Source organism: Myodes glareolus, chromosome 7 (genome assembly GCF_982192425.1).
Source record: "Myodes glareolus chromosome 7, mMyoGla1.1, whole genome shotgun sequence".
NCBI classification, from domain to species: Eukaryota; Metazoa; Chordata; class Mammalia; order Rodentia; family Cricetidae; genus Myodes; species Myodes glareolus.
This window is the reverse complement of record NC_142032.1, coordinates 50,011,124-50,082,690: the sequence shown is the minus strand read 5'-3', so window position 1 is coordinate 50,082,690 and position 71,567 is coordinate 50,011,124. Positions and strand designations below refer to the sequence as shown.

General features: G+C 45.1%; 3 protein-coding genes across 4 annotated transcripts; 2 read left to right on the top strand and 1 right to left on the bottom strand.

The window, feature by feature from the left end:
* The first annotated feature begins 2,333 nt into the window (after window positions 1–2,333).
* On the top strand, window positions 2,334–4,493 carry LOC125397979 (macrophage-expressed gene 1 protein-like). Its single transcript, XM_048430518.3, has one exon. It carries the CDS (start codon window positions 2,349–2,351, stop codon window positions 4,470–4,472), a length of 2,124 nt encoding a protein of 707 aa, XP_048286475.3. The 5' UTR covers window positions 2,334–2,348; the 3' UTR covers window positions 4,473–4,493.
* A 21,641-nt stretch (window positions 4,494–26,134) lies between these two features.
* On the top strand, window positions 26,135–30,602 carry LOC125397978 (macrophage-expressed gene 1 protein). The gene is made up of 2 exons (XM_048430517.3): window positions 26,135–26,290; window positions 26,557–30,602. Exon 2 carries the CDS (start codon window positions 26,586–26,588, stop codon window positions 28,746–28,748), a length of 2,163 nt encoding a protein of 720 aa, XP_048286474.3. The 5' UTR covers window positions 26,135–26,290; window positions 26,557–26,585; the 3' UTR covers window positions 28,749–30,602.
* A 1,189-nt stretch (window positions 30,603–31,791) lies between these two features.
* Window positions 31,792–67,238, bottom strand: Dtx4 (deltex E3 ubiquitin ligase 4). Of its 2 annotated transcripts, none has more exons than XM_048430521.3 (9): window positions 67,175–67,238; window positions 57,788–58,511; window positions 52,462–52,523; window positions 51,222–51,383; window positions 49,057–49,118; window positions 48,011–48,163; window positions 43,440–43,601; window positions 38,369–38,458; window positions 31,792–35,169 (listed from the first exon to the last, which is right to left on the bottom strand). In XM_048430521.3, the coding sequence occupies exons 2-9, from the start codon at window positions 58,402–58,404 to the stop codon at window positions 34,936–34,938; spliced, it is 1,542 nt and encodes a 513-aa protein (XP_048286478.1). In that variant the 5' UTR covers window positions 58,405–58,511; window positions 67,175–67,238; the 3' UTR covers window positions 31,792–34,935. The 2 variants fall into 2 exon arrangements, with proteins under 2 accessions (XP_048286478.1, XP_048286477.1); XM_048430520.3 differs by lacking the exon at window positions 67,175–67,238 and adding an exon at window positions 66,143–66,756.
* Window positions 67,239–71,567: the final 4,329 nt, after the last annotated feature.

The following is a 71,567-nucleotide window of genomic DNA, read 5'->3' as shown; positions in this document are numbered from 1 at the left end:
CCATCAATGGGTTGGTGTAGATGCCTCTTGTAGTCGATATTTGTAAATATCTGATAACATCAAATGATTTCAGCATTATTTAATGTGTTATTAAAATTGTTTGAAAAAATTATGCTGTAGGGTTAGAGATAGGGCTCAGCAGTTAGGAGGGCTTGCTGTGTTCCAAGAATTCTGAGTTTGGTTCCTAGAACTCAGGTCAGGCAGCTCACAACCATTTGTAACTTCAGTTTCAAGGGATCTGACATTCTCTTGTAGCCTTCATGGGTTCTCTCTCTCTCTCTCTCTCTCTCTCTCTCTCTCGCACACACACACACACACACAGAGAGAGAGAGAGAGAGAGAGAGAGAGAGAGAGAGAGGGAGAGAGAGAGAGAGAAATAAAAATAAGTCATTTTAGAAGAATTGTGTTTTCTATAAAGTGTTTTTAATTTTAGGGTGGGTTGGAGGGAAAATGGGGAGGAGCAGGAAGAAGGGAGGGAGGAGTAACTGCAGTTGGTATGTAAAATGAATTAAAAAAATTTAAAAACCTGTGTTTATTTTTCTAAAATTTAACTATTTAACTAGCACATATCAATTATACATAATGGGATTCATCATGGCAGCTTCATGCATAATATATTTTGATTATATTCACTGCCCATGGACCTCTCTTGTCCTCATCTTACTAAAACATTTTGCTATATAACCCTTGATAACTTCCATAACTATATTAATTTTTATTTCCTATGCCAAAATTGAAAAGGAAGACTGTAGCAAAGAAAAAAAGGTAGACATTAAGTGTTTAGAAACATCTAGATTTAGAACTGCCTACATTTACCTTGCTGCTATTCTTCTTTCAGAAGAGTGAGCTCAAGAAAACAGCAACAAAGAATGAGAAATTGCTTGTCTGTCTCCAAATGAATGTAGGAGGAAGAGTATTCCACTTCCAGCCAGCCATCCCTGATATAGTTTGAAGAGAAGGACTCAAATACAGGATCATGACTGCTACTTCTATGCTCAGTTTTCTAATTCTGGCCTCCCTCTCCTGAGGTTGATCTATAAATTGATCTATAAATTGAAACATGACTGCATGTTGGTTATGTTATGTTATGTTATGTTTGGGGAGCCAAGACAGTGCAATTCAAACTTATTTTGGCTTCTCTATAGTCCCTGGATACTAGTTAATGTACAAAGGCACGTTTTAATTTTCCTAAATAACTCATAGAGCTGAACTTCCATTAATCTTGATCCTTGATCACTGGGTCTGATGTATCTCACTAAATTATTCGTTTAGCAGGACTGGCATCAGCACAGAAAGAGAGATGGGGAAGGACATGAAACTATGTTCTTCAAATGATATAAAGATAAATTTTAATTTCTTTAATTTTGTAAAGAAGAGTCACACTTATTTTTGTACACCTACGGTGGGTTGGAAAACTTAAAAGTACAAAAGGTACATTTGCAAATTAAATATACAGAAAACGGTATGTGTTTGTACACAGGCACACACACTTCTTGGTCAGTCTATGTTTTTGAAAAATTAAAACTGAGATAATAGAGTGGCTGTTGTCTTCTTCGTGATATTTTTATCTGAAAGGAAGCAAGGTCACTCACTCACTCACATGAAATGCTTAGGACAAGTCAGACAGAAGTCCCAGGATACTACAAGCAGAGTTGTCTTCATTCTTTATCTCGGCCCCAGATAACATCATATACACACCAGAACGGGAGGGCTTGTAGCGGTGAGACATCACAAAACGTGCGTGCCTGCTACTCTTCCCCCTTTCTTCTGAGAGGACAGCCTCCAATCCCAGTAAGCCAATGAGAAATCTAAGGCTTGTCCACGAGGTAGAAATATCCTGTACCTGGTGGAGATAAAAGCATGTCAAGAAGGGCAAATGTCACTACTGACCTTTTCATATTCAGCAAAAGAATCTGGCACTGGAGACTGACAAGAGAAGAGAACAGTGAGCCAAGTTTGGAACAAGGCCAAGAGAGAGAACAAAAAGCCAAAACGGGCTCCCCAGGTAAAGAACAGGTGAGATGTGGGATCTGCTTCTTCTGAGGATGCATTACCGCAGAGTGAAGAGCTGGGTTGGAGAAAACGAGTGGGAAGTATGGACAGTATATGTTCACTCGCATGTTATACTATATTTTGTTGCATGCTCAAGTGATAGTAAGTTCTCCAACCAACTATCCTTTGCCAATTTTTCAGCTGACACAGGCTGAAGAGCAACTTACAGTTTTAGGAGAATTGTTAAAATTTCAAGCAACTACTGTTTAAGCAATTGCTTTCTTTTTGTCTTTCAATTTGCCCCAGGCTCTCTGGTGGATGTCCAGGACTAGTGTGTGACTGGGGCTATCTGCACCATGAACAGCTTCATTGTCACAGTCCTCATCTGGACCACAGTAGCATGTGCTGAAGAAGACAAGCTCCTAGGAGAGATTAGTGAAACTAGTTTTCGAAAGTGCCAGGAGACTTTCAATATACCAGTTCTGGAAGTGCTACCTGGAGGGGGCTGGGATAATCTGAGAAACATAGACATGGGACGGGTGATGGACTTGACATACACCAAGTGTAAGACCACAGAAGATGGACAGTACATCATCCCCGATCAAGTCTTCACTATTCCTCAGAAAGAGAGCAACCTGGACATGAACTCAGAAATCCTGGACTCCTGGATGAATTTTCGCAGCACCACCTCAGCTTCCATCAACATGGGACTCGATTTTCCTTTCAAAGTCAACGGCAAGTTCTCTTCTGAGTTCCAAAGGATGAAGACCCTTCAAGTGAAGGATCATGCTGTAACTACAAGAGTTCAGATGAGAAATTTGGCTTACACAGTGAAAAACAACCCAAGTTCAGAACTCACCTTGGGATTTAAGAAAGAGCTCATGGAAATATGTGACCGTCTAGAGAAAAACCAGACAAAGATGGCCACCTACCTGGCAGAACTGTTGGTTCTCAACTATGGCACACACGTAATCACCAGTGTGGATGCTGGAGCCGCACTGGTTCAGGAGGACCACATAAGGTCCTCCTTCCTTAAGAACAATAAGGGAAACCATGTGGCTGTGACCGCCTCTGCTGGAATCACTTTTGCAAAAGCTGTGAACTTCAACACTGAAGCAGGCTTTGATTACCAGAATAGCTTGACTAGAGGCTACCTTGCTAACAGAACCAACTCCAGGATGCAGAGCATCGGAGGGGCTCCATACTACCCAGGCATCACATTAGAAACCTGGCAGAGGGGTATGACTAACCACTTGGTGGCAGTAGACCGATCTGGCTTGCCTCTACATTTCTTCATCAAGCCTAACAAGCTGCCTGGTTTTCCACACCACTTGGTGGAGAAGCTATCGAAGACAGTGGAAACTGCCGTGAGAAACTACTACAACTTTAACACATACCCAGGCTGCACAAATGTCAATTCCCCCAACTTCAATTTTCAAGCCAATACAGACGATGGCTCCTGTGACGGTAAGGGAGCCAACTCTCCCTTCGGAGGCGTTTATCAGGTGTGTCAACAACTCTCCTGGCACAGTCCACTCAGGCTCTGTCCCAAGTTGGAGCAGAGGAATCCACTCACTGGTGGTTTCTCCTGTCCCTCTGGATACAGTCCTGTCCATTTACTGTCTCAGATCCATGAGGAGGGTGGCAGGGTCACAGAATGCAGAAAGAAGTGCTTCCTCAAGATCTTCTGTAAGACCGTGTGTGAAAATGTCTTCAAAGTGGCTAAGGCTGAATTCAGGGCTTATTGGTGTGTGGCCAGAAGTGAAATATCCCAATACTCAGGACTTCTCTTTGGGGGAGTCTTCACTGACAAGAGCATCAACCCCGTGACAAATGAACAGTCATGCCCATCTGGGTACATTTCACTGAGCCTGTTTCAGAACCTCAAGGTATGTGTTTCTATGGATCATGAGTTGGGACATAAGCTTTCAGTCCCCTTTGGTGGGTTCTTCAGTTGCACAACGGGGAACCCTTTAGTTAATTTTTTAACATCCGGAGACTTAGGGGAATCATTTCCGCAAAAGTGTCCTGGGGGCTTCAGCCAACAGCTAGCTGTTATCAATGATGGATGCCAAGTGTCCTACTGTGTCAAGGCTGGGATCTTTACAAAAGATTCCCTAGCCCCTATTAGGCTACCACCTTACACTCAGCTTCCTCTCGAGAGTGAGTCTGACACCAGCTCCGATGAAGAGACGAGTAGCAATAGTGCCCAACCCTGGATTAATGACTCCTACACGCAGCAGTGGAAGCTAGAGGAGCCATCGGGACTGCACAGCGGTAGCACGTCAGGAGGAACCCTTGCCGGAATCACAGTTGGGGCTATCCTGGCCGTAGGCGTTTTAATTGCCATGGCCATCTATGGCCACCGGAGGTCTAAGAAGAATGAATACAAAGGAATTTCAAAACGGCTGATGTCTCTTCCTTCTTTTCCAAGAGCTAGAGCCATTCCTGATGGAGTGCAGAATCCAACTCCAGCTTAATTCTTCCCGGAAGGAACAGTTTCTCTCACCTCCAAGCACAGGTTCAAGCATTTCTTTTACTCCTTTCTCCTTCACCTCTGCCTTCCTAAGGAGTAAAATGAGAGCTGCAATAAAAAGAAGGTTTTATAAGGTTGTGATTGAGTTCATGTCTTTGTATTGGGAATTAAAGGATCAATGTGAACAAGGTAGGGAAAGAAAGATTTCAACTAATTCAGGAAAACCAAGCCCCAGTCCCCAGCCATAATGGGAGTGTACATTCCCAACAAATGACAGATTGCCTTTACCTGAATCTCTGTATGTGAAAAGAGATAGGCCAGGGAGCCACAAGAACTTTGGGATGAACCTGCATTTAGTGTGAAATTGACAGAAGTTTCCAGTTTGTTAGAAGATTTTACCATCCCTGTATCTTGTTTGGGGTTTTATGCTCCCAGAGGCCGTCAGGACTCTGAAAAGACACAGACACGTAGTGCTATTTCACTTGTATTTTAATAAATAAGGCTTGCCTGAAGTTCAGAAAGTAAAACAGTCACACTGATCAGCCTGACAGACCAGGGCAGTGGTGATACACACTGTTAATCCCAGGAGCCACACTAGTTTGCCATAGAAACCGGCAGTAGTGGTGCACACCTTTAATCCCATTACTAGAGAGGATTATAAAATGGGAGGAGTCAGCTCTCACACACAGTCTCATTCTGAGATTCCTGGAGACAGGATCACCATTTCGGACTGAGGTAGAGGTAAGAGCCAGTGACTGGCTGGTTTGCTTTTCTGACCTTCAGGCAAACTTTCTTTATTAAAATACAAATAAAATGCCACTACACAGACAGTCTTGTTCAGCCAGTGCTGCAGAGTCTCCTGAACTCTGAACTGATGACTGTGTCAACTCCCCATGCACCCCAAAGGACTGTGGACTCAGAGCAAGCCCATTTTCTATGTCTGCCTTACAGTTAGGATTTACTTTGCCCAGATCAATTTTAGACTTCGGAGTAGTATCAACAAATCTTCAGCAAATATTTTAACTTACAAATTTCTCATGCAAGGTCAAAAGCAAAAGGGTGGTGGGAAACTGGAAATAAATCAAGAAACGTAAAAACTCAAGAGGACTCCAATGTTCCTCTCGCCAGCCTCAGACAGACTTTGAAAGGGACTGTTGTTTAGATAGGTCAGTTATTATGGTTTAATCTTCGATGTCACCAAAAATATAACTCTTTCTTCTTCTGTGACTAACACTCCCCCTTCATGTCTTCCCATAAGTGTAGGAACAAATGCAGAGATACAAACATACACACACCCCATATTACAACAAGAAGTTTTTATTTTCCAAGGGGTGGAAAATGCAAAAGTCAAGATAAGCCCCCACTTAAGTTTACTTCCTCCTTTAAACTAAAACCAAAACCAAAAATCATTATGTCCACTTCTTTCAGTTTTGGCTTGCTTTCACTGCTAGACACAGGGCTGATGTGATTTAAAAAAAAAAAAAGTTATATCATTAAGTTAACTGGAAAAGGCCTCAAGAACCACTTGTGACTTTTTTTTTTTCAATTGCAGGATGACTTTCACGGGGTATCTGGCAGGGTACATGACTGACACCTGGCAGTAGTTGGGGTTTTGTTCAATTTTAATATCTGATTTAATTATCTACAACATAGAAATTACTCCACAGCTGCCTCAGAAACTGTGTACTTACTCACCACAGCACATGACCAGTGAGCTACCTCCTATGAAAGACCATGTGTTCTCTCCTCACTGTCTGCAGTCAAGGGCTGTGCACACAGTAGGCCTTCTGAAGAGCTCCAAATGTCTCAGCCTCTGGCAATGAGGGAAGAATGACTCATTCATTTCCCGCTGAGATGCAGAGAGGAGTGAACAGCTGAATTTGAATTCTGCCCTCCCTCCTGCCTAGTCAAAGGGGGTTGACTCCATAACCTCTTCACCAAACCTTCCTTTTCAGTATTAAAATGTTCAGTATTAAAACATTTTTCTTCATGCCTTGTGGGTTCTAAGTGAGTTTTACATTTCAGTCAAGCTAAGAATTTGTCTTAAGAGTGCGGCTTCCCTCTGTGAATTCTTTAAGGATTACTGAGCCTGCACAGCACAGCAGGAGACTCCTAGACCTAAGGCACCAACCTCCCATTGAGATAAAAGCATCTCACTAACTTATATTTCTATGAACAAAGATGCATATAAATAGTCATTAAAATGTGGACCTAGTGGCATCCTGTCTCAGTGCCCATCTGTATGAATAGTGTCAGAATTGGGGGATTCTGCTTCACAGTCATTTCACGGAGTCACATCCTGATCCCCAAGGGACACTCCTAGCTCTTTGGCAAGCAAGGCCTGGCTCTGAGCAAGCCACATCCCACAGGATATCAGATGTGTATGTGGGGTGGGGGAGTTTGAGAAACTGGAAGCCTTCATTACATTCTTATTGTGTTCTAATCAGTGTTAGAATCATTAAAACTAAATGTTTATATGAAGGGGAAGACCCACCTGCAAATAATTGAAGAATATACTCCATCGTAGTCACGTGGAGTCACTTTCAAGAAGTTGGCATTCAGGCCCTAAGACTTGACTCAGCAGCTGAGAGCATTTGCTGCTCTCTGGGATTGTATTCCTAATACCCACACAGCAGCTCACAACCCTCCACAACTCCAGTCCCAGGGGACCCATTGCAGGCAAAACACTCATACACCTAAAATGAAAACAAATAAATATTAAGAAAACGTTAACATTTCTGGCTTTCAAGATAACCATTTTCCCACAAATTCACACTCATTTCCCTTGCCATGTGGTCTGTCTAATTGGGAGGAACCTAGACTCGAGCCAGGTCAAATGTGTGGGTAGAAGAGATGCTGAGGTTTTTAGAAAATAAAGGGGGTTTTCCCTTTATCTAGCTAGTCGGACTGAGGTTGCTCACACGTAGAGGAAGTAACCCACATGCTTCTGAGACAGGAGCCAAAGCACTTCTACAAAAGCAGGCCCTTCGGAGAAACCACAGTTTGTGCTTGTTCATTTGCAGTTTATTGTTCTGCAATACACCTCATGAACACCAGGGGGCGATGTCCTCTCATAGAGTAACACCAAGAACTTCAAAGCACAGCAGTTACAAACAGAACACCTGACCTCTGGACATTCACCAGCTCTCTCCCGGAAACCCCCATTCAGATGCTGTTGGTAACCGACAAGCAAAGGGGGCAGCAATTGTTTCTTATGCTGGGTGGATGTTCTCAATGTTCTCACGCTGTTGCATACCAAACTTCTCTGAGATAAAAACTTTCCATCTCGGAGGGAAGCTTCTCAAGACACAGAATGTTCTCAAGGGATAGCAAACATTCCATCTTGTATGTCACACTCAAGCTTGGGGGGCATCAGGGCAGGCACTCAGGGCAGCGGCTGAAGCAGAGGCCATAGAGGAACGCTGTCCATTGGTGTGCTCCCTATGGCTTGCTCAGCCACATCAATGGGCGTCCTGCCACATCAATCATTAATCAAGAAGACGCTCCTCAGGCTCGTCCATAGGCCAGTCTGTTGGGGACATTTTCCTAAGCTGACTTCCCTCTTCCCATGACTCTTGCTTATGTCAAGTTGGAAAAAAACAAACAAACAAAACAACAACAGCAGCAACAACAACAACAAAAACACCTCACCAGGACACTCCCTAAATTTGGAAACATCTCAAAAGCCCAGTGTCTCTTTCTCTTCCTGCTGCCTACATATCTGGATCTAGAACTCTCTGCTGCCCCTCCAACACTGTCTGCCCGTGTGCGACCATGCTTCCTGGCATGATACCAAACCTCTGAACTGTAAGTTGGCCCCAACTTACATTGCTTTCATTTACAAGAGTTGCAGTGGTCACGGTGTCTCTTCATAACAGCAAAACCCTACGACAACTAGCTATATGGAAATAGTAAGGACTGCTGAGAGACATTCTCAGATAAGTTGAACTGCCTAGAAAAGGCTCAGACCAGCAAAGCTGCCTGGAAGAGGCTCGGACCAGCCAAACTGTCCAGAAGACGCAAGACGATCCCTGAAGAGTCACCTGGAAGGAGTTTACATTACCTGAGCTGGCTGGAAGAGATGGTCTCCAAACTGTTGAGCCACCTTCTGGCTGTACAGTGTGCTCTAGGTTTCCAACTTCTGTGAGCGAGGGTAGGCTGTTGGTGATGCAGCTGTCTTTGTGTCATTTCTAATTCTAAAAGTAACCCCTTACCCATATTTCCATACGAAAACAAGAACAAAATACAAACAAAAAAAAACCTCATTGGCTCACCAGGAGGTACTTCGGAGGTATCCGAACGTGGTTGGTCATCAGTTCCACATTTGGCATGAGAAACAGGGTTGCACAACATAAGCACGAAGCGGGGCAAGATGAGGGAAAAGTAGTTTTGACCACGTTTGAAACCACAGAGAAGCCTGAGTCTTACAAAAGAAGAGGGGAATGGAACACAAAGGCACAGACAACCACAGATAAACCACAAAACTGCAAGGGATCAGCGTCTCATGAGGTGTGACCAATCCCACTTGTCATCCCTGGAGTCCCAGGCAGGGAGAACATGGCTGCTGATGCTGAGACTGTGAAATGAAAAGCATGGGGTCCCCTGCTTGGCCCAGCAGAGCATACTGGAGCTTCTCTTGGAAAGCAAAGTGGCTAGTGCCCAGGGTTTGCCTTTCTTCAAATCGTGACTCTAATCTTACGTGTTGGCAAAAGAGAAGCGGCAAAAGATTTCCCCTGGCCTTAAGGGGCTTTCTGAGCCAAGCCTGGGTACTGGAGCCTTAAACAATGTGGGAGGGACACAGGCCACTGATCTTATGCTCAGTGTTCTAGGGGTTAAGAACTGTCCCCAAAGTCACAAAGACCTGTTTCAACACAGATGTGACTCTAGTTCCCATTAACCCAGACCAAGGAATTAGCATAAACACCATGTGAGTGTCTTAGGCCTTTCAGCAAGAGGCAAAACTAAAAACTCAGGAAGAGTTATCACCACAAGCTGGGCAAACCACCTCGCCACAAACAGTTCTGGTGGAAATAAAAGTATGATGCATAAATCCCACATCACACAAAGGGCAAGTCACCAAGAGGAAGCGCTAGCAGGTGCGCTAATGGTGATGTGCATGACATAAATCAAGACTATAACTGACTTACAGATCCTGGACCACGTGTCCTAGAGTTGCTGGAACCCACCTTAGCAGATTCTGCAGATAGGAAAACAGAGACTCAAAGACAGAACTGACTTCCTTAAAGGCACCAGCAGCTTAGTGGCAGAATGAGGAACTGAATCCAGTATCCAGGTTTCCAGCTAGCTCTGTATTGCTTTGTATGTATATTAAGGGAAGGGGTTGCATTCAAGTGTATATGAGTGTGCATGCCTGTGTGGAGGCCAACTGAGGGTGTTGGGTAGTCTCTCTCCATCTCCTTACCTCTCTCCCTCCCTCCCTTTCTTCTTTCCTTCCTTCCTTTCCTTCTTTCTTATTATTTATTTGAGTCAAGTCTCTGACTGAATCTGATGGATAGGCTGGCTGGCCAGTGAGTTCCAGGCATCTGTTTCCTACTCCTCACTCAGCATTGAGACTAAAGACCTGTGCCCCTCTGCTACCCAGTCTGACAGATATAATAATGGGTGTCGGGTAGCCAAACCTAGGTCTGTATACTTACATGGCAGATACTCTATTGACAGTCATCTCCCCAACCTACTGTGATATTTTTATACTGTATATGCTGAGTCCTGGTTGTATCTTCCCATGCTAATCCCCTCCCTTTCCCTAGACCTGCTCCCATTTCTATAACTTCCTCTTATGGAAGCAAGCCTAGAAAAGCTGAACGATGGGGAGGAGGGTCTTGAAACAGTCTTAGGGACATGGCATGACCAAGACACTGCTGTACTCTTGACAGCTGCACTCGCTAGCATAGGAACTGCACAAGACCGAGGCAGTAAATATTCAGTCTTAGATGGGGAAGGAGCTCATGGGCCCCACTTGAAGTCACCCAAGGGAACGAAGGGCAGCTAAGGATTGCTGGAAGAGAAGAAGTAGTTGCCTTATGTGAAGAAACTACTGATGAGTTCCCGTGTTGCAGTGAATACTCTTGCACCCAAGTTCACATAAGTAACCCTGGTTAAGCTTGGTGGGCCGCAAAACAAAAGTAAAAACAGAATAAAAAGACAGAAAATGGGGATGGAAACTTGATGGGGGAGGGGGAAGATTGATGGAAGACAAAAGAGGGTATAGGGATGAGCATAACCAGAATGTGTTATATACGAGTAGGAAATTGGCAAAGAATAAAATGTTTAAATAAGATAAAGGCCCTGCTAATCTCCTCTAGCCCTGCTTACCTCTGACTCTTCCCGTTCCTGGTGTCTACCATTCATTCTGTGCATCTACAAGCTTGCTGCTTTTCATAAACGATTGAGGGTTTAGACTGTTCATCTTTGTGTGACCATCTAGATTCATTACAGTGTCTCTAGCTCATGTCATGTTGCTGCAGAGGACACGATCTCGCGCTATCTGAAGAGTTATCTGATTTTCTTCATCCACTGGGTGATGGACATCAGGATTTACTCCATGTTTTGGTTATGGTGGGGGTGCTGCACAAACATGGGGCACAAGCATCTTGTTGGTATAAAGATTTCATTTCCTTTGGGTGTATACCTGGTCTGCTTGAGAAACTTCAAATTTCTTGAGAAGTATCCATACTATTTTCCATATAGCTGTACTAACTTCTGTTCTCACTAATAGTGCTAGTTTTATTTTTGTTTTTGTTTTGTTTTGCTTTTTGGTTTCTTTTACTTTTGGGGGCCAACCAGCCAGCTCCCAAATAAACACCTGGAGGCTTGTTCTTACTTATGAATGCTCAGTCTTAGCTTGGTTTGCTTTTAGTCAGCTTTTCTAACTTAAATTAGCTGTTTCTCTTTAGTTATGTTTTGCCTCTGGGCCTTTTGCCTTTCTTTATTCTATATATCTTTCTTTCCTTCTTACTCATGGCTGGCTTGTGACTGGTCCCTGATGGCCTCCTCTCCTCTTCATGTTCGTTGCTTCTCTCTCTTTTTATTTATTTGTTTGTTTACTGAGCCTATATTTCTCCTCCTATTTATTCTCTCTGCCTGGAAACCCCACCTATTTCTCTCTCCTGCCTAGTTATTGGCTATTCAGCTATTTATTAGAGCAACCAGGTGTTTTAGATTTAGACAGGCAAACTAACACAGCTTTACAGAGCTAAACAAATACAACATAAAAGAATGCAACACATCTTTGCATCACTAAACAACTATTTCACAGCATAAATAAATGTAACCCATCTTAAATTATTATTTCACAGCATAAGAGTTTCATTTCTCTGAGTCCTTGTCAGTATTTCTTTCTTGTCTTTTAATGATAACCTTCTCACGAGGGTGAAATGAGACCTTGACTCATTTCATTTCTCTCATGATAGATGAGTGGAATTGAACATTTTGCTCATGCTCAAGTCTTGATATTTTATAATTCTGTTATTTTTAATAAGGGGTTGGTAAGCAACAGGATCCAGGCTAAGTCCATTCTGATGCAGTTTTTAAAATAGTAACTCCCTAGAACACAGCCATGACTGTGAGTTTACATGTCACCTACATTTGCCCAAAAAGACAAAGCTGAAGAGACCACTTGTTGGCACAGCCTAAACACTTACAAGCTGGTTGGCCACTTACAGGACAACTTTGTCTGCTCCTTTCTAAAGGAAGTCTAGAATGAATTACTTGAAAAAGCAAACCATCAGTCACTTTACTCGGCCTGGGTCATTAACCCAAATGTCACTGCAATCTCACCATTTCCCTTTCTTTAGGATACTAAGAAAATATGCACGCATCTTTCTGAGTTAACATGGCTCCCCATATTGTCATGACCAAACAAGATGGGGTCTTCAGATCCTCTAACAGAAGGAACGAGCTATTAAAGCAATCATTAGAGTTTCTAGCAAGGTCAGAAAACAAAAGCTGATATCCATCAAGCTCCTGCCTATATCATGTGAACGTTCACTGATGCCCAAAGCCAGTCCTCTGAGCAATCTATTCCTTGCTAGTAGGTGCTATTATTTATTTCACTGCTGTGGAAGTGAAAGTTTAGAGGAAACCCAGAACTTGTGTGATGTCAACTGCAGCACTAGGATGTTTATGTTGTTTCAGTTCTAAAATCTTTTTCACATCCCAATTTGTCAAAATAACTATTAAGAAACTTGAGTAACTATGTCAAACCGAAAAAATCTAGAAGTCAAATAAACCCTCAACCCAGCACATACTGTTAGGTTCATTTTTGTTTTATGTACATATATGTGCATACATGAGCATGCACACACACACACACACACACACACACACACACACACACACACATATCACACCTCTATTTTAACAGAGGACTCAAATCTCCCAAGTACATATATTCTGAGATGGAAGAAACACCTAGGAAACCCTAAGCAAATGCTCTTGTTTTCTTCTTGATCTGCTCATGAATATTTTGAGCAGAAAGAAAAATGATGGTAACATTGACTTTGCTTCATCTGAAGACCCATTGGAAGACGACAATAGAAGAAAAAAAATGGTACCATTGAAGAATGCCATTGAGAATCGTCCGTACTCCTACAGGAACCTTTAATTGTCAGTCATAGCTCCATGGGGAGGGGTGGAATCTCATGGGCATTTCTACCCATGATGGAATGTTGAAGGGTCCAGTCTTATGCAGGCATCTGTTGCTGGTGTGTGTTCATGACTGCAAAGGCTGTGTCACTTCTGGAGGATGCTGTTTCACGGCATCTTCCCTATCCTTTGGCTCTTACAGTCTCCCTGCCCACTCTCTTAGTGTTCCTCGGGCCTGGGTGGTAGTGGTACTGACAGAGATGTTCCATTTAGGACTCAGTGCTCAATAAAAAAAATTAACAAAAAAATTGTTTAAAACAGAAAGAAACTATAACAAGTAAAATGCAAAGAACTACAATCCTATAGCAACAAGGGACATAAAACATATTTGCTATGATTCAGAGTACTTCCATGTATTAATCAAAAATTGTTTCATAGCTTTCAAAACATATTGATTATAATAAATAAAATTTTTTCATTTAATAGAAACACTGACTGTTATTCTGAATTTTTGTATTACCTGATGATAAAACAATTATGGAAATATGAAACCTGACAACAGTTAACTCAGAGAAACCCAAAGCTACTCAATCACATCTTTTGCCCAAATCTTCCCCAAATAAGAAGTCACATAGCCAGAAAGATATGATGAGTAAGAAAGGAAGACAGAATAAAATTCTGTGCTGAGCCAAGGTCCTGTTTCATGGTGAAGGAAGATACAAGAGATCTTTCACAGTAGACTCTCAGAACACCACTCAGAAGCCTGAAGAAAAGTGGGGAGGAAAACGGAGATAGTCATACTCGCTCAAGCTTTGTATACTTGAGTTTGCAGAGGAGATGAAAAGGAAGCGGGCTGGGGAGGGACAGCAGCAAGTAAAGTGCTAACAAGTGCATTAAGAGGATGTGAAGGCTCATCTGTAATCCTAGCATGCAGGAGGCAGAGACAGGAGTCATCACAGCAAAGTGGCCAGCTGGCTTAGCAAAAACAGTGAACTCTGGGTTCAAAGGAAACCATGCCTCAATACTAATTAAGTAGAGAGCAAGTGAGGACAGTGCTTGAAGTCAGTTCCAGGCTTCTACACACATATATCCACACAACACACAAACACACATACATGCATATGAAAAAATAAGGGTAAAGGGAGACCCTAAGGGTCTCCCATCCATCCTGACTTTTGCAACAATATTAAATCTGACATTGGCTATTGCACAATAGCACCTACAATGAATGCCTGACCAACCACAGATGTTCAGTTCTGTTTACCTCATAAACCAATGAAACAGGTCTCCATTAGAATGTTATGGAAATCTTATTGAGACTGCGCTGAGGCGGCCTGAGAATTCAGAGGAAATCGAAAGTCCAGTTAGCAATGTGTGTTGTTGGAATCATGGAGTGACAACCAAGACTAAATCTTCAGTCTGTGAACCTAAGATCCTAGGAAACAAAACAAACACAAAGAAAAGTACCCATGCTGTAGATTCTACATTGCTGACTGTGTAAGAATATGTATGACTAAGGACAGGTAAAATGCTACATGTCCAGATCCAAATTATCTCTAGTCTCTTTAGTTCCTGTTTATCATCTATTTCTGCTTTTGACCTAACATTCTTGTGGCTATCAGGTACAATACTTTTTGGAATGTACACATAGACCACTAGCATCCACCCACTCAGAGGGTAAGGACGTCACCATCTTCAGACAGCGTCTGAAGCTTAAAGCAAAGACTTCCCTACTAGCAGTTGTAACCGCATATCTACCTATCTGATGTTCCTACCAATGTATCCGAAAAAACAACTTTAATTGACTTTCTCTGTTCAGTCATTATAAAAAGCTCATGAAATCATTATCATAATGAAACTTAAGGAAAGCTGAATCTGTTTCCCCAGCACATGTAACTTAAATGTAGCTTCAGAACAAACCCTTGTATTATCTTTCATGTAAGAGCTCTGTTTACGCATGGACAATTTTAGTACCTGAACATGAGAACTCAAGGATGGCCCATTTTCATTGTAAGAGTCACCCAAACCAGAGCCACGTACCATCAAAGGACCCTTGTGCCTGACTTGTGCCTCATTGTCTCTTCTGGTAGATTTTGGTAACTTCTCTGTCAAGCCTGGGCCTCCCCATCTCTTGGTTAGTACCCAATAGGTTTATTCTGAGCTGGTTGGAAGGATTCTGTTTTGATACTCGGGGAGTGGGGAGGTTGCAGGATGTGCTTCCTTTGTTGTATTTTGTTTGTTTCAGGGTGTTCTGTTTGGGGCATCTGTTTTTATTTGTTTTTAGAGTGTTTGATTGTTAGCTTGATGGCTTTTGTCCTTTCCTCCTGCCATCATTCCAATATCGAATTAGCATTTTTCTGCCACCTCCCTGTTTAATGTCACTTCTCTGTCTTCCACTCAGGCAGCACAAGAATCTGAAACAAAATTCAGATCCTCTAGCTAGCTTAGGGAAGCTGGCAGCTTTCAGGAGAGAATTGGGGACTGAAACTTAAAGAGGAACTGCTTAAGAAAACCTGTTTTGGGGCCTCCATCTGCCTCTGTTTGATAACTGTGAGAAGACCTCGGTGGACACTAGAATTATAGACAGACAGCTTAATTGGAATTTTAATATATCTACAGAAATAATGAAATGTGTAATTTGTATTTAAAAACAGCTTCAGAAGCTATAAGTTCAAAGGTGATGTTAAAACCAGGTAGGAAATTAGGAAAATCTGTCAGAACCAAAGGCAAATTCTGAGACGTCTGTTACCTCCCTATTCTCACGTACTCTCTAATGTTGCCTTTTTCTTATCTCCAAGCAGAACAAATTCTGTATGAAAGGAAAAGACTATTATGGCCTCTAACATAAAACCTAGAGGGGGAAAATTCCATGCTATAATAACGATTTCCATTTGTGGAAATATCTTTTGGCTTGTTTGTTCATAAACAGAGAAATACAGGAATCCAATTACACACTTGCCCTTTGACCTTTTTCCTTTGGATAGGCTTTCTTCTGGATGATGTAGAGGTATGAACTATTGTGTCTTGTCAAAGAAGTACTACTTGGCTGTATTACACGTGTTGGTGATAATCTACTTGTTTTTTAAGTAGAATGAAACTCCTTGCTCTAAAATTCCTAAACATAGCTTTTTAAAAAAACTATACCCACTTTGTCTTACATTTTAAAACTATTTTGCTCTAGAATTACCATTCTTGGCATTAGCATGTCTGATTTAAGATGCGTGCTTGTGAGGTTGTATGTGTGCGTGTTTGTGTGTGTGTGTGTGTGTGTGTGCATGTGTGTCAGAGAGAGAGAGAGAGAGAGAGAGAGAGAGAGAGAGAGAGAGTAGACTTTTAAGGGTGTTTTGACTGCTGCTGGCTCTTTTAAAAACAGGTTTTTCAAGATCCTTATCTTAGTCAAACCTGGTTAAGATATAACTCTAAAGTTTGGTGGCTAAAGAAAAAAAGATCATTTCAAACCTTATTTAATATACATAAAGTCTTTTGAATGTATCTTAAAGCTTACAGTTGATCCCAACGTGTTTTAATATTTAATAAATGTAATTTGTCTTTTACAATGTATTTGGGACAATAACTAATTTCTATGCCGCCTTTAGCTTTAAGGAAGAAAAGAAACATTTGAGTAGAATGCCTGCTAAATGATTAATATGCTTACTACAAAGGTGGAAGAGAGTTGACTTAAAGTGAAAGAGATGAAAACAGGGAGGAGACAGAAATGCCTGATTACTCCTCCCCCCACACCACACACATCTTTTGAAACAAAAGCAATTTCTAAATACCCGTTATACAGTTTAAATGTTTAAGAAATAGCTCATTTAAATTTGTTACAACAGAAAAGGCTCACTGCCTTTATTTATAACTTCTAGATATTTAAGATACAAAGTATGTTTTCAGTTGCTGTAATTAAAGGTCATTAAAAATTCCTAAGGTCAAAACTCTATACTCTGTAAAACTGGTGCCTTATTCTCTACTTAAAACAATAATGTTTTCTTAAATATTGATTTCCTCTTAATGATATTTACAGAAAAACTAGCTAAGAGATCAAAGGTTTTCTTAAATAATTTCTTTACAAATTTTTAGATTTAGTGATTTTATTTTCCAAGTATTTTTGCCTGAATGCATGCATGTGTACCACAGAGGCTAGAAAAGGGTGTTGGAGCTGCTGGAACTGGAGTTACAGACAGTTGAGCGCCGCCATGAGGGTCCTAGGAACCAAATCCACGTTATGAACAAGTGCTCTTAACCACTTAGCTATCTCTCCATAGTCAAGGCTTTTATGTTTTATTTATTTATCTATTTATTTATTTACTGAACGTGCCATTTAAAACTTGATTAGATTGTATCCAAAGGCTATGTTTGTATGTTTTCCTATTGTGGAGAGCTGGATAGGCACTACTTTAACAATAGGAAAATTTTATTAAAAATTATTCCCACTTGGGGTGTTCCTTTACATCATGATCATAAGCTATTTTATGAGCAAATGTTTAAATCTATTTGTAAAATTTAGACTATTACACAAAATTTTGATTATGTTTATTATCTCAAATCTTCTATATTGATGGATAAATAAACAAACGTCACTAAATGTCTAAACTAAATAAAGCTTTCAGCCTAGCTGAAGACACTGCTCTTAGTTCTAAAGAAGCTAAGATTTATCCTCGTTTGAAAGATGGCCATGTTGTCAGGCAGTGGTGGTGCAGGCCTTTAATCTCAGCACTCCGGAGGCAGAGGCAGGCAGATCTCTGTGAGTTCAAGTCCAGCCTGGGCTACAAGAGTTAGTTCCAGGACAGGTTCCAAAGCTACAGAGAAACCTGTCTAGAAAAGAAAGAAAGAAAGGAAGGAAGGAAGGAAGGAAGGAAGGAAGGAAGGAAGGAAGGAAGGAAGGAAGGAAGGAAGGAAGATGGCCATGTCTACTTATAGAATAAGTACTGGTGGCCTTTACAATTTTTAAAGGAATCATGAGTCACCGCTACTAAAAGGTGACATCATAAAATTGTATCAGGGACTCGAAGGTGACCCCTAAAAATTCAATCCACTGTGAACTTTTGAAAGATGAAGAACTTAGAAAATGAACTAAGACCAAACAACTTAATCTATTTGCTAAAAATAAATAAATAAATAAATAACATCGAAATCTCCTTTAGCCTGGGGGGGGGAGGTGTATTAGATACTTTTAATTAACTTCTGTGCTGTAAACCTTCAAGAGATAAATTCTTAAACTCATATGTCTCATCTCAAACTCATGCCAACTTCTGAGAACACATCCACAGAGACTTCAAAAAAGTGAATGCCACCTGTCTTTGCCTACACCAGCAACTGAGTGCTCCAGGTGGCTGGACTTAAACCCTCTCAGACAGTATTTTTACTAATCCTCTATTTTACATTTATTAAATCTTTTTTATTAAGATATATTTTGAATTGTCTGTGATGTTTGAACTTACTTGGTATAATTCTAGATGATAGAATTAATACTTATTAACATTGGCTTTAGTGAAGCTATGATAAGGGTGCTGCTGTTTTTAGTAACATTCTTGTTAGAATGTTGTTTACCCAGACCTCCTACCTTACTGGAAGAAAGCCACCATGTTTGGAAAGACTCAAGAATTTTCACTACCTTCATAAAATAGTGTCCCTCATTATTATGTATAATTTAGATTTAAATTTTTAGTTAGTTTTCTTTTTCGTTGATAATTTATTTTAAATCTTCCAAAAGGAACTCCATCAGAGGAAGTATCTCTATTTTGACTCAAAACTCTTAAATCAAGTTCTTTGTACTTTAAAAAAAAAAGAGGATTAATTGGATCCAACTAATTGGATTATAAATCCTTAATACTGAGATAAGACATTAAGAGAATACAAATTGAGCATAAGCATTAAGATAAGACAAACTGAAAGTTCTAAAAACCTGCAATATATGCAGATGTTTGAGTACCTTGAAATAGCTTCAACTTTTAAAACTGACTCCTGTTAGGTCCAGTTGAATTTGAGTTAACATTTCTTATCCAAATTATACAATTATACAAATGTCCAATGGAACAATAGTCATGGTATTTCATACCTCAAAAGAGCCCCCCTTTGCTTATTATTTAATACTTTTATTAATTCTTTGAAAATTTCACAGTGTATTTGATCATACTCCACCTCTATGCCTCCCCCAACTTCTCTCAGATACACACCCTTCTCCCTCTACTCCACTTTCTGTTCTCCTTTACTTCCTTTTTGGGAGACACTATCTTACAGCAGACTTCCTGGCCCTCTGACTCTTACAACACCCTTCCATTCCCTCTTCTGTAAAGTCCCTGAGCCTGAGGTGTAAGTGTTGTGTATCAACAGGGGTAGGAGGAGGATGATGACTGGGTGCCCTACAGCCACAGCCAGTTGCTTTCTGTGTCTTGTCCAGTTGTGGCTCTCTGCCATGGGTTCTACCTGCTGCAAAATGAAGCTTCTTAGATGAGGAATGAGAGCTACACCTTTGTGTGGGTATAAAGATAAGTATATAGGATTCAGCTAGAAAAGAGGAAATGAGACTTTCCATTTCTTTCCCCAAACTCAAGTGTGTTACAATACCAAGAGAATAAACTCCCCTTCAGGTTCCGTGGCTTCACCAGGGACCAGATAGTTGGTCAAGGTTGCAAAGTTTGAAAAGACTCAAGAATTTTCCCTACCTTCCTAAAATAGTGTCTCTCATTATTATGTATAATTTGGATTTAAATTTTTAGTTAGTTTTTTTTTCATTGATTACTTATTGTAAATCTTCCTAAAGGAACGCCACCAGGGAAAGGACCTCTATTTTGACTCAAAACCCTTAAATCTGATCTTAATTCTCTCCTATTGAGTGAGCCTTAAGTCATATCAGGTGACTGCTGGTTGCGTCCATGACGTAAGTGCCACTATTGGACCTTTTGGGATATCCTGCAATGATGATCATTGTGGTTTGTAATTGTCACAGCTACATATGATTGACTGCTTTCTTGACTGTTTTCGTAGCGTCTTCTAATGCTGTGAGAGCTTTATATTCCTCAGGGTGGAGGCTTTCAGGTTGGATCCACATCGGTTCCTCTAAGTTCTGTGTTCAGCATGTGTGGTATCTTTAGCAATAGAGTCTTAGCTTCCTTTTCTGGAAGATAACTGAGGTCAGTGGCAATAATCTGGGGTGTCTCTTGGATTTCCCTTATGCAGTGGTATATTATTTGTATTTTGATAAATAAATCTTGCCTGAAGACTAGAGGCAAAGCTAAAGCCATAGAGGTCAGGCAATGGTGATACACACCTTTAATCCTAGGATTTGGGAGAGAGAGTCAGAGGGATCTCTGTGAATTCAAGGCCACCCTGGACTATACAAGATCAAGGCAGAAACAAATCCAGGTGGTGGTGGCTAACACCTTTAACCCCAGTCCTAGGGAGTCATATGCCTTTAGTACCAGGGAATATAAAATGAGAAGAGAGAGAGGCTTAGTCTGCTTAGTTTGTGGTCACCCAGCCTTAGTAGAGGTAAGACTTCTCTAGCGGCTTGGCTGATTTGCTCTTCTGGTTTCTGTCTCTGGGTTTTTATTATTCGTGCTACACACTAACAACACATTTTTTGAATGGATTATTTAAGGTATGTTATAGTATAATTAGCAAGGGATCTTAAAAAGTTAATATTAAAAAGTTAAAAGTTATATTTTGAGTGTATGAGGCCTTTGCCTGTATGTATGTAAATGTACTACATGCATGTAGTGTCCACTGAGGTCAGAGAGGGACTCAGATTCCTTGAAAGCAGTTTCCAGGCAGTTATGAACAGTTATGTGCATTCTAGTGAAAGAACTTAGGCCCTCTGGAAGAGCTGCTAGTACTTTTTAAAATGTATTTTACATACTGACCTTCTCTCTTCCTGTCTCCTCCCCTGGCCTCCCCTCTTCCCCCTCCCCATCCACTCCTCCTCCATCCCCATTCAAAAAGGGGGAGGCCTCCCATGGGCCTGGGCAAAGCCTGGCACATCAAGCAGCTAGTACTCTTAACCCCCACAAAAAAGTATTTTGCCAATAAAAGAGAGAAAAATTATGAAGTGACTTCAACATTTTTCTTTCTGATTATAAAATAAAAAACCATCTTTGGGTTACCTACAAAACTTCTGGATCCTCCTTTCTAGCATGCCTGACCTCTTGTTTCTCTCCCTGTTACTGATAATATTTGTTATGGGGAATGGCAATTTGTTAAAGGATATTTAAAGTAGAAGCACACTGTTACTGATGTCTTCCATAATGGGACTTTTTAGTTCCTCTCTCATACTAAAATCTGGCACAATAGCAAAATATTAAAGATAGATCTAGTTATTATCCATAAGATACAACTATAATAACTCAGGTCAAAGATCAATACTTTCTAAATTTAAGACAGGCCACTCCTTATGAGATTATAGCTGTAAAATCAAGTTCGTCAACAGAAAACTCAAATTGAAAGAAAATGAATCAGACCAAATATTGCAAACATCAAACAAAACATGTCACATTGTACAAACAGCTGGAGATACAAGAGGAAAGTCAATCGAGTTTAAAAAGGAGATTCTGCGAGGCTGGAGCAAGAGCTCCATGGCTAGAAGCATTTATTTGGTGGTCTTGCATCAAACCCAGGCTTAGTTCTCAGCACATGCGTCACTCAGGGGACCCAACGCTTTCTTCTTGTCTCTTTGGACATCTATACACTCATGGTGGGTAAAAAGAAATTAATTTTCTTTAAATGAAGGCTTTCAATAGATTAAAGTAAGTATTTCCCTCATCACATCTTAGGGCTATCCTATGTTCTTGATTATTTTATCTTTAGGTGTAGTATATCTATTGTGCATCACATAAAATGCAGTATCAGATACACAAGGCAAAAAAGAGAGAAAAATCAGACTTGGATCGTGATAGCTGGACTTGACATGACCAAGGATTTCTCCCTTAATGGCTTTACCAACTTTTTCCCTCTCTCTCTAGACGTCTGCCTTCCTGCCTATTCAGTCTCATCTATGTCAGCTCTTAGACATCAGTTTCCCCAGCACTATGGGGCATGACGCCATAATTGGCCTTTCCACGCAAAAATGTGACGTTTAGTCAAAGCCAGAAACAGTGAACTGAAGTTCCCAGAAAAAAGGCTGTGCCAGTGGCACTGAGGAGTCCACGTGGTTGACTGACTAACTTTTCTAATTGTAAGCAGTGCAAAGTTGCCTGTCTAGAGTCAGATTATCTTGAGCTCTCTCTAGTCTCCTTATTGCCTACCTTCATGTTTGACCTAATCCTTCTGGCTATCAGGTAAAGTCCTTTTTGCAAGGTAGAAACAGACCCCTTGCTTTCACCAACCCAAAGGGTAAATGTCATCAGACAGCACCTGGGCCTTAGAGCCGAGACTTCGCAGCTTTGCCAAAGCCCACTACCTGGTGTTCCCCAGAGCATTTTAGAAACACCTTGACTCCTGAACAAACGTCTTCGTTCTTTCTCTAGAAAAACGTCATGAGATTGTTACTATGTTTTCTAATCTGGATCTGCTTCCAGGTCTCTCATATTTGAACCCAGAATAAACCATGTCCTTTTCTCTTTGAGGTGGGAGCAGAGCTTCAATGGATTGCATCAAAATTTCCTCCCGTTTTAATATGGCCAAAGCTCTGTAAGTTCAAGTCCGGCTTGGCCTATATAGAGAATTCCAGGTCAGCCAGGGAGGGCTATGCAGAGAGACCCTGTTTCAAGAAAAGAACAGAAAATGGTTTGGGCTGCCAAATTCTGGCTTCATGTTGAATATGACTATGCAGAATTCCCCACGGAGCTTCTTGTTTTGCTCTCCAGAGTAAAGGGGAGCATGACACACTGAGTTCTTGTTTTTTGTGGTTAATGGACAAACTTGGTGCAAAGAATTTCTTCTAAGATGACAAAGCAATGCTCAGAATATCAGGTTAGAAGTCGACTGCTCAGAGATTATATATAAAAAAATTGCCACTGTGTTCTGTGCCACACAGGTCCTTCGTTTTCACCAGCGTTTACTTCAGGGTCTGCAAAAGTCACGGCTCTTGGCTCCATTTAGTAATCCTTTGTGTGTCGGGGTTCGGGCTCGTCTCTTAGATCCCTGACAGAGTGTGCTGATCCTGGCTAATGCATCCACCTTAGACCACTGGTGACACGCACATGCCAGAAACACCTGGACAGGCTCCAAGCCCACACAGAAGTGAACCTCAGACATGAATCACGGCTTAACTCATGACAGTGTCTGAAGTGGCACACGTGTTCAGATTGGGGAAGAAAGAAGATCTGTGACTTCCCTCTTGCTGCTTGTTGGAGGAAGTGAAATTGATTTTCAGCACCACGGACGCATACCTTCTATGGGAGCATTGCCTCTCTCTGTGAGAGGTCAGAGGTCAGTGGTTAGCCTCAGTCCTCAGTCTCTCCAGGCAGCCATCTGGAGAGAACACGTGTTTGCATCATATTGAGGTACAAGAAAAAGCAAGAAAATTGTTGGGAGAAATAAAACAGAAAAAATGGGGGTGAGACACAGAAGCCAAATCCTCACCTGCCTATTCTGAGCCCCACTTTCCAGCCCTGGCATAGAAATGGAGGTTGTGTCCTGGATTCTGGCCATTTTCACTTCTCTTTTCATTGCTTCCCACCAACTAAAACGAGAACTTCCTTGGGCAAAGGGATAATAAAATCCATGTGTTCAATTGCCCCAGCACATGAAAATGCCAAAAATAATTTGAAACTTTTAAAAAAGGGGGGGGCACCAATTGGTTGTCCAGTGCTAACTGGTCAATCCTGAAAACATGAACACAAGTAACATTATATGGACTGAGCAAGTTATATTTAGGAATATATATATATATATAGGAATATATATAGGAATACATATAGGATAACAATTAGTGGAAATGGAGAAATGTTTTAATTACAATCACAAAAACAAATTTTAAAAATATATATCCTTACATTCCAAATTATTTTACTTAGTACAAAATTAGATCCAGTTATTTGGCACTTAGCAAATAATCAGTAAAACAAACTAAAAACTCAAATAGGTAAAACATTCCCTTGTTGAAAAAGCAAGAAAACCAGAGAATCTCTGGAAAATTAAGAAAAATGATTTTTTAAGAAAAAACTCTCCTGAGCAGATATAACTGCTGTCAATGGGTTTGTGTTAAAGCCTCTAATTTTATAAATTTGTTCATATCTGGAGTCATGCTGAAGGTCTAGTCACATTTTTACACATCATGATAACACAATAATCTCTCATTAAATCAAAACAGTTTGAAAAAATTGTGTTAGCTGTAGAATATTGTCGTATAATTTCTTTAGGCTTTTTGTAATGTTGAGTGGGAAACTACTAATAGTTAAAAGAATGAAAAAAAAGTGGTAGAATGTTTAGTAATTTAGAGAGACTTGATAGAACTGCCTGTGTTTACTTTGCTTGTCCTCTCCCTTCAGGACATCAAGGTCTCAACAGAGGTGTGTGTGTGTGTGTGTGTGCGTGTGTGTGCGTGTGTGTGTGTGTGTGTGTGTGTGTGTGATATACAGGTGTATGTGTTGATAAAATCACTCATGCAGGTGTCAGTGGTTGACATCAGGATCTTTTCTGAATTGCTTCCCTACTTTAAGTTCTTGAGACAGGGTCTCTCACTGAACCTGAAGCTTACCATCTTGATGAGACTCACTAGCTAGCTCAAGGGATCCTCCAGCATGAGGATACAGACATGCACTACTGTACCCACATTTTTATGTGGGTTCTAAGGATCCAAACTCAGGTCCTCATACCTGCACAAAATACCCTGCACCCACAGAATCACAACCACGGGATCTAGAAAAGAGAGAATAAGGAGAAATGACTAGCCTTTCTTCAAATGAGTGTACATGAAACAATTAAAGAAAGTACAAATACTGAGTTATTGCCAAGTGCTAAAGGACATTCAACTTTCAGTCTTTTAACTCTGGGCTCTCTCCTGAGGTATATATAGCCCGATTTTTATGAACTAGAGCATCCTCTGCAGTGGCTGGGCTGTGTTCTCTAGCTTAGGATTGCTTGGACATTGTTTGCAAATTCATTCATCAAGGTTTCCTCAAATACCTTGGCATAAACAGACCCACAGAGAGGCCCTTCTGGATTTACAGAGCACCATTGGAGCCTGAAAAGTGACTAGGGAAACTCAAGTCGGTGAAGGACAGCCTCGTCCCTTCTAAAAATGTTCTCGGCTGTCTCACTGACAGCCTGAGAAAATTCAGTTCCTTGGGATCTTCATAGCCTGTACACAGGCGACAGTACTAACCTGTGGCTGAAACAGGATTCTGTTTTGCATCCTGTACATAGAATCATCTGGGGTGTCATGAGGGTGCCATGTGAAACTTTTTAATCTATTATGGAGTCCCTAGCGGCCAGCAAAATGTACTGAGACCACTCCAGTTTTTCAAACTATGTAATTCATCTGAGCTTCCCTTAATCCCGATACTTGATCACTGGGAAAGAATACATCTCTCTGAATTATAAATCTGAAAGAGCTGGTGTCAGTACCTGCCCAAAATGGGGAGAAGAAAAGAAAACTCCTAAGGGTATGTTTTCCTGGCAATATAAGAAATTAATGCTAATATTTTTAACCCGAGCAATAAATAACAGCTTTCCTGAGTATATACACTCAATAATGGGATGGAAAAGCTAAAGGCTTGGTCAGTTATGACTTACTTTAAAATTGCACACACAGGGAAGAACAGACAAATGTGTGGACACTGTATGCTTTGAGCCAAACAAAATTTATAGTGTGGCTTTGTCTCGTCTGGAATATTTCGATCTGAAAGGAGAAAGACAGCCCAGTGTGGGAGCCCTCACCGTCACACAGTATGCTCAGGACAGTTCAGACTGAAGTTTCACAACATATGGCAAATGGAATGCTTTTCTAGACCTTTGAGCTCAGCCCCAGATAACTCCATATCCAAAGCAGGATTGTGGTAACTTGTAACAATGAGATCTCACAAAACAAAAGTATCTGAGTTTCTTTACTCTTTCCTCCTCAGAGGACAGCCTTCGACTTCAGTGGGCCAATGAGATTCTTAAGATTTGTCCTTGACATGGAGTACCCTGTCTAGTGGAGGCGGGGTATGCAAATAAGGGCAAAGTTGCTACTAACTGGCATTTCCAGTAAAAAGAAACTAGTAAAGCGATTACAGGAGCCAACAGTCAGGCAGTTTTGAAACTAGTCAAACCAGACCAGAGCCTTCTGATAGAGAAGAGGTAGGTGTCTTTTACTGGCTATCTGTCACTTCAGAAAAAGAAAGGCAGGGTGGGGGACACAGGGGAGTAAATGATAAAGAGGGTACTTTGTTTATCCAGTGTAGAATAATTTTTACAAGGTCCTAATGATCTCTAACATTCCAACCAGCTTTCATTTCTCTATTTTGTAACTAGAGCAGCATAAAGAGGAACTGATGGTTTTAGGAGAACTATAGAAATTTCTATTTCAGCAACCGTTTTCTTTCCCATTTTTCTTCTTTCTCCAGTCTTGCTGGTGGATGCCTGGGGCACGAACATGGCTGGAACTGTCTGCATCATGAACAGTTTCATGGCTATGCTCATCATCTGGACGATGACAGCACATGTAGAAACAGACAAGCCTCCTGGAGAGACAGTTAAGACTGGATTTCAAACATGCAAGGATGCCTTGAAACTACCTGTCTTGGAGGTCCTACCAGGAGGCGGCTGGGATAATCTGAGAAACATAGACATGGGACGGGTGATGGACTTGACATACACCAACTGTAAGACCACAGAAGATGGACAGTACATCATCCCCGATCAAGTCTTCACTATTCCTCAGAAAGAGAGCAACCTGGACATGAACTCAGAAATCCTGGACTCCTGGGTGAATTACCTGAGCACCACCTCATTTTCCATCAACACAGAACTCTCCCTTTTCTCTAAAGTCAACGGCAAGTTCTCTTCTGAGTTCCAAAGAATGAAGAACCTTCAAGTAAAGGACCAAGCTGTAACCACCAGGGTTCAGGTAAGAAACCTGGTCTACACTGTCAAAAATAGCCCAACTTCAGAACTCAGCTTGGGGTTTATGAAAGCACTTATGGACATCTGTGACCAGCTAGAGAAAAACCAGACAAAGATGGCCACCTACCTGGCAGAACTGTTGGTCCTCAACTATGGCACACACGTAATCACCAGTGTGGATGCTGGGGCCGCACTGGTTCAAGAGGACCACATAAGGTCCTCCTTCCTCCTGGACAACAAGAACAGCCGGAACGCAGTGACTGCCTCTGCTGGGATTGCCTTCTTAAACATTGTGAACTTCAAACTTGAGGCGGGCTACAGCTCCCAGAATGCTTTGACCAAGAGCTACCTTGCTAACAGAACCAACTCCAGGATGCAGAGCATGGGTGGGGCTCCATTTTACCCAGGTATCACCTTAGAAACCTGGCAGAAGGGCATCACTAACCACCTGGTGGCAATAGACCGTGAGGGCTTGCCTCTGCATTTCTTCATCAAGCCTGACAAGCTGCCTGGCTTGCCAGGTCCTTTGGTGAAGAAGCTGTCGAAGACAGTGGAAACTGCTGTGAGACACTATTACACTTTTAACACCCACCCTGGCTGCACAAATGTTGATTCTCCCAACTTCGATTTTCAAGCCAATATGGACGACGGCTCCTGTGACGAGAAAGTGACCAACTTCACCTTCGGTGGAGTTTACCAGCAATGCACTGAGCTGTCAGGGGATGTTCTCTGCCAAAACCTGGAGCAGAAGAATCTGCTCACTGGTGCTTTCTCTTGCCCCTCTGGCTACACCCCTGTCCATTTGCTGTCTCAGACCCACGAAGAGGGTTATAGTCGCCTGGAATGTAAAAAGAAGTGCACCCTCAAAATCTTCTGCAAGACGGTGTGTGAAGATGTGTTCCGAGTGGCCAAGGCTGAATTCAGAGCTTATTGGTGTGCAGCCACTGGCCAGGTACCTGAAAACTCCGGACTTCTCTTTGGGGGAGTCTTCACTGACAAGAACATCAACCCCAAGACAAATGCACAGTCATGCCCAGCTGGGTATATTCCACTGAGACTGTTTGAGAACCTCAAGGTATGTGTTTCTCTGGATTATGAGTTGGGGTACAAGTTTTCAGTCCCCTTTGGTGGATTCTTTAGCTGTATCACGGGGAACCCTTTGGTTAATTCCAATACATCCAAAAACGCAGGGGCACCATCTCTCAAGAAATGCCCTGGGGGCTTCAGCCAACACCTAGCTGTTATCAGTGATGGATGCCAAGTGTCCTACTGTGTCAAGGCTGGGGTCTTTACAGGAGGGTCTCTGCTCCCTGTAAGACTCCCACCTTACACCAAACCACCCCTCATGAGCCAAGCTGCCACCAACACCGTCATAGTGACCAGTAGTGAGACTGCCAGATCCTGGATTAAAGACCCCCAGACCAACCAATGGAAGCTGGGGGAGCCACTGGAGTTGCGTAGAGCCATGACAGTTATCCATGGGGACAACAGTGGTATGTCAGGAGGAGAAGCTGCTGGAATCACCTTGGCAGTCATCGCGGCACTAGGAGTCGTCATTGCCTTGGCCATCTATAGCACCCGGAAGTACAAGAAGAAGGAATACCAGGCAATTGATGAGCGTGAGAGTTTGGTTGAAAGTTTAGCAACAGATGCATCAGCCTCCATCAGAGAACAGGATCCCAGTCCAGCTTAATTGTCTTCAAATAACAGTCTCTTGTTAATTCCAGCTACAGCTTCAAGCACGTTTTTCACTAGGTTTTCTCTACATCTGCCTTCCTAAGTACTGAAGTGACGGTTGCCACAAAAAGCAGGTATCACCGCTATGGGACTTCTTGTTTAGGCCTCTGCACCAGGAAATTGAAGGGTATGGGGTGAGGGGGATGCTTCATTCAGAAAAGGCTGGACTAGGACCAAGGCATGAAGCGGGTGTGTATCCATTCTCACGGTTGTCTCTACCTGAATGCATGTGAACTCAAAGTAGAGACGTGGAGAGACTGGATTTGGAGATTAGAAATTTAGCCTGAATTCAAAAGGCTTTCCAGTTTGTGAGCAGAAGGGGTTTGTGCTTTGAGTACCTTATTACTTCTGTTTTGTTTTTAAGGAAGCTCTGGGTTTCACAGACCATACAGCAGATGTGACCTTGACATGCCACAGGAGGCCTAGGTGGCCACTACTCTTTAGCTTTAAGGACTCTGTGTTGATGTACAGACTGCCCTCTCCCAGTGGAATTCTTCTACGAATTCTTCTACGAATTCCACTTTCCCCAACTGCCCCAGAATTAGGGCTCAGTCTAGATCAGTCTTGGGCTTCTGAACAGTGTTAACAAGTCCTCAGAAAATGTTTTAACTTCCAGTTTTCTGTTAGGAAGTGAAGGATGAAGGACCTATGGGGAAACAAGTAACTAAGGATAAAAACTGGGGTTCTGGAGACAATGCCACTATTCTAGAATTGAATTCTTCCATCTGTCAACTAGTAGCATTATAAATGAGGACCCGAATGAAGCTGTGCTTTGGATAGATCAAGCATTATGGTTTCACGTTTATGTTTCAAAAACATAACCCCTTCCTCTCTTTCCTTCATTCTTCCTCTCTACTTCTCTCCTTCCCATCTTCTCACCACGTGTGTGGGGCAGACAAACATTAACACCCCTATACTCCAAAAAACAGCTTTTATTTTCCTAGGGGTGAAAAGCGCAAAAAGTCAAAATAAGCCCCCATTTAAGCATTTACTTCCTCCCTAAAATTAAAACTATACAGAACTTCCACCCCTTTAGGCTTTGCTGTTTTTCATGGCTAGAAACAGGGCTGACGTGATTAAAAACAAAACAAAAATCTTACATCATTAACAGCAAAAGGCCTCCAGAACCACCTGTGACATTTATTTCAGCTGCAGGATAACTTCCATGGGGCATCTGGCAGGGCACATTATTGACACTGGACAATAGTTGGGGTTTTGCTCAATTTTAATATATGGTTTAATTCAGCTGCCTCAGAAATTGTGTACCTATTCACCACAGCACATGACCAGTGAGCTACCTTCTATGAAAGACCGTGTGTTCTCTCCTCACTGTCTACAGTCAAAGGCTGTGCACACAGTAGGTCTTCTGAAGAGCTCTGAGTGTTCCAGCCTCTGGGAATGTGGGAAGAATGACTCGTTCACTTCCAGCTGAGATGAACTTGAATTTGAACAGCTGAATTTGAACTCTGCCCTCCCTCCTGCTCAGCTAAGAGGGAGGGATTGATTTTATCACTGTTTCACTAAACCTGTCCTTTCAGTATTAAAATGTTCAATATTAAAACTTTTTCCTCTATGCCTTGTGGGTTTCTGGGTGAGTTTTGTTTCAGTCAAGCTAAGAATTTGTCCTGAAGTGCTGACTTTTCCCTGTGAATTCTTTAAGGGTTACTGAGTCTGTACAGCAAATCACAGCAGGAGACTCCTAGACCTAAGGCACCAACTTCCTATGGAAATGTTTACTATCTGTTCCATAAATGTGTAGTTCTACTAACAAGAATGTGTGCAAAGATGCATTAAAATGTGTACTCAGCAACCTTCTGGTCGGGTGCTCTCTGTATGAAGCCAGAATGTGGGGGTTCAAGTCACTTCACAAAGCCCTGGGTGGGCTCTGGGGTTCTGCTGGGTTCTGACTTTCTAAGGCTGGAGTCTACATAAACACCAGGGCTGGTTTCTGAGAAAGCCACACTCCATAGGATTTCAGAGATGGAGACACAGTTTGGTGACAAGGAAGGATGGACAGTTGATTCTAGTTTTTGTATTCCTATGATTACTCAGATGCTTAATAATAATTATTTGAGAAAAAAAACTGCCTGACAATGAAAGTCAGTGTTCAGGGACAAGAAGACGGTTCAGTAAAGTGCTTGCTATTTAACCATGAGAATCTGAGTATATCCCCAACATCCATGTAAAAGATGCATGATGGTGTCGGGTGGTGGTGATGCACGCCTTTAATCACAGCACTTGGGAGGCAGAGGCAGGCGGATCTCTGTGAGTTCAAGACCAGCCTGGTCTACAAGAGCTAGTTCCAGGACAGGCTCCAAAACTAGGGACAGGTGACTCTTGGAGCTCACTGGTCAGCCAAACTATTCTAGCCAAAATGGCCATTTCCAGGTGCACTGAGAGAACCCGCCTTCAAATTATAAGGCAGAAGACAGAGGAAGATATCTAATGTGAACCTTTAACCTCAGTATGTGAGTTCCAAGACCAGCACACCTTCACACACATATGCATCCCCCACCGCAGACACACAGGCATCTTCTCTCTTACACATGCATCCCCTCGCACATATGCACCCCCTCACACACACATCCATCCCCTCACACACACGCTTCCCATCACACATGTATCCCCTCACAGATATGCATCCCCCCCACATACATCCCTTCACACACACATCCATCCCCTCACACATATGCACCCCCCACATACAACCCCTCACACAAAAGAAGCCAATGTCCATTTTCTGAACAACCTCCCCCCACCCAAAGTTCATACACTCATTTCCCTTGCCATGTGGTTTGTCTCTTTGAGGAGAACCTAGAGTAAAGCCAGGTCAAATGTGTGGGTAGAAGAAATGTGGAAAGTTTCAGAAAATAAAGGGGTTTTCCCTTTATCTAGCTAGTCGGTCTGAGGTTGCTCACATATAGAGGAAGTAACCCACATGCTTCTGAGACAGGTGCCAAAGCACTTCTACAAAAGCAGGCCCTTCGGAGTAACCACAGTTTGTGCTTGTTCATTTGCAGTTTATTGTTCTGCAATACACCTCATGAGCACCAGGGGGCGATATCCTCTCATAGAGTAACACCAAGAACTTCAAAGCACAGCAGTTACAAACAGAACACCTGACCTCTGGACATTCACCAGGCCTCTCCCGGAAACCCCCACTGAGATATAAGTGACCACCAACAAGCAAAGCGGGCAGTGATTATTTCTTGAGCCAAGGCAGCCTTCTCTCCATCCTCTCATGCACACAACAGTGCAGTACCAGGGCAAATACTTTTGACCACATTTAAAACCACAGAGAAGTCTGAGTCTTACAAAAGGAGAGGGAAATGGAACACAAAGGCACAGACAACCACAGATATACCACATAACTTCAAGGGATCAGCGTCTCATGAGGGGTGACAAATCCCACTTGTCATCCCTGGAGTCCCAGGCAGGGAGAACATGGCTGCTGGTGCTGGGACTGTGAAAGGAAAAGCATGGGGTCCCCTGCTTGGCCCAGCAGAGCACACTGGAGCTTCTCTTGGGGTAAAAACCATGGTCAATGTAGCTGGTGCCCAGGGCACAAACTCATTGAAATCAATTCTCTATCTTTTGGGGTTGGCACAAGAGAAAGAGCAAGGTAAAAGCAATCGCTTTCACTGACAGTACACTATTGAGATTTCCAAGTTTCCTTCAGCAAGGAAAGTTTAAAGATGAGGGTGAGATAGCCCCTTAGAGCAAAAGGAAATGAAGCACAGCCATTCCAAAGTCCTCTGCAGGAATTCTGGAAGGGATGAAGACTAACTCTCATTTTCCCCCCTGGAACAATCGGTCCCTTAGAAGTCCTCTTGGGTTCTCTTTCGTCTTCCTTGTGCTACCCCTCTCCTCTGCCTTGTGAGAACCACCACCCCCCTCCCCCCGCTGCCCATTTCCACACCTCAGAGCCTGTTTCCATCTCTTTGCTTCCCACTGCCTCATTTTCCTACCCATGGATTCCCATCTCTCTTCCTATCCCTGCTGCCAAGAAGCAGGGCAGTTAGGTACCAAGGGCGCTGAAGGCAAAAATGACTGTAAGTCCTCAATGAGGCTCTCATAATTTCTGAAATATGTTAACCTGATAAAAGGCATGGGTGTGGCCTTAAATTCCATGAGCTGTGCCTTCCATTTAGTTCTGATGCTTCTTTCTCTATTGTGACATAAACTTTCCCCAGGCTCAGTGAACTCAACAGTCTCCTGGTCTGCTAGTAGACAAAATGGCCTCCCACAGATAAAAGCGCTCCAAATAAGATGGCCAAACACTCTCCCCTACCACAGCTCCCCCTAGCCATTTGTGGAGTGAAAGAAAACTCAGTACCAGCATGTTCCAGGGAACTGGACTGATTCTCCCAGCCTTATCAACAATGCTGGAGGCCCCAAAGCAGGCATGTGTGGAGCAGGGTGTCATGAAAATGTGGACTCCAGTTACAACTTAAGTACCACTGGGGAAGGTTGCTTTATTCCTCTCTGTTTCTTCTTCAAGCATCAAAACCTTTCAAATCTTACGAGTTATATATGAATATATATATACATATATTTGGTGTATATATGTATATATACACACACATACACATATACACATCAAACCCACAACATGAGTTACATAAATTCGAATTAGTATTCAGAGGAACTTTCCCCAAACACAGTTCAAAGAACCCACTTCCAAAGGGGCCACTGATTTCCCTTTTTGATTCTTCATTCTCTCTTACCAGATACCTAGTCCATTCTTTAATGGAGTTAAACGTGAGAAAACGTTGGGGACAGACTGGATCTTGGGACAACACCCAGATGCAGGTTAGAGAAGACTACAATGTGTTCCTAACCATGTTAGGAATGAACTAAAGAGGTTCCCACCACCATGCTTTTAGTCAACCTGTATTAGATGGGGGCTGAAGAAAAAGGGACCGGTAGCATCTCTGGCCTTGAATTAGCAAAACTGCATAGAGATGAATTGAGCTCTCATATAAACAAGACTGGATGGAGGTTGGCTCTGATCTAATATTAATAAGAGAAAGATCGATCTAACTCTTGCATCAACACATCTTCCCATGTACAGGTCTATGCACATCAGGGTCCAAGTTCATCACGAGATGGGCTGGTAAAGGGTGAGAAAACACAAAGGAAGGGCCACACCTTCACTATGGGATCCTCAACAGAACTGGGATTTGATATGTGAAAGAGAATTCGGAGACATGATGGGACTTTCCCAACAACCTAGCCCAGTGATGCACACACACCCACACAAACATATGCGCATACACAGATGACATGGAGACCAGTACGGGCTCCAACTCACAGTGACCTGATGAAACTGAGCTGGTCTGAGATGAGTTGGGAAGAAGGCTATGGGCTCCCCTCCCTGAGGATAGTGCAGATGCTCAGTGGGATGCAGGCTCTGGTTTGATCAGACAGGGGCTGGAAACAGCATCACATGATGCCACCCCAGAGAGGAATCCCTGAGTCCTTCCATCCACATGAGAGAACCAGATGCCTATGGACAGGCCAATGACATGAGGAAGAAGAGGGCAGGGCCCAGAGAAGCCAGGGACTATAATGAGAGCTGAACATGCTCCCAGAGGCTTTTGACTCTGACCCTCTTAGCATGAACTGCTTCCTTTAACATATACCAAGGCATCCGATTTCTGATGTCAGAGCAGTCTATACCTCTCTCCTCAGTCTTGCACAGTGAGAGCTCCCTGACTCCAGGGGAGGAAAAAAGAAAAGCAGAAACTCTGCCATCAAAGCAGAGAGGAAGCAGCAAGAAGCCAGCTGAGGCACGGGATCTCAGCTTCACAAGGCCAGGGTATGGAGTGCCTCGGCACTGCCCATACCCTAAGTGTGCTGACCACATCCCTGCTTCGGGGAAAGGAGAGGTGCAGGTTCTTGTTTTCCCAGCACTGAAAACTCCATGGGGACAAAGGGGGTGGCCCTCATCCCACATCCTGTTTGTATTGGATAAAGTTTATGAATGACATCACCTTAATCTAGTGCCTTCTGTGACCAAGAGGAGTGCGAGGTGGAGACAGAACAAGAAAGAAAACAAGGGAGTCAGGAGGCATGGCATCAACTTCCACGTGACTCTCTTCACTTCCTGCCATGTGGTCCCCAGTTCCCCCCACCCCACCTCAGTCTTTTTCCTGGGCAGTGCTGTCTTCAGAGATACCCTGGGCAGCTAGTTCAGCCAGCACATTATCCAGGTAATTGGCATCTGGGTAGCCATGGCCAGTGAGATTAGAGCCAAATTCTGTCTTGTGGTGCACCTCATTCCAGATGACAGTGTCGGACTCGCCCGTGGTGCTGGAGGTTCCAATGGCAAAGATGAGGCGGCGATCCCAGGCCACCAGAAGCAGCTTCAGAACCTAGGGCAACAAAGTTGAGAGACCACAGGCAGTTGTTCAGTATTCGTCTTCAGATGGTGGATTCATCCCAAGGTCCCCAACCACCCCCGGTCCTTCATCGTGATGCTCTAAGTAACCCAGAAGAAGAGAAAGAGACTTGAAATTGGAGTCTGGGCATTCTATAGTGAATCTCAGCTCTGTCACTTTCCGACAACTTCAAACATCTTTCTGAACTTTAATTTGTTTGTTTATAAAATGCCAATAGGATCACCCACCCCAAGGATTGTGTTGTGTGCATATGCGGCGTAAGCATATGCACATGTGTGGGTACATGCAACTGTATGTGTGTGCACTCGGAAGCCACTGGAGGAGCTGTGTTTTACTGGAGTGCTCTCCACCCATTTTCTTTTTTGAGACAGGGTCTCTTACTGAATCATCATTAGGAAGGGCAGAACAAAAAGTATGGCACAGCTGCAAAAACCCGCAACAAAGCCCAAGTTTAGGATCATGGAGCTGTGGGTATGAAGGGCACTGACTAATAACAGTATTGCTAAAAAAAATTGGTGAGAGGAGATGGTTTACATCCATCCTGTATGGTGGGGACTTACGTTAAGTCACGACAAGTATTTCTTGAAAAAAAAAAAAAGACAGGGAAAGGCCATTGAAGCATCATGTGCTGCTTGAAAAATTGATTTCTTTTAAACAAAGGTGCTTGATGCCAGAAATTGTGCTTTGGGATAACTGACATGGTGTCAAGAAAAAAAATGAGGTAGTCTCCTGTAGGATTAACAGAGGAGTGAGAGGCTGGGAAGGCAATGCAGGGAGGAATGGGCTGAGTGTATTTGGTCACTGAAAGCAAGAATTCAAGATGGTGAATGTGCACAGACTGGCTTCCAAGGGTTTGAGGTCTGCTGCTACACAAAGAGAAAGGTCTAGAAAGAGAGTAGCCCTCAGCCACGTGGATGTAGTCTTGTGTTTGTTTGAGACAGCCTCACACATCCCAGCATGACCTCAAACTTAACAGGTTCAGCATGGAGACTACAGGCAAGTGTAAGGTATTCGGTTAGAAGTGCTGAGGATGAAAGCCAGGGTTGCCCACATTCTAGGCAAGTATTCTACCACCTGAACCACACTCCCAGCCCATGACTGCAGTCTTAACAGCAGACTTTACAGTGGAGACATTCAGCTGCAGATCTTAGGCTGAAGCACAGAAATTTGTCTCTTGGTGGAGAACAGTTGCCTGCCTTAATTCTCACTCTCAATTTGAGGACAGGGCCGTAGTGCATCTTTCTTGGTCTTGTCCTTGTTACAAACTACTCTTTTCCTCGTTGGAAGGGCAGAACATGTCCACACCCCGTGACACTGAAGCAGTATGGAAAGATAGGGCGTATTAGGAGATAGAAGGGGGAAACGGAAGCCTCCAGTTTGGAGTCGGGTTGAAACCTCTGGCCAGCTGAGAATCAATAATTCCAGGACAATTTACATTGGGTGTAAAGGCTGTACACACAGAGATATTTCTTTTACACAGACATATTTTCAAATAAGAATTTTTAAAGAGCAATAAGCCAGGATTAAGGGGTGGATGTACACAAGCTTGAGTAGGAATCTTTTCCTGACTACTTTCTGGGACTCTCAAGCTGCACATGTTGTTCACCACGAAGACATCTTGCCTTCCTGTATCCCTGTGATCTAGAGTTTTCCGTATCAATTAGAATCCTGTCAGAGGTCCTGCAAGACCACTCTATGGTCTCATTTACATTTCTTGGAAACTCTTCAGTCTGGCTTCCAAAACACGAAGACACATGGGGAGTCTTGGGGTAAGTGCTTATGCACCCCCTAAATTCATGTGAACTTCTCGTCATCATCTCCAAAGTCAGCATTAGAATATGGAACTTTCTGAGGTTCATTATGTCACATAAATGAATGCCACTGAATGAGATCAACATCTTAGAAAAAGGGACTGAGAAGAGAATTTTTGCCCTCTCTCCCTGTTGAGGACACAGAGAGAAGAGGCTTTGTCTATGAGCAGGAAGTGAACCCTTGCCAGATTCTGACTCTGCCAGCACCTTGATCTTGGACCTCCTAGACCCCAGCACTACAAGAAATAAACATCTGCTGTTTATGAACCACTCTATGGTCTGTGGCAGTTTGCTGGAGCTCAAGCATGCCTGCATACGCTCAAACTTTAAACCCACCGCAGCAACATAGCCATTGACACTCAAAATGTAGAAAGACAGATATTTGTTGGGTAGGCTTCTCAGATCTGGAATGGAAGCTGACTAAAAAGGCATGCCTCTTACATTTCCCCAATACGTCCCCAAGACTAATGCTCTTAGCCCTCTTGACATCAGGCAAGACTCTGAAAATCCAGTCCTTCCAACTAAAATATTGAGAAGTCTTGATGATGAATTACAAGGAATCCAGAAAACAAACAAAATAATTTCCCACCAACAAAGATCCCAGAATACTCTGCTCATGCTTTCAAGAGTGCTCAGATTAGATCAATCCGGGATCCTGAGAAGATGAAATAGATTCCAGTCCTGAGTTTCTGTTGTGCTGTTAGGAGTTACCACAAGTGTTTCCCCAGGACCAGCTTTAAACAGCAGGGCTCTAGATAAGGATCCTAACATAGGTGAGTTATTGCCAGTATTACTCAGAGGAGAGGAGGGGAAACCAATTTACTCCCAACTATCTGCAAGAGTATTCTAATCAGGCTGGTGAGATGACTCAGTGGGTGAAAGCACTAGGAATGCAAGCCTAACCTGAGTTCAAATCCCCAGAACCCATGTTAAAAGCTGGATGCAGTGGTTCACATCATAATCCCAGCACTGCTGTGGAGGGAGGGGTGGCAGCAATGGAAGAATCACCCGGAAGCTTTCAGGCCAGCTAGTCTGGAGTAGGCGATGCAGCAGCAAGAAACAGGAGAGGCCCTGCCTCAAAGCACAATGTGAGAACTAACCCCTGAACGTTGTCCTTGGACTTCCATATGCACACTGTGGAATATGAGTGTCTGCAATCCCAGATATCATACACATGTAACACACATACAGATTTTTAAAAAAATCAAATAAAACATCCTAATGATACCAATTACCTATGGTTTACTCCAATATGACCTCACTACTGCGTATACACAGTGAAAAGAAACCAGTTCCCTCTGCTCTGTGCATTGCAGAAACGAAATCAACCCCCATCCCTATTGTAGAACATCTGCTCTTACTTTTCTCCCTTTCTCGCTGTCTGGAAGGTAGCAATGTCGTGGGAAGCCACGGGCGCTGAAGCTCTTCCCAGGATTTGGATGTTCTGGTCCCTGGAAGCAGAAAGAAAACAAAGGCATCTTGCAAAACATTTCTGATGAGAAGCTAGTACAGGCTGAGTGGGACAATAACAAGAGCCACAGAGTTCAGGCAGAGGACAACCCCCACCCCCAAAATAATAATAACAAATTAAAAAAAATGCTCAGTCTAAGTTGTCACACATCATGTGACCTGAGTTTGGCCCGCAGCTGCTAGCTCCCTGCTGGACCACATGGAATTCCCCTTAGGCAGGAGTGATTTGGAGCACTCCCTTAAGGGGCGCTGCCAATGCTCAGGGAGTTTGGGTCCCATCTTCAGAAAGAGCACAGGAAATTTTATCAGCCTCAGTACCAACACCACCTATTCTACTGCTTTATGAATGATGAAGACCACAGCCCACAGAAGCTAACTAGCTGCGAAATGTTACTGCCTTTGTCAAAACTGATTTAATCCTAACCTTTCTGAGGCATGTGCACCGGACTTTCAAACCAATTACTCAAAATAATAAAGTTCTCTGAGCTACAAGCCATGCGGTCAGAGTTTTTCGCATGATCTTCTCCTTGGTCTTCATGGGTTTTGCTTCCTTATTCAACAACATCGAGTGCAATGTTCAGGAGAGAAAATCTTGGGGCACTTAAGCTATCATCACTCAACACTTTATTACACGAGTCATCTCAGGACACCGAGTGGGAAAGACATGGACAGAGAACTGAGTCTGAACCCAGATGCTAGGGTACTCTTGCTGGAATCTGGCCTCCATTGCAGCCTTGTGGGCAGCTGTGGCGTGTAAGAGGCGATGAGGTTGTCAGAGGGGAAGAATGCTTTTCTTCGGAGAGTTCTCGTCTTGCTCTCAAGGGACTGACTGATGTTGTGAAAGCCGCTTAGAAAGCAAGGCGGCTCCTTATGTCCTCTTCTGAACACATCTGCTGTCTATTTGCTCCCATTTGCCCAGTGCTACCAGGCACAACTTCTGGACTTCCCATGTTCCAGAACCACGAGTTACATTAACCTCTTCGTTTTTTTAAAAAAAAAAAATCACTCGGCTCAGAGATTTGGTTATAGCTACAGCAAAAGAGAACAAGGTAAGAGGCTTCCCAATTCGTGTCTGCCTGAGTCTCATTTTTGTTAATATGGCAAAATATCCCAACCAAAGAACTTAAGGGAAAGGGGGCTTATTTGGCTCACAATTACAGGCTACAGTTCATCCTTGTGGGGAAGTCAAAGTAGCGAGAACTTGAGGCAGACAGTCACATTACAGCCACAGTCAAGAGCACAGAGCAATGATGTAATACATGCACAGCAGCCTCACTCTCTCCGCTCTTCTGCACGACAGATCCCCCTTCCCTAGGGAATGATGTCACTCACAGTGGGCAGGTCTTCCCACCTCAACTAATGCAATCGAGAAAATCCCCCACAGGCACACCTATAAACCAAACTAATCTAACCAAACTAACCAACAGTCCCTCCTGGGGTTCTCCTGCTGGGTGATTCCAAATTATGCAACACTGACAGAGCTCTCCTAGGACCCATCAGAGTCACTGGTCCCTTCGAGAAGTTTACGGAGGTCGAGACAACAACTTTCCACCTATGCACATGCCCATCTATTATTTCTGAACATTCCTGACCCCCTGGAAGTAGAACTGTACTTAAAGCTCGTTGTAAGTGCAAGCCACACAATACTGGCAATGCTATGCAGCTGTTGGCACATGCTCTCCTGCAGATCAATAAACGCCTGCCAGCTGTGTAATGGGTGAGCAAATGAGTGAATGAATGAAATTAAACTCATTGACTCAAAAAAAAGGAGAGGGACTGTTGGGGGAAAGGGTTTAAGGAGGTGAGAGGGAGGGGTGTGAGGGCAACGGGGGTTGAAAATGCTCAAACTTAGTGTACACATGTATAAAAGATGCCAAAGAATAGAAACACTAAAAATGTTTAAAGTAGGTTTTTATTTATTGTTTGGGAATTCTGTATCTGTATGCAGTTTACTTTGATCATAGAAAAAAATGTTAAAAGATAAACAAATGTCACTGAGAGCCAAAAGAAGCACTGAGGTTCTTTCGGAGTAAAAGAGTCTAACAGACTTGAATCTCTACAAACGTGCAGCATTCCTATGGCCACACTCCTCTAAGGTAGGCTTCATCCATCACTGAGAGACCAAGCCTGACCACAGCTCCAACTGCCTCTCTGTTGCCTGGGGCTGCTTTGTGTGTCCAGCTCCGCCTGAGTGGCACTGACCCAGTAAGACTGTGCAGTCTGGGCCTGTCGCCAGGTAGAGCAGTCACGACTCTGCCTCAGCCGGGTCGAACGCTTCTCCCAAAGGGACTCACTTTCTGTAGTGAAAGTGGAGCTTGAAGACCTCAGCTCAGTGAAGCCCCAGCCCGCATTGTCCCTGGAGCTTCAAGGGACAAACACTGAACATCTTGCCACTGACTCAGTAGTGAGTCTGCAGAGCAGAGCATCTGACTGCTTAGAAATTATTTCCTCCCACAAGCCAGGGTGTTACTGGAGGTTCTGGGGCCCTGAATAGGCAGCACTGACTCCTCAGCAGAGGCTTTCCCTCTTCCTTGATTCTGGAGGCTTAAAAGTGTGCATTCTCAATGCATGCCCCACCTCCTTGACCTTTTGACCCCTGCTGGACTTTTTTCATTTTTTTTTTAGTGAGTGTGTGTGTGTGTGTCTGTTCCACAGTGCATATATGGAGGTCAGAGGACAGCTTGCAGGAATCAGCTCTTTCCTTCCACTCATGGATTTCAGAGACTGAACTTGGTTTATCAGGACTGGCAGCAAGCATCCTGACTAGTGAGCCATCTTGCCAGCCCACTCCCACATTTTCATTCTTCCTCACCACTCCGGCAGCTGCCCCAGAATCACTCTTGCAAGTCTCTCCTGAGCAATAGCCAACCACATCTTGCTTTCTTACCCTGGCCCTCCCCTTATGGGGGAGCCTGAAATGCTGCAGTGGTCTTATTTCTACTCATCTCCTGTTCTTAAGTCACACTGGCTCCGTAAAGCACAATGTCAATTACTGATGCACAATTAATAAAAGCTCACAGAGAGAAACTAGTGTTCAACCTGAAGATCCAGAAAGCAAAGCACTCAGCCACTGGCTCTTACCTCAACTTCAGTCCAAAATGGTAATCCAGATGAGAATGTGACTGAGAGTTGTGTCCTCCTGTTTTATAATCCTCTCTAGTTCTGGGATTAAAGGTGTGCACCACTGGGATCAAAGGCATGTACTGCCCGGTTTCTATGGCAACTAGTGTGGATACTGAGATTAAAGGTGTGTGTTACCACTGCCTGGCTGAAAGACTGACCGGTGTGGCTGTTTTACTCCTGATCCCCAAGCAAAGTTTATTTATTAAAATACAATTGAAATGCCACCACAAATTTGCATGATGTTTCATAATTCTAATAATACAAGCAGTTTCCAGGGGTTCCTCATAGCCAGTCTCCATGTGTGACCCTCACATTTAAGGCCTTTTGTGACCTGTCCCCCACAACGTTATTAGGTTCCTTCTTCCTTGCCTTTTGTAAGTCTCAGCTCCCAACCTCCTAAGTAAATTCTACTGTCCAGAAACATGCAATTTTTCTCAACAATTGTTACCTCCTCCAGACAAAAATGTACAGAGTACAAATGCAGACAATTCGTTGTCTTTCATGGCTTCACTAGAGAGTGCCCTGCACCAGAAAGTCTCCTCCCAGCTTCCAGAGAGACCACACATAGGCGCCTCTCCCTCACCCTAACATCTCAGCCAATCAGAGAGCAGGAAGCCAGGTCCTGAGCCCTCTGGTAGTAGTGGGTCCTGAGATGTGCACTGGGACAGATCTCCCCCACTTGGCTCTCTGCCTAGCAGATTCCCAGAAGTACAGATGAAAAAAAACGCAGGCAGCTGGAAGACAGGAAGTGGGACCCGGGGTCATAAGACTTTGAAGCCCTGCACACACACACACGTCTGTGTCACTTTCATCAGTGGTGCAGATCCGTTTCTGCTCTCCAGATCAGAAGGGAGAGGTAATTATCTTGCTCTGCCTGGCTACCACGGGCCCCAGGGAAGATGCGTGGTTTATGAACTATCACACTTCCCTGCTTTATTTCCTCATAACTTGACATTACGTTGGAAGCCCTTTGTCAGCTGTTTGTTTACCGTCCTCCTGGCCCCACTGGCTGCACGGGATCAAAGGCTGAACCAATTCTAACACTGTTTTATCTGTACCTAACAACACCTGGGCATAACCCACATGCAAACATTGTCAGACAAAAGACAAGCAGGAAGACACAGATGGGAGTGCGAGAGGGTGAGCTAAGCAATGTTTGCTAAGGGATGAGTCCAGTCTGCTCCCAAGAACACCACACCGAGGAAAGGCTTCACTGTATGAGGGAAGGGCCACGTCGCACTGACTCATGGGATTATTATTCAGAATGTTCCTGAACCAGAGAGGAAAGAAATGTCACCTAGGACAAAGACAAGTATAACTGTAAATTTTTTTTAATGCAAATAACTGTTTGATCAAGAAATTCTACTTTCAGGAAATTATCCTATAGACGTGGTCACGGGTGTACCAGGTTATTAGTAATAGCATTATCTGCTGTAGCAGAACACCACAATCTAAACAGCGAGTGGAGATATTGAAATAAATGATATATACACTGGATTATTACACAGACATAAGAAAGAATGAGGACATTTTATATGAACACAGAAAAAACCTAAGGTCCGTATTGTTAGCTGAAAGAGGCAGAGTGTGAAACAATGCACCTAAATGTAGCTCTTTGTGCAAATACGGGAGGGGAGGATGCAGTCTGCACTGAGTATATACAAAGAACGCTGGAAGGATACAGAAAAATAAGAACAATGGTAGTGAAGGGGGAGCCGGGGGAGCGGGGGAGACACAGGACCGGGACAAGATGGGAAGGAGGTTTTTCCTAGTACAACATTTTACCCACAAACACTCGAAGTTGCAATCATAAACGGGACCATCCAAGGGTGGGCTCACCTGAATGCCAGGTGGGATACTGTAGATAATTCGGATGGTCTTGCAGTCCGGGTGGCCAGGCAAGGAGTGGGGGATGAGGTGGTACTCCATCTTCCCCGGAGGCTGGGTGCCGGTTTTGACACCATAAATGGTCTTACATGTTGGACACTGCAAACTCCCATCCTAAGGAAACAAGTTGCTCTTCAGTCAAATTAGGAAACTGCTTCAGTCACGACCTTTCTTTCAGCCCCCTAAGGCACCAGAGACCAAGGCTTCAAGAGACAAAACTCACCCAACGCAGAACAGCCCTCTCAAGCTACCTAGGCTATTTTGGCTTTCTCTAAAATATAAGGAAGAAAATGGCACAAGCAGCTAAGGCACACAGACGAGACACCGGTCCTTGAGAGGAAGCGCTTACCAGGGCAGGAAGCCTACACAGGAATCACGATTTAACTAATACCCATGTGGGTAGAACACACAGTAATTGCTCAAGCGCAACAACTGCTCAATTGTTGAGTCCTGGACTCACCCAGGAAACTGTGGACCCCACATCAGGCCCACTGAGTCAGAACTGGCAGCCTAGAGGTGCAGAGGTTCAGAGTATGAATTCTAAAGTAAATCTTCCTAGATTTGAATCTCAACTTTACCTTGTAGTCTTGGATAAGTTAATCGGTCTCCATTTCCTCGCAGAACAAGAAATATAAACTTCCTCTTTCACTGGGCTAATGAAAGTTAAGTGAGATACATAGAGAAAATGCTTAGCCTATGTCATATTTAAATGCTATCAGTGTGCTTATATCCGTGGAGAGACTAATACCTGGGTCCTGTGTTGAAAAGAACAAAAGTGACTTTAAGGAAAATGGTTCTTGTTGGGCGGTAGTGGCACATGCCTTTAATTTCAGCACTCAGGAGGCAGAGGCAGGTGGATCTCTGTTAGTCTGAAGCCAGCCTGGTCTACAGAACAAGTTCTAGGATAGTCAGAGCGGCACAGAGAAACCCTGTCTCAAGCAAACAAACAAAACAGACAAACAAAAAAACAAACAAACAAGGCTCTTAGAAACAGTTATAAATTGGCTCTAGTGGGGAAGAAACAGATTCCCCCAGAGAAAAGGAAGTTGAGGGACATCAAGAGGGAAGTACTTGCCACCGGTGAGGGCTGGAATAGTCCCTAAATCTCCCCAGTCTCTGCCATACACCACAAAGCAGGTCATGACAAGTTTGTCCCTCAAGGTTCATGGGTTAAGGGACTGGTTTCTCACTGGGGAGCTTTTGTAGAGTGACTGGCTAGTCCTTGTCAGTAGATTAAGCTATTGGTGGAGTGATGGGATGGCAGCCAGTAGGTGTGAAGGGCAGGAAGAAAAAAACGTGAGGGAGGGAGAGGGAAAGGAGGACATACACAGAGGCTACATGATATACCCAAGCAGGGCTTGCCCTCAGGGACAGACTTCTTCCATTCACACCTCATGTGCTTGTGGCCACGGTTTGCCTCATCATAAACCCACAGCAAAGAATTCTGTCAATATTTCCTCCATCCCATTCCCCCAAGTAAATATCTTAATTAAGGGAGCCATTTTAGGGTTGGCAAGAGACTTGACTCTAGAGGGGTTCCCAGGACCAAGGAGATGTCCCCAGCTTGTTCCTTGGGCAGCAGAGGACAGGGTGCCTGAACTGGCCTTGCCCCATAGCAACACTGATGAATATCTTGCATATCATCATAGAACCTTCATCTGGCGATGGATGGAGATAGAGACAGAGACCCACATTGGAGCACTGGACTGAGCTCCCAAGGTCCAAATGAGAAGCAGAAGGAGGGAGAACGTGAGCAAGGAAGTCAGGACTTGCAAGGGGTACGTCCACCCACTGAGACGGTGGGACTGATCTAATGGGAGCTCACCAAGGCCAGCTGGACTGGGACTGATGGAGCACGTGATCAAACCGGACTCTATGAAAGTGGCTGTCAATGAAGGCTGACTGAGAAGCCAAGGACAATGGCACTGGGTTTTGATTCTACTGCATGGACTGGCTTTGTGGGAGCCTGGTTTGTTTGGATGATCACCTTCCTGGACCTGGATGGAGGGGGGAGGACCTTGGACTTCCCAAGGGGCAGGGAACCCTGACTGCTCTTAGGACTGGAGAGGGAGGGAGTAGGGGGAAGGGGAGGGAAAAGGGAGGTGGGGAGGAGGTGGAAATTTTTAATAATAAATTTAAAAAAAAAAGAATTCTGTCAACCACAGAAATGGTGAGTCAAAAACAAACAACAAACAAACAAAAACCCAAAACAAAACCATCCCTTCCTTTTCTGTTGTTTTCCCATGTGTTTCTGTCACAGCCATAAAAACTGATTTGAATGTTGGTTGTGGAGACAGTAATGTAAACGGTCATTGTTTCATAGCAGGATCTGGTGAAGAGTCACCTGGTAGGGCTGACAATGACCTGCAAGAGGTTCCAGGCAGCATAGGGAACTGTCAGGTTCCGAGAGAAGGAAGGGGAGTAACTGGGAAGGAAGCAAGCACGGGCAGCAAGCACATATGCAGAACATGATGCTGGTCAGCTGGGATCAAGGCCCTGGCAGACAGACACCTGGAATCTTTCGGAAGAAGGAGATGAGACGCTCTCAGAGATATTTAGGCACGTTTCCAGCCACAGTTGGCTCACTTTAAATAGCAGCTAATATTCATAGTCACCACCCTCTGAAACCAGGGTCCCGCTTTCTCCGCCAGCCTTAATTTGCTTCAAGGCCTGGGGCGAATGAGTCCATTCTCTCCCATGCTTCAGTGCGCTTAAGAGAATAAAAATGCTTTAAAGTACTGTTGAGAGGGAGAGCAAAGGGCATGCTTGACTGGGCAGTCTGGGGAGAGTCATCCGAAGGGGGATGAGTATGCTGAGACATCCCAAAATCACCAAAAGATCACTGAAATGGTGAGGCTCTCATAAAAGATTTCAGCCCTGGGCTAGGCTATGAAAGCGGACATAGACTCTTTGACTTCACCAATGACAAAGGACATCTGGACACCAAGCAAGATAACAAGGTTAGCCATCCAACCCTATGTAAAGATGAAAGGGGGAAATGAGAGCTATAATAAAACAGAGATACCGTTCTAAATAATAACAGTCATAACATCTGTGAAGTAGTCATTGATCTGGAAGGATGGCGTAGAAGAAAAGCAGCTTGTTTACAGGCATTGAGTTTGATCCCTAGGATGCCAGAAGTGGGGACATTCACTTGTGACCTAGAGAGATGGAGACAAGAGGATCCCTGGCACTTGGTGGCCAGCTACCCTAGCCTAATTCGTGAGCAAGACATCCTTGTCTCAAAAGAAGTAGGTAGTGTTCTAGAGATAACACCAGAGGGTGTCCTCCAGCCTCCTCATGTTCATGTGAACACACACACATACACACACACACACACACACACACACACACACATGGCAGGGAGCAGCTACTATTTCATCCCTACTACACAAGACCCCTACAAAATCCAGACATGTTCTTGGGTGAGTAAAAAGCTGAGTGACACCATGGAAATCTCAGACCTGTGAGCGGATGAGTCCAGAGACATGAGTAGTTCTCAAACTCAAAGGGAAGCGGGGTGATGGTGGGTCCAGACATGGGCAAGAATGCAAGTCAATGGCTTCGAAAAGCCCAGATACTGAAAAGGGAAAACTGCCACTTAGGGAAACACACAGATTTGGGAAACTAACTATAAAGGGAGATAATGGAAGAGGCCTAGTCTCATCCTCCAACAGTCAATCTAGCAGTAGGGGTTACCAGGTACATCGACCACGTCTTTGCTGGGACAGTCTAAGTGTTCTGACATTGTTCAAAGAGGAATTTCAACTTAAGTCACTCGCATGAAGAATAAAAGCCACTGGGAACCCACTTACAATATCATAAACGAACAAATTCTCACTTTGGGTGTGGCACTGCGGTGAAGGCCCCCTTTACTGATGGGAACCCATGCCCCTCAGCTGGGGACCATTTTCCAAAGAATCTTCATAGACAAAGCTCACCTCTGTTAGACCACCATGCATACATACTCAAACTAGAGATGAGGGGAAGCTTAGCCCAGAGGGAAAATGAAGACAGATTTTGCGAAGTGGGGGCTAATTAATCCTGAAAACAGCAGAGAAAATGCTCACTCCTGTTGCCCTGGGGGGAAGGTTAATCCTGCCTGTCGCCCTGATGGGACCTAGAGTTACCATGGAAGCGTACCCCTGGGCATGTCTGTGAGGGACTATTTCTAGAATATGCTGTAGCCATCTATATGAGAACAGCTCCATTCTATGGGCTGAAGTCCTGAACTAGATAAAAAGAGGAATGTGAACTGAGCACCGGCACCCATCACTGTCTGCCTCCTACCTACACATGGACCAGCTCCTTCTAGCCCCTCCCACCATGAGGCTGTCTTGAACTGAGAGACAAAATAAACCCGTACTTCTTTAAATCGCTCAGGCCAGTACTTTGTCACAGCACTATGTAAAGGAGCAAATATGCCTGGAGTACCTGTTACGTGATCTGAACCATTTTACGGGAGAGCAAGGACACCTAGGGACAGACCATGGCTGACGTCCACCACCCCTGCAGACACTAACCTTGTTCCCATTGTTGTACATGGCCACCAGGCAGTAGATGTGGTAGATGTGGCCACACCTGGACAGCTTCCCCACCAAGTCAGGCTTGACTGTAGGCTGTGGGCCCTTGTAGCCAGAAGGGGCTGTGAGGCGCTCCATACAAATGGTACAGTCCTGGAAGATGAAGAACAGAGAGGCATCAACTCTCACCCAGCCAGGACAACCAGGGCATAATGGTTCCTGCATGATGGCCGGCATCAGATGAGTGGTTCGCCCCTCTTCTTGAAAGTCCACAAATCAGGGGTGCTGTGTTTATGGGGGGCGGTTCTAAATATAGTGCTGTCTTGCTTGACACAGCAGAGAAATTCCTCAAATAATTCCCAGACCTGATTACTTGGACTCATTGACTATATTATAATCTTGATGCTACACTGCCCTTACTTGGTGTCTTCCAGTTGCTTGTCAACAGATACCATGACAACCTTGGCTTACGCTGCACGCCTGGAAAGATACTATATTTCAAGTTAGAGGGGGCTTCTATCTAAATAAATCTATGGCCTATTTCCCAACATCATGACTGTTGACATTGTGGCAGGGCAGTTCTTTGCTGTGGGTACTGTTCCAGGCCTTACAGGGTGCTCAGAAGTTTCTCTGGTTTCTGCCCACTAAATGTTAGCAGCACACTCCCTAGTCAATCACCACAACCCAGGGAATCCCCACACAAAGTCACATGTTCCCTCAGGGGCAAATCATTTCAGTTGAGAATTACTGGCCCATATCAAATCTATTCTAAAGGAAGTTCACATGGGTTGTCACACTGTTTAGCTTAAACTCAGACAAGCATGGAAGGTAGCTTAGAATCATTTAGAATTCTGCTAAATGGGGCAAGTTAAACCATGGCTACAGCTGGAAACCTTGAACCTTGAAGTGATGGCATCAGCTAAATCTGCTCTGTGCCAGCCAGGACTGAGAACACAGCACCTGCCACATCCTGCAGAACATGGGGACAGAGGACATGCACTTGGTGATTGAGAAAGGGAGCCCTACCCTATGCCCCCTGAACTCACCTCGTCTGGGGGATGCCGGACCTTCTGCAGATATTTCTTTAACACTTCCTCTGGGGTTTTACCTATGGGGACAGGACAGTCACTATGTCACCAAGACAGAGGAGATGGGATCAACCAGTCTTGCCACTCTATTTTCTTCAGAGAGGAGAGTGAGGTGCAAGTTCACAGAGAATAGGGGGTGGGAGGAGCTGAGTTAGTGAAGTACTTGCCTTGCAAGAATGAGGACCTAAGTTTGGTCCCCAGAAACCAGATGAAAAGGCCAGTGTAGTGGAACGTGTTTATAATTCCAGAGATAGGGAACTGAAGACAGGCAGAACTCTGGGGTTTGCTGACAGCCAGCAAACCAGCATAACTGGTAAGCCCCAAGCAAGTAAAATGGCATACATGGCATCTAAGGAATGATTTTGAGGTTGACCTCTGGTCTCCTCTCTCTCTCTCTCTCTCTCTCTCTCTCTCTCTCTCTCACACACACACACACACACACACACACACACACGAGAAAAGGAGGTCAAATTATTTTTGCAATAGTTTAAGGAGTGTGAAGAGAGGAGAGGTTGTCCCAGATCAACTGAAATGGCTTGAGGAAGGACAAGCTGCTCCTGTCTGCCTTCCCCTCCTCGAGTCCACTCTGCGACATGTCTGCCGATTTCAGTAAATCCGCATTACAACTGAGATAAACTATACTTCTCCTTCCTAAGTCAAGGAGCCTAGACTTGCCCAAATGATCCCTGGAGAAAACAGAAATGCAAACACTTTGCATCACTCCACAAACACCAGAAGTCGGGTTGCATTTCTCTTACAACTCGTTAAGCCCTAGCTCAGCTTTATAACATGGTGTCACACTCAAATTATTTTTATGGGAAAGCAGGAAGTTATGACCCCCAGTTTCAGGACAATCCTCCCTGGCTTCGGATAGTGCTGCTGCTGCCAGCAGATGCAGCCCAGCAGTTGAGAGAGGTTAAGGCTCTGGGAAGCATACTAAGGGCCACCGGAACTAAGGATCTTCAGGAGCTGGATTTGAGAAGTAAGCTGACCAACGCAAAGGCAGAGGATAGGTTTGCATGGGTCTACAAGTCATCACAGAGCAAAGAGATCCATGGAATCTCGGGCTACTCCCCTGACGTCTGCAAGCTGTTTTCTCGCTGGTAAAATAAGGACAATTGATAGCACCCATTGCGGTGGGTGCTTTGACGACTAAAGAACTGATGCATGTACAGCCCCATAGCACTTGACCAGATAGTCTGTGCTATTAATAGTGCCAGGAGAGGGCAGAAGTGTAAACCCCTGCCCTGACCTACTGGACGAAGAACAAGGCATGCAAGTTCACTGAAGCAGGGAAACTGAAACAGACAGGGAAAACAGGACAAGGGTTTGGGGAAGTTCAGCCAACAGCAGCCAAAAGCTGAGATGCAGGCCCTTCCCTCCCAATGCCCTGCTTCTCTGGAAAGAATTGGGCTTCTATTAATTGAGAGCCTGTTACCTACTGCCAGACACTGGGCTAAGTGCTATACACATACATTCTGACTCAAATCTCACAGGAAGTTTGTAAGATGGAGGCTTGGGAGGAGAAGCACATCATTTCATAACCAACAGCAGCCAGCAGGACGATCAGCCACAGAGTCAACCCAGAGTCTCTGTGATCAAGGAAGGCACCCTTTCCCTTAGTAGCTGGATTACAAACAGGGACACAGAGATTTGTGAAGGAGAGTTCATGAGGCCCAAGGCCCAGAGAGACATAAGACAGTGGTCGCTTTTCTGTTTTCACGGGCACATTCCAGGATATACCTGCTGGTCGTGGACATTACAAAGACAAGAAAGCAGAAATTGTACCCAGCTAGCTAGCGACAAAGTTAGGACTTCTTGATTAAGGGTTTCTGTTCTGACTCCAGCCTTGTGTCTCTTCTAACATACTGTCTTTGTACAACATTTCACGTGTTTATGTTTCTGTTACGGTTGCTTTTCATGTTTATGTGCCTCAGGTAGTTCTTTCTGACCCATAGCCAACCCACTTTGGTTGACTCATCAAAATCTACCAGTGAGGCCTGCTTGGCAGAGGAGGAAGTGACAGCCCAGGGGGGTAAGCCACAACTTTGACCTTGGTGCAGGCAGAGACAGGACTGGAAGCCCAGACTTTCACACCAGGTATAATCCGAAGAGGCCTGTACCTTTCTTGGCCTGTTTTTTGGTGGTCTTGCGGCTTGTGTTAGAGACCCCTGGGATGGACTTTATTTCACTCTTGCTGACAGGGGGTGGGTGGAGGACCAGCTTTGGTGGCCGAGTGAGGCACACGGGCAATCCAGCTGCACTCATGAGGATCCCGGTGATTCCTGGAAAGGGCAGGGCAGGGGTGAGGAAGCGCTGAAGAATGTGGTCCCAAGATTCCCATGCCTTCCCTCCCGTTTACCCACCATTCTCCTCTTGAGCAGTTTTCCTAATTCATGTGTTCCCTACACACACGTATGCAGTTAGTTGTACGCACGCTTGGGTGTGTGGCTGGGTGAAGGACGGAAGACAGCTTTGTAAGTTGTTCCTCAGAAGCCAATCATCTCACTTAAAAAAATTATTAATTAAATGTACTTTTGCTCTAACCCCACCCTCTTCAGTCCCTCTCGCTTGGTCTAAAAGCCTCTGTTTTGGGAATCACTAATTCTGACCAGGGACTTTTGTGTGACTGTGGGTACAGAACTATCCATTAGAGTTCGGTGGGGTCCATAACTGAAGGCAACAACTCCCCCTCTTCCAGAATCTATCAACAGTCAATAGGGACATGCAGGGCTCTCCGTGGCCCTCCCGGGTCCATGCCTGACCAATGGCAAACGTATTCTCATGCAGGTCCTGTGTAGGCAGCCACAGCTAATGTAAGATCGTAACTGAGCTGTCTGTATTAACTTGAGAAGGTGGAATTGAACAGCCTTCTCCCTATCTTCCACATCTTCCATTCTTCTCAACCCCCCCCCCCCCCGCCCCATTCCATGATGTTCCTTGGACCTCAGAGAGGATGTTCAACTTGTTTTTTGAGTCAAGATACTACTGGCCTGGACCTCACCAGGGAACTGGCGGCCAGCAAACTCCAGGAATATGCTTATCTCTGCCTCTCAAACAATAGGATTATATGCACACACCACTATTCCCAAATTGCTTTAAAAAAAAAAAACAGGAATTTTGGAATAAATCTTTTGTCCTCATGCTTGCCTGTCAAACACTTTATTATATGGGCTATCCCCCCAAGACCCCTAACATGCTCGGCTTTTAGCACCACCCCAAGTCTTCTTGTTCAACTCCTAAGATCCCATTTTCTTTAGTTGGCATCCAAATTCTCTCCTCTTTATAAATGAATGTCCATTAGCTATTCCATGACTGATTTTTCAGCCTGAGCCAGTCCAGCCCAGGTCGGTTAGTTCTTACCTGCCAAGGCAGGATTGACAGGGCTGGACCCATTCAAGTTTTTCACAGGCACAGTGGGGACCCTGTGGAAGGAAAGGGCATATGTAATATGGCTTTGACGACCATAACAAAATGAACCAGTGTTTAAACCTACCAAAGTGCACTAGGGTCTTCACACATCAGTGGGAGGTAAGAGGTTCAAAAGTAAACTCAGATCACAACACCCGCCACTTAGAACCTGAGAATGCAGAACGGGTCCAGGGAACGCTAGGTCTCCTGGCCCTGCGCTAGCTGCCAACACCTCTGCCCTAACTTCCTTGTCTTCTTCCAGTCTCTCCTCAGCGCTTTTTTACTCTCTGTTCTTGCTGGTCCTAGTTCCTGCCAGTCACGCTCCTGCCTAAGAACCTTCACAAATGTTGGTTTTTCTACCTAGATGTTCTTCTAAGTTACTGTCCATTTCCCACCTACACACAGCCTTGGCTAAAACAGATCTTTAGCCAAGATCAGAGTCATAACCCTTCCCCCCCCAAATGCATGCACCACAGGAATCTGCATTCCCCCAACCCCTCCCCTCCCCCACACACAAAAAAAAAGCTTCTCAGAGCGGAGATGCTGCAATCCCTGGTCCAGCCCTTGGAAACCACTGCTTCAACAGCTGTCACTTCTCCTTGTCCCAGAAACTTATAAACACCAGCCGAATCTCCTCTGCTCCCTGTCCCGTCCCTCCAGCTCTGGAGAGGAGCCCACACAGCTGCCTGGGAAAGACTAGGCCGCCCACAGTGAAAGCACCCACAGAGAAAATACAGGACACATAGAGATGGGACTTGTGCCATTCCAGGCTTCTGCCACCCAGGCTTCCACAGCTGGCTTAGAGAAGCCAGTGGGACTGGTGAGAGATGCCTCTGGGAGCCAGGCAGCCTGAGAATCCAGCTGGGGTGGGTCTGTTCTGGGAAGTCAGAAGGAAGACATCAATACTTATTTATGGGCCTATTTGAAAAAAAAAACTTGTTGAACCCACTTTGGAACAATTACGCTTAATGTTGGGGGTACAGCAGCAGTGAAATGAGACACCCCGGCTCTTTCTCCATAGGGTTAGGGGGCAACCATAACTGTCCACAACAGAAAAATCCACACAATCCTCCCAACAATCTATGTAAGAGGCATGACTGTCAATCTCACTGCATAGGTAACAGGGCTGGGCACACAGAGGTTGGGAAAACCAGACCAAGATTGCAACACAGTATGCGGCTCCAGAGTCCTTCCACTGTGCCTCCCATAATGCCAAGCTCTCTGCTAGCCCATGCTGTAATGAACAAAGCCATCATTCGGACAAAAGAGAGGCCTAACAGCCAGGTCTCTCTATCCTACACAGGCCCAGTATGATGAAGCCTCTTTCCACGAAGACAGATGTGGTGAAGTTCCTAAAAGAATGCTGTTTATATATCTGGCCAAACCAAAAAGCTATTTTTCTTTCTGAACTGCTCCCTGAATAAGGGAAGACCGGATATGGGGAGGGAAAGATGTCTTTAAATAAGAGTCACTAGACCAAGGAAAAAGGAACAGACTTGATTCCAGGTTCTGTAAATGACCAAACACTGAAAACTGTAAGAAGTCAGCTAACTGCTTGAGCCTCAGTGGTTGAGGGTTAGAATGTGTGCCCTTGGCCATTTCCCATTCAACTGTTTGAGAGGAAGGTGACTCAGAAGCCCTGGACCCCCTCCAGGCAGATTCACCTTCCAGACTCTACTTGGAAAGGCTTGAAGAGCCTGTCTCCTGTGGTATGTTCCCTGGCTGCCCACTAGGGGATAGCACTCAAACTGCAGCCCTGCACCTGCCCCCTTTCACCATCTCCCCGGCCCCCACCTCAGCTGATAAAACACTCTGATCTGAGTGACAAAGGCCACCTTTGTTCCCACAAACTGGACTGGCGGGTTTCCACACTATCTGGTCAACCAGGAAATACTCCACTCCTCATAGCAGCCCAAGAACTGTGGAGTGGGGGGGGGGGGGGGCGCTAAAGAGAGATAGGGGAAGTCCGCTTTTGGAACTCCTGAATACTCAGAGAGACTGGGATCAACCGGTGGGGCCAACCTGGCCCGGTGAGTCAGGAAGCGGACAATGTGGTCCTTAGTCTGTGGTCAGCAGTGGAGATCAGTGCGGGCCAGGGTTGTGTGCTTTCCCAAACACCAGACAGGGAGAGAGAAATGGACAGTGGCTGCTCCATCTGTATTCAGCCTGCTTTGCCTGTGGCAGTGCTGGCCATCTCCTCTGTGTTCTGTGATCACATCTGCCTGCCTTGTCCCCAGCTGTACACGGGACCTGATAAATGTCTGCTCCCTTGGGGTCCCCATGAGGCTGTAGGATCTAGGTCAAGCAGTTGGTAAACAGTGGAGCCTTGTGCAAATTTGAGCGACTGTTTACACTTTTGTTTTCCAATCGTCAAAGGACTTGATATCTGCCACTTCCTGCTTTAATAATCCAGTTTTCTCACATTCTTGAGCACAGGGTATCAGGTATAAAGGACAGAGAAGAAAGCCCAGCAGGGCTGGGGACTATGAGCAGGCAACACCTGCCTACCCTTCCCCCTTGATTCCAGGTTAAAAGGAAAACCCCAGAAAATCTGTCCTCTGCCCTTGGGGCCTCAGCTATCTGAGCCAGAGCCCCTCCTAGGAAACAGCAATCCAATTACAAGCCTGCATCTCACATCCTCCGGGCAAACTCAGCCAAAGCCTTTAGACCTAGCCATGAGCTGGCCAATCAGATGATAGCCCTGCCCCCATTCCTCCTGGGTTGTTACCACTTATGGGAGGGTCCAAGTTTTTATTTCTATTGATAAAATAAAACTAAGGAAAGAGAGGAGCTGACACAGTGCAGGAAAGTGGGCGTGAATGGGGTTGGGGAGGGGGGGGATATCCCTGCAGACCCCATGGTGAGAAAGCTCGTGTTTTCTGAGTTATTCACCAAACCAGGAAACCTCATGAAGGACAATGGCCTTGTCTCTAAGGCAACCAAAAACCATGCCTAGCTGGAGGTACAGAAACCTGGAATCTGAGGGGAGAGGGGTGATGGCTGCCCTGCACAGACCTCCCCACCCCTTTTAAGAACCTCCTGCTTGTGTCTGGATAATTCACTGCGTCCTTTGTTCCCTGCCAAGACTTTCTCTTCATCCCACATTGCCTGCCCTCCCTGATCTTCTTTTCCTTTTTCTTTCCTGTGGGAAAGTTGCTTGAAGAGGTCACGGGCAGGGAGGTGGGGACGGGCTGTGTAATGACAGAAGGCTGATGGCAACGCCAGACAAAGGGGATAACACCCGCTCATTAGTGGCCATGGGGTGTGGGAGGTGGGAAAAGGTGAGAAGAAAGGGCTGGAAGACAGACAGAGGTGGGAGGGGGTGCTCTTTCGGGAAGACAACAAAATCAACTCACTTCTATAGCCCTTTTCAAAGGGTGCTGCCAGGACTGAACTCCTTTCTGCAGTTTGGGAGAGGAATAAAGGAAAGAAATGAAGCCTGTTGACCTCCTCAGACTCACTGTAGCTCGAGGGGTATCTGTCTCCGTGATGGCATGGAGTCACTGGGACATTTCTCAAGGGGGACAAAGACGAGGTGTAAATTGGCTCAGCTTAGCTTTGACATCAGTTCAGTAACAACACATGTGTTTCGCCATTAGTTACACCATCATCATCATCATCATCTGCAGCTAACCTCCACTGGACTCTGTGCAGTCTCTAACCCGAAGGCCTCATTTAACCTTCGGACATCCCTAGGATGGAAGTACTATTATGTCACTCAACAGCCAAGAACACCGAAGACAGAGGATGCAAAACTTACTCCAAGTGGCACAGCGAGGAACTCGGGTTCCAGCCCAACAATCAAGGGCTCCCATGTGCACACAGAGCCTCCTCCTGTGTGCCAGCAATCACCCCCGAACTCTGCTAGAGCGCCTAGCACACTGCTGCAATCCAGGAGAGAGGAGCAGAGGAACAGCAGGATCCAGGCACCTCTTGCCCTCCGTCCCATCCTTCACCCTGGAGGCAGTCAGGAGCCTTCCGTGCCTCCAACTGGCATTATATGCTGCCTTCTGAGTCACAGTGGCTGTAGCCAACAATGATGGAACAGTGGGGAAAATCCTGTGTTCCAACTTTTCTGCACCACATGAGCTGGGTGGCCCTCCAAGGAAAGGTAAATCTTAGCAAAGTGCCCATGCATAGAATACATCAGTGACAGAAATGGGATAATAGGGGCAAGCCCATCTGGGACTTGTCAGGGAGTCAACTCAATCCACAGAGGTTTTCAGAATGATCCCATAAGCAGGTTATGTAAACTGGGAACCGTCATTTGACACACAAGGACACTGGTCCTTGCAAAGATCCTAGGGCGTCCACTAGTGAGAGACAGGAATAGAGGCTGTTCCAGCCTAGTGCTCCTCCCTTTGCTGCCTGTTTTCTTTCATTTCCTTTCCCCGAGCTAACACCTCCCTCGGCTAAGATGTCTGGAGACCCAGCTGAGCATCTGTGGCCCTGCCTCAGGGCAGCCTGGATTTTCAGTCTTAGGGACCCATTCCAGCTTTCAAGCCATCTCAATCATGGGCACAGGGCAGCAGCAGGGCCAGACCTTTGGGGACAAAAGGAAGGCGGCTGGGTGTTATGAGTTGACAAGAAGTCACCAGGTCAGGCAAAGGCTGCTGTGGGCACTGTAGGGACCTGGGCACTTCCATTTGGTGGATGAGGGATATCAAGAAAGTGAGAAGCACTAATAGCGCCTACAACAGCTCCAGCATGTCATAAGCATGCTGAAATAAGGTATGGGAGAAGCAATCCCTGCTTGGTACCTACTGTATGCCTGTACTGATGGGAATACCTGGTGAGGGAGGAGGGGTGCTGCAAGGCCAGACTCCGGCCATCTATCTGATTCTCTTCCTCTGTGAAATGGGATAATGTCACCAGTCATGATAAAGATTATAAACAAATAGATAAAGCCATTAAACCAAAACACAGTGGAAGCTCAACTAATGCTGACTAAGATTTCCTAGCACCATCATCTGTACTCGCTGGGACTGTAACATGGGTATGTCTGCAGCGTTTACTAATGATGACATCAGAGCTTCACGTGTGGGTAGTGCTCAGACGACAAGACAATAAAAAGGCAAAACCTCAGTTATAGCTAGACCTCTTGGTGAACTCGCTCCTTGTTCACATCACGCTGGCTTTCACCTACCAGGGGCAGCTCAGTCTGACAAGACTAGGCATGCATGTCTTAGCCCGTCCATCTTGCTGACTGACCCACAGGTGAGTCACATGCTATCTCGGAGGTGGGTAAGTGCTCTGTGGCAACCATGGGAACACCTACCCCGAGGCAATCAGCACCCGGGACTGGGCAATGGCCAGTCGCTGCAGGTTGGACCGATTTAAGGTGGCCAGTGCCACCCTTCCAGGTTTCCTGTTGCTTCCTTGTGGACTGGTGGGGGAGCCTGCCATTGCCCCAGCTGGTGTATTAGAGACTTGTCTCCGGGTCACCTGTGCTGGAGCAGTCTTCCCGGGGCCCCGCATGGTGCCAGGAGTATCTAGTGGCTTTGTCCCAGGGCCGGGTGGTGGAGGCAGCTTGCCCACTCCAGAGGGAGCTATGTTCTTGCGCGTTCCTGGAGGCTGAAGGGGCCCAGTGCTCCCATTGACCACAGCAGCCTTGACGCTCATCACCAAAACACACTGTGGACAGGAACAGGGTGGTGCAGGGGGGGAAGTGGCCGTTCCAGGATTGACTGGCCAGGACTGAGCCTTCGGCATAGTGCCTGTGACCATGGGGTAGATGAGGTCTAGTCGACGGCGAATACGGCGTTGGCGCTGGGTCTGCCTGTTGATCTGGCCCATGGTGTTGAAGTCAATGATGTAGCTGAAGCCAATGGAAGTGAGGTCGATCCAGGGGTGCTGTTTCTCATAGGCATGCTGGATGGTAATCCCCACTTCCATGTCATAGGGTGTCCAGGAGCCATTGTCGTTCTCCCACTCCCACACGACACCCTTCCCAGGGGCTGAGGATGGGTCGTAGTAGTTGCGGCGAACTGGACGTAGGGTCCCTGCCGAAGACAGAGGAGGAGGGGTCAGGGTTAGTGGAGAACACCACTGATGTGTGTTAGATTCACAGGTCAGCATAACGGCAGTCCTACTGTGTGGCGGGCCCTGCAGTGCCTAGTAGGGTTTTGAATAAGACTCATTCAAGAGTCTACAACAATCCAGGAAAGAAGCACATGCAGCCACATGAAGGGCACAGGAAGCATTGCCAGGCAGCAGAATGGACCTCCAAACTCAGGGTTCAGGTATATTGATTTGCCGACAAATCGATTCACTTTCCAGCTAATACAGAATACCTCAGTCAACTCTTCTTCAGAGGAATAAGGGAACTCTCCCTGGGAGTTTTCTGCAAAAAACAAACAAAGACTAAAGATGCCAGAATTTCCATGACCATCTGGTAACTCTCACTTGTGGGAGAAATGCCCTCATGCAGAGAAGAGCTCATAGGCCATCTCGGCCCCTCTGAAGAGACCTGCACCCAGGGCTATGGAGGAAAGAACACAGAGCCATGGAAGTCCAGAAGAAAGAAAGACAACTTTGCTTCCATCTAAAAGGTCAGGAGTTGTGAAAATGAAGCTGACCAGGGCTGTTTCAGAGTGCATTTAAATAAAAGTTAAGATGAAAAGGTGTTATTGGGAGATGGGGCATCATCTTGAGAGAACTCTCACCTATTTCTCGGGAATTAAGTCTTTTATCAGCAGTAATAACATTCTCAATGGTCACAAGAATAATTTCATAATTATCTAAGGTTTTCTTCCAAGAAACTCAACCCTTCTAAAGATAGCATCCCCTTCATTTTAATAGTCTCCCTATGCGTTTGGAAGAACCAAGATGATAACAAGATAATGCAATCGCACAGATGACCCAGCAGGCCCACAAGGGAAGTGGACTCCAGAATCACTACACCTTTTTCCTCTCCCCACTCTAATAACAAATTCTATGTCCAACCAGGACTCATTTCATGGCATCAACATCAAGGCTAAAGGCTGAAGGGGGCTCTGAGATGCTGGGGGTCCCTGCATCTGCCAGCTTACACTCTATCTGAGGAAGTGGTGGGAAAAGGCTCCCCTTCCCTGGCCTCTGACCCACCCCTTCCCCCAATCCAGAGGGAGACACCATGACTGGGACAGAATGCCATTCAAAGGGGAAAGAAAGGAACAATGGTTATTCAGGCCTTTGCCAGGGTCATAACCTACTCCCCACCCCATCTCCAAGCCCCTTAATAACCCAAAACATCAACATTCAGAGGCAGGAGGGAGAAGCAGAACAATTCTCCATTCAGGGCCAGGACTCTGTTAGGGGCCCTAGGGTATCAGGATGGAGGGGGAAGTTCCCGGGTTAGCCTCTATTTCCTTCCTCAGCAGCAGGTCAGCTTTCTGGGGAACAAAGCGCAGGGTCCATGGAGGAGGTTCCATCCCTTCCTGCTGTGGGGGGAAGCCTTCTTTCCTCCATCTCTTAGGTCTATGCATAGCTGTAACAGGTGGATTTGAAGACAGGCAGGAACTTGTCATGCAGCACGTGCTCAATCAAATAGTGATTATTATTGCAGTTCACCCTTGAGATGTTATAGGAAAAGTGCGGTAAGAGTGTGTGTGTGTGTGTGTGTGTGTGTGTGTGTGTGTGTGTGTGTAGGGGGAAGAGACAGGGGAAAGAGAAAAAGACCCTGTTCAGTGTGGCTCAGAGGTACAACTTCCATGGCGATCCCATAAAACACCGTTTACAGATCTGAAAATGAAGTTCAGAGAGTTTAATGACACGTTTGAAAATTCCCTCCAGGGAACAGGGGCAATGCACTTGTTTTGAGCTTCTAAATGCACTTAAAAAGCAATAATTTTGTTTGATCAATTAGTTTTTAGTCAATAAAGTTATCAATCCTGTAAAAGTTTGAACATTGTCTCTGAACCCTGTAGACCAGGTTTTGGCTCCATACACACGTTCCTAGATTACCTTCTTCTATCCTTTGTATTTTCCACTATTTCTATCAAATACAGACCTAATCCTCACGCATTCCATTGCGGTTCCCTTACTACTGACAAGCCCTTGTAATTTTCACCTATTGAAATTCTCTCTTTTAGTTCTTAGGCCACTGTCCACCCACTTTTTGGTCCCAGCCTCACGCCTCAGGAAGTTTTAGGTGCAGAACTGGACTGACAGTCTTCAGATGTCTACACTAGATGTCTACGCTTACTCTCCCTGTAGGTGCTGAGTGTTGGCAGGGATACAGCTGTGTGACTCTTTGTAGTCCACTCCCTACGGCAAGGTCTGGTGTGATTAAAACACTATAAACTGTACCATGATTGACTGACTCTGGCTACTATCATATCTACTCACTGATCGCATGTTGCTCAGCATTCCATTAGTTGCTATGGAAAATGCAGAACTCAACCTTTCCTTAGCCGAGTGCAGTCTCAAAGGGAGTGAGGAGGCAAATGTGTGAGTGATTGTTTATGATGCAAAATGAGCCAAAAGGACATCAAGGGAACTCAAGTTGTCAGGGAAAATGACTGGATACCTTCTCTGCTTAAATCTTCCCAGAATTTTTTTTTTCTTCAGCCAGGACCCAAATCCCCTGCTTCACCCGCCTCTACAGCTCCTTCCCCCACATACTCTACACATATTTCCTTCACGCTGGCCTCCAGTCTCTCCCGCTGCTAGTCTCTGATTCCAGGAACCTTCACCATGCTAGGTCCTCCTTCCTAACCACTCAGCAAATTCCTTGTTGGCTCTCAGGTTAAATAAAACTCATTTCACCACAATGAAAATTTTGTGGCCAAGTCAAATTCTGTTCCCACTTTTTAACAGCACTGATCTCAGCGCGCAATTAGCATATTTATCTAAGTGGCTTGTCAGGTGCGGATCCACCTTCTCTCCCCAGGTCCGCAATCTGATGACAGTGAGCACAGAGCTGTTTACAGCTGTGTCCCCACAGGTTTGACATTTATCGAGCCCGAGGGACTCACTACTATAGTGATTAATAACTGAAGTAATGGCGGCTTGAGGAACTTCTGAAGAAACCGACGATAACTGGCATGAGACTTGAGAGATACAGAGAATTTCAATGGTCAAGTGGAAAGAAAGGGCATCTTTCCAAGGGGAACCACGTGAATAGGTGGGGCGAGAAAACCACAGAACGACCAGGAGAACCGAAGGCACAGAGGACCAAGCTATAGCCAGGGTATGGAAGGTCTAGAACACCAAGCTGTGAGGAAGAGCTAGTGAAGGGTATTAAGTATAGGTGATAAGACCAAAGCTGCTCTCCTGATCAGTTCAGCACTTGTGGGTGGGCAAGTGCTAGGGAAAGCAAAAAGAGAGTTCGGGAGACCCTACAGAGAGGACTGGGAAGGACTTGGGCACAGACAGCTGAATGCTCCGCAAATGAGGTTTCAAGGCAACTTGTTCACAACCTCCAGGGACCCAGCGATGACCTCAAGACCCAAGAGCCTTGGTCTGGGAATCAGTTCTCTTTATGCACATCAAAATTTCAGCCAGCGGGGTATGCATTTTGCATTCTTGGACATATTGGCCACTCAGGCTCTGAATAAGAGGATGAGTCAAAGAATCCTGAGGCTGACCACGAGGAGACTGCAAAACAGTAGCAAACAGAGGAATGTAAAGATGAGCTAGGTTTGGGGGCAGAAAGCTGCTGAATTTGGTTCAGCCCTATAGGGTAGTCACCAAAAATATACAACCTCAGAACAAAAAGTTTGGAAGAAGAGAGAAGATGATATTTTATTCCTAGAGACTTCTCTATTTGGAATATTTTAGGCCTGGGCTATTCTAGAATCAGGACCGTGGATTAGACAATCTGAAGAAGTTCCATCTTGTCCTATGTGTGAGGACCCAGGGAGAAGGTTTCCAATACAGTAGGCATAGAGGATGTTCACAAACCAAAGAGGAAGGAAGAGAAGGAAAAAATGGTTTTCTCACTTCAAAGCATTGGAGATGTTTTGACTTTGGGAACTAGAAGACTTCCAGGCATGGGCTGAAATCTCTGACATGTGGCCCACACCTGTGTTTTTATAGTCTACACTGTCAAACTCTCAGCTTCTCATACCAGCACGATTTCAGCTCACCCTCAGTGCAGAAAGCTCCATAAGGGCAAATTGGTGGATGTTATATTCCTGATAGGCCCCCCACACCTACCACTGCACGTGCTCACAAATGCAGGAGGCATACATGGGACACTGCACTGGACTCTTAGCTCTGTCACTGACAAAGTAACTTGAACTCTTCAGCAATTTAAGTTCTTTCAACTTGCTCTTCTTTCCATAAAACGGGACTAGTCTTCATATAATCCTCGTGAAGATGAACGAAGACACCCGTGCAACTTTTTTGGCATGTCACAGACACATCTCTAGTACCCACTTGGTAACCATGTTGTCTAACCCCTCCATTCCTGTGCCCACACTAGGTAGTATGCGATAGGAGAGATTCTGTCAAATCTTGCAGTCTCACTCACTCCATCGGACCCTTCTCATTAAAGATAAAAAGAGACAGGCTAGCACTAAAAGCTTTGAGCTGGAAATTTTTCACTCTCGCGTGAATCTATTATCATTAGCAGTGCTGTTGGTGCAGCGGGTCTGGGGTATGCACGTGCAGATGCTTATGCTGGAAGACAGGGACTCTGGAGGCTTCTCTTCAATCGACAAGGGAAAAGACCTGACTACAAAAGAAAAGGAAGATGACAGTAGAGGACTTCGCACGGAGAGTACTCCACTAAGGCATACAAACTGGTCCGGAACCCCTTCCCTTCCCTTCCCTCCTTACCTTTTTAAATATTCTCCAGCCAAATAGCCTAGAGAAAAGTAACCTAGAATGCAAATCAGCTCCTATTTGCAAAAGTCTGGGGAAGGAAAACCCAGGGCAAACAAAAGTGGGCAGATGGGTGTCTGCAACCTCCTAGCCACCTCCCTGGAGACAGTCTGGATGCAGTCAAGAGCTGGAAGGAATGAAGAGACTAAGCTCACTAGGCATCCAGGCATACAACTCTGAAAAGAGAAAGCTCTCATGTCAAAGGCCTATAAAACAAGACAACCAAAGGGAAAGGAATTGCCTCTAGGCAGGGGACTTCCAGCTCGCCTGGCTTTGTAGGGACTTTTCTGGTTCCCAGCTCTACAGCGTGGCTTGGGGACAGTGAGTAATTTAATTAAACATTGCCAGGACTTGGCTAAGGTTGCCTGGGAGCTGGTGGCTTAACGTTCCTAACATGTCGCGGTCTCATCAATGGTCTTCATTGAGAGGAACCGAGTTCTTGTGTGGACGCAGAAGGCAGCAGAAGGGGGTCAGCGCTGACATGAAGGAATTCTAATCTGCACTGACAAGCTCCCTGGCAGGCCCAGCCTTTCTAGGAATTCAGTCTTATGTATGCCTTCAGCATCCCAGCCTAGCACTTGGCATGGAGGAGAGAGGAGCCCAGGAAAGTGAACTTGATGCAGGAAAGAGGGACGACGCCAAAGCAGTGTGGATGTGAAACACGCAAGGCAAACTTTGAAAGGATTCAGGCTTGAGGAGGTGGTGCACATCTGGAACCAATCCCAGCACTTGGGAGGCTGAGACAGGGAGTTGGCCAGTTTGAGGTCAGCCTGAGGGAAATACCTAGATCATATTTTTGAAAAGGGGCGCAGAGGCAGAAGAAACAGCTCAGCGGCAGAGTCTTGCCAAGGACCATGATTATTTCTCAGCCTCGGACACAAAACAGAAGAAACTAAGTGATCTGCCATAACCAGTGGGCAACAGGGTGTGTCCCAAGAAGAGCCACCAGCAGCCAAAACCTGGGAAGGAGATATTGTCATTCATTCCAGGTTCTGGAGAACTTCACTTTGTCAAGAACAACGTCTAGGCCATGGCTGCTCCTAGTTCTGTGTCCATCTTAAACAGCCCCCAGTGCAGATTAAACCTCTGACTTCCTAACAGCGGGGCAGGGGATAGGGCCGGCCCATGGCTAGAATGGCTCTCCATACGCTGCCCAGACTTCGTCTGAAATGGAAGAGCTAAACTTGCTGCTTTATTTTGAGCAGGCCTGGAACTCCCTGTCGGGGGGGGGGGGGGGGTCTGCTGATCCCACCTCCATGGCTCAGCTGCTTCCTCCACAACCCCCACACATGCCCTCCACCTGAGGTGCCCAAGCCTTACTTCCAGGTCCTCTACCCAAATGCACAATGGCATCTAATTCCTACCTCTAATCCTCTTACCCCACCTCCCTGCATTCCTCTTTATCCTCTCTTCCTCTCAGCTCCTCCTCCCCACTTTCTCCATCAAGGCTCAAGCCTGCCAGATGCTGAAACTTCTGGAACGTTCCCCACCCCCCCGGAAAGTTTTCCTCCATTGGCCAGGGTCATTCAGTTCTTGGCAAACAGGCCGTTCAGAGTTGTGACCGCAGATAACAAGAAGGGGGAACTATACTTCTTTCCCATGACAATTCCAATTAGCACACAGGATGTGAGGGTTTTCCTAGGAAGTCCAGAGGACCTGTCCAGCAGCTGTTGTCTGAGCCACGGGGCCCTCCTCCCCTTCTCCCTCCCCACCACACCTGCTTCTCCAGGCTCTGCAGCTACCCCCTTGGGAAAGGCCGGCCAGAATTCCAGAAATGACCCCCAATTAAAAAGATTACTCTCTGGAGACAGGAACTTGTCCCAGGTCATCCGTTAAATTAAACTTGAACACACTAGACCCAGGGGAAAGAGCAACTGTGATTTCCTTCTCCCTCCTGGCTCCAAACCCATATTCTAACCTCTGCAGCTCCATTCCAGGCTAAAGGCTGTACAGCTGGGAGATTCCTAGTGGTCTTGCTGGCAACTTGGTTTTTATGGAAAGACGAGTTCAGTGCCTTGGGAGGCCAGAGTGGCCCCTGTATGCTACTTTAAGAAAAACAAAACTGGGGACGGTTTCTTCTTAGCCTTCCACCTACTCTCTCCCTCCTCCTCCACGGACAAAGGGAGCAGCTTCCCTGCCAGGCATTCCAGAGCCCAGTCCTTCCCCCTCCTCTCTCCATCTGCTCTGGCCTGTTGCTTCAGTACTTGGAGTATACAAGCAGAGGCATCTGTGGATGCCACCACATGCAGGATGTTCCAGTCCTGGAACCCCTGGCTCCATTCTCTCTTTCCAGTAACATTCCCACACTTCCACACACTAGACTGCAATTAGAGTCAGGGGATCACTCTGTCTCCCCAAGTCGTACACCCAGGAGCAGACACTGGGAAAGCTGGGTTCACAGAGGAGGGCCAGAGACAGCAAGGTTAAAAGGGGAACATGTGCTAGCAACAAGGGTGTTTGAGACAAAGCAGGGTCAGTCAAGGTGTGAGCAGCCAAGGGGCTCCAGCAATGTCTTCCTTGCTAAGGAAGCATTGCTTGGGGGTTGCAAGTTCAAGAGGTCCTGCACAAAGAGTCACTAGGGGCTGAAAGGAGATATAAAGGGGTCTCCTGCTGTTAAGCTGTAGCTGAGTTTGCTTAATCAAGACACTTTAAACTACTTGGAAGGACATTTATTTGGAGATGGTTCTGGGATCCTGAGAGGATCTAGAGAAGGGAAGCACCTGCCCTCAACACCGATCGCTGACACCAGTAAGACAAACTGCCCACAACCCACGACCACGAGGGCGGTAGCTCCCGGGATAGACAAGGGCTGTGGGCGGCTCACCCGTGTCTTGACGGAACTGGTTCATGGACTGCAGGTCGATGATGTAGGGCGCGAGTCGACTGTCCACCTGGCCCAGTACCACGCTGCCCCCAGCGCGGGGACCCGCGCGCACCACCGCCTCGATGTGGTGGCTCACGGCGGGGCTGTAGGGACGCCAGCGGCCGTGCTCGTTCAGCCATTCCCACACCACCACGGCCGAGGCCAGGAGCATGGCGAGCCCGGGGCTGTGGCGCGCCGCTGCCCGTCTCCCGGGCTCGGCCTCCTGCGCTTCCTCCGGCGCCGCCGCCTCCGGGCCTGGACCGCGCCCCCCGCCCCGCGCCCCGCCGCCGCGGGCAGCCTCAGCTGCGGCCCATGGGCGAGTCCGCAGCCGCGCAGGCACCGGGACGCGGACCCCGGAGCCGCCCGCCTCCGATAGCGCCCCGCCGGGCTTCGCCGCTGCCGCCGCCGCTGCTCCGAAGGGTCCAGCGGCTTCATGCAAAGGCCCGGCCCTGCGCCCTCGCTGCCCCGCCTTGCAAAGCCACCCGGGGGCGCGCGGCCCGAGCGGCGCTGCACCCGCCTCGCACCAGTTGCGCCTGGGGCTCCGCGGGCGTCCGCGTGGATCGCGCCGCACGGTCACGCCCTCCGCCCTCTCTCCGTGCGGAGCGCGGCGACCGCGGCGGCACAGCTCCCCCTCCCTGCGGCTCGGCTCAGTGCCTTCCAGAAGGAGTCGCCCCTCCCCGGCAGTGCGCCAGGGCGAGCTCGCTCCCGCGGACGCTTCCCTAGTCCCCGGGTGCCGAGAGCACGCGCGCCATCCCGACCCCTGCGGCCACGACCGGGCCTTAACTTTGCAGTCTCTTCGATAATGGAACTTTCTGTCTGTCTTTCTGTTTTCAGCGCGGCGCCGACTGAGTCCGCGGCGCGAACTCCGAGGGTTGCATTTTTCTCCGGCTCGCGCACGCACGGACACACTCACACTCGCACACAAACACAGACACACACACTCACACACACACACTCACAACCCCACGCCCTCCTGGTTGTGCCTGCTATTACCTCATCTTCGCCTGCATCCTTCCTTAGCTGTCGGTCAAGGATGAAGAAGCCACGCCTCCTGGCCGCTGGCACCAGAGCGCTAGAGCTTTCTCGCCCCCTGCTGGTCGGAAACCTCCTGTACAGGTCAAAGGCCACACACTGGTGACCACTGAGAGCCAGAGCCAAATGAGAGCAGAAAAGGATATGGTACCCCACACTCGTAACTTCAGCACTTGAGAGACTGAACAAGAAAATGAGAATTTCAGGTCCCATATCCAAACCAGGTCTCAAAAAAAGTTAACATTTTAAAGAGAATTACATATTAACCTTGTCAAGGAACACACACTTCCTTTCTCCGTGGGTGAAACCACACGTACAATGAATTCATTCTGATAAAGTGAAGATGGAATTTGGAATAATTTTATATTGGTAATGAGATTGTGAATCTCTTTTCAGAATTGCCTTTTCAGACTTTCATATGCTCTTTTTGTTTGAGGAGACAAACAGAAAACTGCTCCTGAGCAGATAAACTAGGATTCCCAGGTGGGACATGCTTAATCTAGGCGTGGGGGGGGGGGGGGGGGTTGGAGGAAGTATTAAGAAATATTTAACTGACTGCTTGAAAGATAAACAGGATCCCCCCTCCCCTTTGGTGTCTGTCCCGGAACTAGCTCTTGTAGACCAGGCTGCCCTCGAACTTTACCGAGATCCACCTACCCCTGCCTCCCGAGTGCTGGGATTAAAGGCGTGCTCCACCACCACCCAGCATAGACTCCCCACTTTCTGCGTCCACCCTATAGTCTTCCTGGGTCTGCCATCCTAACACGGCAGAAATTCTAGCAGAACTTAAAGGAGAGAATTCACAGCCTGGGTAATTTGCTAGAGGGCGTGAATACACAAAGGAGTTTCCATCAGTGATTAGATGGGATAGTTAATACTGATTGATAACCTGACAGGATCTAGAGTCACTCAGCAGAAAACCGTCCCAGCAAGCCTGTAAGGACTTAGCTAGAGCCATGTCAATCAAGATGGGAAGGCCCACCATAACTGTAGGCAGCGCCATTCCACCGGCTGCAGTTTTGGACATAAGGGAGAACGAGAGCTGAGTGGCAGTATCCATCCCTCCTTTTCCTTACACGTCACAATGCAACCAGCTCCCTCGTTACTTTCCTGATATGATGAACTGTACCCTCGAACTAGGAACCGAACAGTGGCGCTTCCTCCCTTCTTTCAAATATGTTATCATAGAAACGAGACAAGCAACTGATGCAAATATACTTGCAAAAATATACTTGCAAAATAGTATTTTAATAAACCACATTAACTTATAGTTCATAAAAACCAATTTTCAAATAACAGTTTCTTTGTGGCTTTATGCATTAGTGCTTTGTCAGGGGTTTGAGTCCCCTGGAGCTGGAGTTATAGACTGTTGGTAGTGGTCATGTGGGTGCTAAGAGTTGAACCTGGGTCCTCAAGAAGAGCACTCAGTACTCTTAAACACTGAGCCATCTCTCCAGCCTTCAAGTAATAATTTCTAATTATAAGTCAATAATAGTTATGCTTGTGTGATACGCTAAAGGTATTTCAAAGATATCCTAACTTCAGCTAATCTGGACCACAAATTCCTAAAATTCAAACAGCATTCCACTTGAACATCCAAACTATATGTGTGTGTGTGTGTGTGTGTGTGTGTGTGTACATGTGTATGTATATATATATAACCAAAATTGCATCTTATAGCTATCAGTGGTATAAAACTCCTAAAGCAAATGGCATACTCAATATGTAATTTGGAGTTATGGTGGTTATAATGAAACCTCCCTGAGATTTAATGGAATAAAATCAGGCTTGAATTGTTCAGTTTGGCGATGCTTTTAAAAATGCCATCATTGCTCCCACAAATTTCAATAAGCATATACTTTTTTTCTCCCATAAGTTGTTAAAGTAAACGTCACCTTTTCCCCATCTTCCGTCACTGTGTAATAAGCCACTCTGAAATTAGTGGCTAAAAACAGCAGCAAGCATTTCTTTTGCATCAAATCTGCCATTTGAGGGAGGCGTCTGAGGACACTTAGTCTGGCTCACAGGAGTTAGCTCCAGGCAGCTGGGAATCAGACGGCTGGGGCTGGAGTTCGCTGGGCTTACTTACTCACAGATGCTGTCATCTGATTACTCACAAATAGCTTTCTGCCCAAGGACCTAAGCAATGCTGATGGCATCCTCACTGCAAGAAGCTGGGTTCCAGCTAAGTGAGACCCCAGATAAAAAAAGCCAGATAGAAGCCCTTGGTTGAAGAGATGGAGCTATTCCAGGTATCTCCTTCCCCCTTGCTTATCAAGTTATAAATATCCAATTGTACAAAACTATAATAGGCATTATTACTGATAACAACACAATTAAAATATTCAAATTACGCCGTGATTCTTCATTGGTCTATCCTTGCGTTATACATTGGATAGTCTGTTTTGCACACAATATGCAGCAAATCCCTCAGGTTGTACTTCTTCCATGTTGCCCTGTTCTAAACACACCAATTCTTTTCTACTGTCATCCTGTCTGTGACTGTAGTCAACACACTCTCCGTGTATATGATTTTGTGATTTTAAAAGCATTTCATTTTACTAATTTTAATTATATGTAGGTATGTGTGTCTCTGTGCTTGCACGTGCATGCATGTGTGTATCTGTGTATCTGTGTGTGTGTGTGTGTGAGAGAAAAAAAGGTGGGGAAGAGAGAGAAAGAGAGTGCAGGTGCCCAAAGTGTCTAGAGGCATCTGATGCCAGAAGTCAGAGCTCTAGACGGTTGTGAGCCCCTGACACAGATGCTGGAAACCGAACTCAGGTCCCTTGAAAGAGCAGCAGCTACAATAAGGCACTGAGTCATCTTTCTCGCCTCTGGTTTTCTGTTTTGCTTTGTTTTGAAAAAATGTTACGTAAATGGAAACTTGAGTACCTTGTCTTTGAGTGGTTGGATTTTTACACTAAGCTCAATTTTCTGAAAATTTATTTGAGCTATGTTTATCAATTATGTGCCTTTTTATTGACAAATACTGTTCAATAGTACCAGTATGTCAATTTATTTTTCTGCTTACCCATAATAGTTTGGACTATCATAAATAAAACTTCTATGAACATTCTCATACAGGATTTTGAGTGAACATGAAGCCCAATTGCTGTAGCTGAGCCATTCATATATACTTTTTAACACTGTCAGTTTTCCTTTTTGTATTTCTTCTTAACAATATATTAATCATGTCTCTACATCCTCATCGGTATCATGTAATGCCAGTGTATTTTATTTTAACCTTTATGATAGGTGTATAATTTCTGTAACCCCTCCCCATGTGTGCTGAATAGTAGGGGTATTAAACAGGTCCCTGGGTGACTATTTGCCATCTGTATATTTTCTTTGATTAAATATCTGTTCATGTGCTAGGCTCCTTTTTGTGTTCTTCTTACTATTGAAGTCCTGGAGCTTTAGAAAATATTCTAGATTAAAAAGAAAACCTCAGATATGTGTGTGGCACAAATAATAAAAACCCAGCAACAGATATTGATGTTCAAGCTGACGATCAAAAAAGCAAAGTGGCAAGGCACTGACTCTTAACCTCTACCTCACACTGAAATGAGTGACTCTGTCTCTACTAATCCTCAGACTGAGACTAGGTATGAGATCTGACTCCTCCCATCTTATATTCCTCTGTAGTGCTGGGATTAAAGGCACACACCACCACTGCCTGGCCTGTATGGCTGACTAGTGTGGCTGCTTTGCATTCTGATCTTCAGGCAAGCTTCATTTATTAAAACACAAATACTATACCACTATATTTCCCCTTTTTTGTCTAAAATAAAAAAATAAGGCTATAACTATAAAAAAAAACTATATACAGTAAGTACAATAACTATATACAATATATACAGTCAATAAATGCATCAACAATGTCTAGTCCATTTGCATTTGGCAAATTAAGAGAAAATACTCCATATCTAACCTATCTCAATGAGTCCAAAAGGTTGTACCTAATTCACTTTCTATTCTTATTTGCATTATCAAATTATCTTTTAAGGGCTGAAGAGATGGCTCAGTGGTTAAAAGCACAGGCTGCTCTTCCAGAGGTCCTGAGTTCAATTCCCAGCAACCACATGGTGGCTCACAACTGTCTGAAATGAGATCTGGCGCCCTCTTCTGGCACACAGGCATACATGGAGGCAGAATGTTTATACATAATAAAAATAAATAAATAAATCCTTAAAAAAAGAAATAATAAGCTTTAAAAAAACAAATTATCTTTTAATGTCTTTAATGTCTCTCAACCTTTTACACTTTACACCTCTTTAGTGAGTTTCTTTTCTGAGTCTGATAAACAAGGAAAACTAGAAATATCTAGTCTTCAACTCCCTCAGAGATCCAAGAA

Excerpts from the sequence above, each read along its gene's own strand:
- LOC125397979 (XM_048430518.3), top strand. The coding sequence starts at position 2,349 with ATGAACAGCTTCATTGTCACAGTCCTCATCTGGACCACAGTAGCATGT.
- LOC125397978 (XM_048430517.3), top strand. The coding sequence starts at position 26,586 with ATGGCTGGAACTGTCTGCATCATGAACAGTTTCATGGCTATGCTCATC.
- Dtx4 (XM_048430520.3), bottom strand. The coding sequence starts at position 66,353 with ATGCTCCTGGCCTCGGCCGTGGTGGTGTGGGAATGGCTGAACGAGCAC. Across the intron at positions 58,512-66,142 it reads CCAGTTCCGTCAAGACACGG|GGACCCTACGTCCAGTTCGC; the intron begins GTGAGCCGCCCA and ends TGTCTTCGGCAG. Across the intron at positions 49,119-51,221 it reads CAAAAAACAGGCCAAGAAAG|GTAAAACCCCAGAGGAAGTG; the intron begins GTACAGGCCTCT and ends CTGTCCCCATAG.